Consider the following 72,089-nt stretch of genomic DNA (forward strand, 5'->3'; position numbering starts at 1 on the left):
GTAAGAGTCGGTAATTTTGATACTGTAGCTCACTTCCTAGGGCTGAGCTGTTCCTAGGCCATGTGACCAATGAACATCATGGCACTACTGCGAACACCAGTGTCTTCTCAAACAGCTGATCGGCCGGCATCCCGGGTGTTGGACCCCCACCGATCACATACTAATGATTGACCCAGAGAATAGTTCATCAGTTAAAATATCTTGGAAAACCCCTTTTACTAAAACTCGATCAGTTTGATTCTGACAGCCAATTGGTAAAGTGGAGCACTGCTCAAAGATACAGTTTTCTTATACCCATATCTGTCTATTTGCTAGATGCTGCTGTGCTCTACTGTATGTAATAAGTAGCCGTCATTATATCCAGCTATTGTTTTATACTAAAGGGTCCATTTACTAAAACACCCCGGCTGTGAACCAGAGAAAATCCAGTTAATAAAAAATGCATTACGGTTATGAGATCCAAAGGAAAACTGTTCATTAATGTTATAGATTTTACAGTTACTGGCTTGATGAAGATGGAGAAAAACAATGTGTGTTCATTATGTTCTGTCCATAAAGCCTTCTCTCCAGCGATCTGAGCAACTAGAGAATTAAATAATACGCTGCTTATTACCTAAGCACTATACCGTGTATAGGGTTATAACACGTAGCGTTAGTTGAGACAATGGATATATAACAAATGAAATTTGAGAATTTTAATAAACATAATTCAACCTAACAATTATCTTTCGCTGTGTGCATTGGTGCTAACTACCATCTAAGATAATAAGTAATATAAGATTAGTCTGTAACAGGCTCAACTATCACTGTGCATTTATTGTAGTATTTTCCTCCGATAGGACAAATGCACCTGTTGGGCCCTCTCAAACCCCAAACACCAACTGCAACCTTTGTACCCCTAATAGTTATACACCTTACTATGATATAATAAATGAGGTCCTGGATTTGTTGGATTTGTCCAGAAAAGTGTTGTATTTGAGCCACCGGGTTTTAAAGGGAACCTGTCATCATGAAAGTGCAGTCTACACACAACATGTTATAGACCAGGAGGAACTTAAAAAATTCCCTGTATGGGTGTATATGCAGAAAAAGCTGTCAATGACTGAGTAGGACTGCACACCGGACTCTTGACCATAGAAATAACCAAAAATTTAATGAATAAACTACATGTTTTACCAAGTATTTCCTCTCAAAACTATATGTCAATCTGCTCAGCTCCTCCTGCTCTATAACATATTTAAGATTGCACTGCATTTTCATGGTGACAGGTTCCCTTTAACTGTAAAGTACCCCCCTAATCCTGACTTAGGCCTTTCACCCAGTTAAGCCAGTACTCTCTGCAATCACCCTGTCTGCAGATGAGGTGCTGGCTTATTTAATATCCAAGTCATGTCTCAAGGCCTATTTAAAGGGTCAAATATGGCCTTAAAGGATATCTGCAGTACATGTGCTGGCATTAGAGGCAGAGCTTAAAAGCTCATTTGCATCCCTTTCTTTCCAGGTTCCCTTTAGCAACATACAACATTTTTATCAATGGCATTGCCCATAGTCTGTTCTACTTCCCTGGAGCTCTTTATTAGCCTGAAATTTGATGACAATGGAAGACGCCAGTGAAATTTGAATAATTAGTTGGTTGTCTGAGAACAAAACACACAAGTGAAACAATTTGCTTTTATTATCTGCTGATTTAACCCCTTCAAGAAAAAATTAGAATAAGCCATGAAAAAATCAGCTTGTTCTTGGAAGTTGAATTTGAAGATGTTTAAAGTAGTTGTACAGTGCTAGTACTACATATTGTGTTAGACAGGGGTGTGTAATGAAAGTGCCACCTGTGTCTAGATGGTGGACAATGAGACGTTGTCCTGCTTGTTGACAGATTAAATGATCCTCTACACTAGTGGTCTGTCTGGACCATCAGGGGCCTGTTTACCATTTTGAATGCCCTCACGTAACCACTGCTCTCAACACCTCTAACAGATAGGTCAGAATGGCCTAGATAGTGGGGAATTGTCAACTGGGAAAAATGTCTTTGAGTGTGTTGTACAGTCATGTCTATCAGTCATTGATCTACAGCACCCAAAAGTGGCCTCTGAGAGCGTTTTTATAGGACATGGGGGAAGCACTTTTCTGCCCCCTTGTGGAAAGACCCATTGTCTTATCAGACCACACATATAATCATTTACATATCTGCCCGAGACATAACTGCATGCAGAGTTTGGCAGCAATCCAACATTCCTATCTGGGTCTCTGTCGTTGGAAATTTTTTTGTAAATTTTAAGGAGCTATACTTTGGTTTCCCTCCTGCCATCCTTGCTATTAATGTGCCTGCATTCTTATCCTTCCGTCTAGATAAAAAATTGGGCTGACATTAGCTGGTTTGTGCCGCTTTTGAGCTATTAAGCACTAGAGAAGAGGAACTGCACAATTACCTCCATGTGCCACAGACCACGCCACCCTCGGCCCAGCTTTTTAATACAAAGCATCCTGCAAAAATGTACACTTTTTTTAAATGTAAAAGTCAATGGAGGACTTATACAACAGCATTGTGTACATCAGTACTATATGATTGCTGTGTACGTGAATTTATAGGTTGTCAATGCCACCTTGGGACCCGCACTAATAAGCAGAACTAGGGGCAGTGGCATTTACTGTAGCACCACACTGCAACATATTGATAGCCATGCATGTTAGGTTCTGGATGGATGGAAATAAGCTGCAGTGTCAGCTACAGTCGAACAGACACGTGTAGCTGCCTTGGTACTCTGGTGAACAATGCTGCTTATTCTTATTGTTCTGTTTATTGGTGGGGTCTACTTCTGCTGGTAAGTACAGTACAAGTGGTTAGTGACCTCATCAAATCCTGGTTGCATGAGTGGACTGGCAATAGACCCTATAGGGAAATATCCCAGTGGGCTGTTGCCCAGTGAACCGCCTGAAACCTCCTCTTTGCCAACGGGTGGGTACATAGTGATCAGATGCTCTCAGCATTAATAAATGCTAGGAGCATCATGTACTTATGTTCCAGGCCAACGCTGCAAGTCCCCATCCTGAATTCAACTGTATTGCTGTCCCTCTCCTGAATTCAACTGTATTGCTGTCTTTAGGATGGTGATACAGTTGAAAGATACAGAGGTGGCGTCAGTATTGCACTATGGTATTGCTGGCCCCGCCAACTTCTGTTGTACCTGCCTACTTTTGTTTCCTCCCCTTCTTTCAGTTTGGACCCACCTACAGCATGTGGCACTTTTAGTTGTGTTTTTTTCAGGGCCACTTTACGTTCCCTGTCCATCCCTGCCTGTTTGGGATGTCCTGTGTATACAGTACACTCAGCTCCTTAATTTTATGGATACTCAAAGAAATAATAATCTGAATTGAACTTGTTACTGTATTCTGCTATGTTTTAATATTATACTACTCATACAGCCCTTCAGAACTTATGCTTCTGTATATTCTCACACAAGAAAGTCTTGGTTTCTGGCCCCCTGTTGCCTCCTAAGCTGCTAAATGATTGCTCAGACAAAGGTCTCCACTGTAATGTATGAAAGAGAAGATTTGCAGTCATATGCTATGTGAAACAGCCTTGGTGAATGAAATTCACTGCAGTAGTGACAGGCTGAAACCAACCACATACCAGATCTGATTACAAACTTACATAAGAATGCTAGATCGACATTTCTCAGAGAAACGGCTTGAGTGTAGTGGATGCTGTATACTAATGAACACTTCTGGGAATGACGCTATTTGTCAGTGTGTGGAGGTTATGGCTGGTGTGCTTGATCTTGGCATGTATGGTTAGCTTTGTCAGAATGTAACTAACAGGAAAGAATGCAAGATGCATGTGGTCACAAGCTGGATGCAGTTCAAAACTCCTTAAAGGGGTTGTACAGGATTAAAAATATACGGCTGTTATCTTCCGGAAAAAGGGCCACACCTGTCTATAGGTTGTGTTTGGCATTGCAGCTGAGTTCCACTGATGTGAATAGAGATACTGTATATCAGACACAACCTATCTCTAGAGTTGGCTGTGTTTAGAAGATATCAACCTTTGATTATCTTCATGTGCAACCCCTTTAAAGTAAAACTGTCACCTACATCATGACTATTGAAGTAAAGCAATTGTCTATTGCCACATAGTACCTTATTCCCAAATGAACCTTTGTTTCAAAGATTGGGGTTTTCGATCTTCTGAAAAAACTGTTTGTTTGGTATGTAAATGAGCCAAATAAGGGGCCCAGAGGGCGCTATTTTTATATGAAGGAGCCCAGGCACACCTCCTGTCAGTTTCCAAGCCCGCCTCCTCTCTGCCCTGACATGACACCCCATGCTGCAATGTGTCTGCCCACCCCCTTGCTACATCACATACAAGCCGTAACTCCATCTGCCTTTTCCCTGCTGCATCACATCTGAATCAGCCTGTGCCCAAAACGAAGGAGAAGAAGCGCTTCAATGGCTTCGGCTCATGCCCACTTGGAGAGTAGAGGTTGATACCCTCAGTGGGATATGCAGTGCACAGGCACAGGCAGTGTTAGGCACTGCCATGCTCAAGATCAGGTGCTATCCAGCAAGGAATGGGCAGATGGAGTTATGGATTGTATGTGATGTCGCAAGGGGGTGGGCAGACACATTGCAGCAGGGGGCGTCATGTCGGAATGGAGAGGAGGTGGGCTTGGGCACTAACAGGAGGCGTGCCTGAGCTCCTTCATATGACAATAACCCCCCTCGAGGCACCTTACTTGGCTCATTTACATACCAAATAAAGTGTTATTTTCCGAAGATACCCCAATCTCTGAAGCAAAGGTACACTTGGGAATAAGGTACTATGTGCTATTAGGCAATTGCTTTACTTCAGTAGCCATGATGCAGGTGACACATTCCCTTTAAATTTGGACCATTCCATTCTCATTACCTTTCTGTCTACACATTATTCCTGTCAGTATACAATATTAAGGATTAGCCAGTCATCTTTCCCTATGGGTCAGGCTGGGAGCAGAAGTGGAGAGCACTAGGAACCACAGGAGCATTGGCTGGTGATGTGAGAAATATTTCTTATTTTTACCCCTTTATTTTGATTTTCTCCCCAAGAAGATAATTTTAGTAAGTTTCATTTTTACTCTTACAATGTCCTTTTACATTAGGGTTAGTTTGTCATAATGGAAATACATTTTAAAGGGAATCTGCCACCAACTGTTTATACAGACAAGTAAGAGTGGCTCACCTGATTAAAACACATTTTTTTCTTATGTTGATCTAAGGCTCCGTTTCTGAGTTATGATACTTTTTCTTAATATGTAAACTAGGACTTTAGTGCAATGAGGGTGTCACTATTGCTCTTATTGCACCCAAGATCCACTCATTTTTGTGACCAGCCTCTCCCTCGCCGCTTTGCCACTGACTTTCCCTTTCCATCAAAGTAGCTAGGGGGCACTATAGCTGTGGCAGAGAAAGGAGAAGTGCATCATGGGTTTGGTTGGATCCAGCAACAGGAAGTGTTACATATAGGCAGTGTCGGACTGGGGTGCCTAGGGTGCACCAGTAACATTTATTTTAGAGGCCCACCATACAGATACGGTGCTGGGAGTCAGACCCCGCCAATCTGATATTGATGATCTATCCTGAGAATAGGTCATCAATACAGAAAACCGGACAACCCCTGTAACCTATACTGATGTGCTGACGATCAATTATTGTGTACAAGTGGAAAAAACACTGGTGGTTTGAAATACTGCTACCTAGAAGCCTCTCACCTTTGTTTTTAAGCTGCAGACTCAAGCTTTACAGCATATCGTTTATCGTATCACACAGATTTGAAGTGAGAAGCACAAGAACAAGAATCTAGTAACATTTGGAATAAATCTCCATATCAAGCAAAGAAGAAATGCTCAGTGGCCATGTCTTACTTATCTGTGAATTGTAAAAGCTCTCTTCGGACTTCTTGTCACAACATTACAATTAGAGTAAGACGTCTTATGATTACTATTGACTTAAGTGCCTTTATGGAGAGCCTGATAAATAAACAGCATTTCTTTTACAATCTCATTTTACTAACATTGACTAGTTCTTATTAAAGTATTGAGCTGTTATTTAAGAGCAGCGAACAACAATACACAATCCCCACTTCTGTGTTATTTCATATTTTATCTATGAGCTACAATTGCCTCACAAATGCTGTAGCTTTACTTTAAAAATCTAAGGGGGGGGGGGGTCATTTATGAACAGAAATACGCCACTTTTGTGGTGAATACCTGGCACAGATTTTGTTGCACGCCATGATGCATCAGAATCTGCGACTTCTTCCCCTCCAGGTCTAAAAAGAGGGGCGTGGCATGGGCAGAGAAGGGGACAGGCTGGCAGGTCCATATCATTCATAATTTTTTATGCCTGGTTTAGGCATAGAAAATGGTTTAAAAATAAGGCAGCTAGGAAGCTGGCTTACATTTAGAATCAACAATGGATGTGCCGAAACTATGTAGAGGCTGGCGCCTCAACATAACTTCGGCGGATCCACACCCATCGCAGGGGCTTTTTGAGACCGGCATCTAAAATGCCAATCGTAAAGAAGACCTTTCACCACTCCTGAAATGCTTGTTTTAATAGCTACATGCATTTCCCATGTAATAACCATTCTGGAACATATATTCTTATGAATCTATGTTGTATCATTCCTCTATTATTTTTAATAGAAATTATGAATAAACTGCTAGCAGTCTGCAGTAAGGGTACAGAGGGGAGGCAACCAGTTGGGGTGTGTACCTGCACAGACTTACTGTATCCAATCAGTGCTGCAATTTTCAGACTGTACAAGTACAACCCCAACTGGTTACCTCCCCTCTGTACCCTTACTGCAGACTGCTAGCAATTCATTCAGAACTTCTAATAGGAATAATAAAAGAATGACACAACATAGAGTCATAAGAATAGATGTTCCAGAATTGTTATTACATGGGGAATGCATGAAGCTATTAAAACAGGCATGTCAGGGGTGGTGAAAGGTTCTCTTTAATAAATGTGCTTCAAAACATTTAGCAATATTTTATTTTTAACCTTACCCAGTGCCCTAAATTGTCTGAATGAGGTCAGAGTGAACTGTATGGTGATATGGGCTGCCTCATGTGTAATCATGTTATATTATAGGTTTTATACAGTATTACTAACAGTGTAGTTACATTATTTATGACATTTTATGTAACGTTAGGTTTAGTATTTCATTTTCATGGCACAGATTTGATTTGGTATGGGCATGGATCTTCCTGGAACAATCTCTCTCTCTCTTTCTCTCTCTCTCTCTCTCTCTCTCACCATGTCTCTCTATCTCATGATTCATGATTGGGACCCCATGAGCTTGTTTGATTTGTCTTGGAAGTTCCTGTTTTAATATTTAAATGTATTTTGAGCCATAGTCAAATGCTCAGCAATGTTTTGAAAATGAATGGTACAAGATGACCCTTAAATCCTTAATGTCTTAATTTGTAGAAAAAAAAGTTAAAACATACACTCTTTATGTTTCTGTAGACATATGTAAGATGTAGGTCAGACAGAAATGTGACTTGCCTATATATTTTGGATGTTTTCCTTCACTTTTGTCTTCCTCTTGCTGCCCCACCCTCTTCCCTTGTGTTGCTTCACTGAAGCACTGCAGCTGCATCCACCTCCTCCCTCTCCCCTAGGTCTTCTATTTACTATTATACACTACATGAATATTTGATGGTGGTTTCTGGTTGTTTAAAGAGAACCTGGAAAAAAATTAAGAAGATGTCTGAATCCCCTAAAAACATATACTATTGATGAGCGAATAGATTTGTTCCAAATGTTTCTTGGCTGATTTGGACGAATTGGACAAAACAAATTACACATTTTAGGAAATTTGCTCATCTATAATGCGTGTAGTGTAATGTTTTTTTTTTGTACATGGAAGACATACACATACCACTGATCCCCTCCCCCTACCCAAAAAAAAGTGCAGTATGTTTTAAGAAACCTCTTACTTAAGGACATATGTGAATGAAATAAAGGGAATCTGTCATCAGTTTTATGGTGTCCTAACTAACACAATCTAAACTAGTGGCAGATCCCCTGAGCGAAACACTGAATGACCTGCTTTAATTGCCCCACTGTTTTCCTAAAATCCTAGAGGGAATCTGTCACCGGTTTGATACTGTTCTAACTAAGGGCACTCTAAACTAGTTATAGATAATGGGTCACTTTTTTTTATTGACCCAGCTGTTTTGCTAAACTCTTGAATTGATCACCTCCAGTGCATGCCGAGGAGTCCTCCTATTCATGAGTTCCCAGCTTTCCCCGCCCACCTGCTGCTGATTTCAGTAGGGCAAAAAAAAAACTGTCTATCAGCAGCAGGCGGGTAGGGAGACCCGGGGTCACAAATATCAGGACTCGTTGACATGTGCTGGAGCTGTTAAGAATTTAAAAGCTGGGGCAGCTTAAAACTGACAGATCCATTTTAAATACTTTATTCACACCACCGAACAAAGGGTTAATTTAAAAAATCTACTGGGAGTGCTCCAAAAATAAAAGACTTGTAAGCCAAATAATTAACAAATGTATTAAGCAAAAAAAATTTTTCGTAGAGTATGCCCAACATGTAATATTTGAGGATGTTAAGCTATGAATGAGATATTAAAAGTTTTAGCAAATGACATGCCCTCTGTTCTAGACTAGTGGAGCACTGCATGTTTACAAGAACTTTAAGGAACTGGACCATTAGTTTGGAGTCTTCGTGCATTAGGATGTCAATGGTCCAATAGTTTGCTTTAGATGCCTAAGAAGATCAGATTAATACGTGTCCAACTATTAATATGCCAAATTCTGTCGCTCCTATATAAATATATATTTTGTAGATATGTTAGTACATCTGAATTTGCATTTTCCTATTCTATTTCTTATTATCACATGACAAAATATGCTTATGAAACAGATGCACATGTATTCAACATAATATTCAATTTTTAAAAGAACACTTCTCTCACTGGTGTAAATTTATGAAGCGTAAAATATGCGTTGTGCTTGTTTATATGTAACGTTTTACTGCTACTTTCATTTCACAATTTAAAGGACTTAATTTCTATGCTGCATCTATTACCTTGAGGTTCGAACATATAGTAGCAGATTAATTCCCAACTTGTAAATGTGAATTCATATCTTTAAAAGTCAATTACATGGGAACTTTGAATAATATTTTGTTATTAGTTTACATTTCTATGCACGTTTACATTTAATATTACATTTCTAATAAACTTTTATTTGTATCAGGAAATTGTCATTTTTACTATGGGTGTGTAATTTATATCAGCCATCAGTCTTTGGACTGCATAAGGGCAGAGCAGGTGTATAAAAAGGGTGTATCTGCCATCTTGCCAGAGCTGTCCTTAACAGCATTTAGAGATTTACAGCGTGGGGTGAGCGAAATCGGATCCAAGATTCAAAGTTGATTCTTTCCCCAAATGGATGTGCTTTGTGGAGGCAAAATTTGTTAAGTCTGAAGTCGTGTGAGATTTCGGTGAATGACTTCGGCCTTTGACTCTACGACTTTAAAAACATTGTAAAACAGGAATCCGAAATCGGCTTTGGTACTGAAGTCCACAATGGCCATAGACACAATAGACAGCAGGGACTCATTGACTTCTTTGGGAGAGTTCTCTAGGCATGCTCTGTGACCTCTGCAGAAGTCAGAATTGAGTAGATAAGCTGTAGTATTATCTATTGTAAATGGTGTATCTTGTGCTATCTATCTATCTATCTATCTATCTATCTATCTATCTATCTATCTATCTATCTATCTATGTGAAATATGTCATTCTCATCCTGCCAATAATTATAAGCAGATAACTGAAGTACACTGATTTTTCCAGATCAAGAGGTGGTACCTATTATTAGGCCTAGTGACCAGTGCACAAACTGCAGGATTTTCTTTTTAATACAGATGTTGGAAAATTAAAAATAACCACCACAATTATTTAAAAATATTGTTAACAAAATCCTAAATGACCTAGTATGGACACTTAAAAGAAACAAGAAGCAAGGCCATTTGCTGAATCATTTCTACTTAGACACATCTCAACCCTTTTTAATATGGCAAGACCAAGCTCAATACTCACTCATTTACTAGGTTTTTACTTTAAATTGTGGACTTATTACCTTTTACTTCTCCAGTCTGGAACAGGATTGTTTTATGGGTTTTTGGCTCCCTCTCTGATGATAACTTCCTCTTCTGCTCTATTATACTTAAAGTCATCATATTATTTTTTGTTTGTAAAATTTGAAAAAACATAATAAAAATAATTCACAAAAAATAAAAAATGATACAAATATACAAAAATATATAAAAACATGATTAAAATATAGGTAATTTTCTGATGACACATTCACTTTAAAATGTGTTGTGATTGAGGTTATTAGTAATACTTAAAGACACTTTTAGAAGTTGCATTCAATCCCAAGCAGCCAATTCTGTGGCTGTTTTTAAAGGAAATTGGATGATCTCTTGAACTTTATTGATATATATAATTTGGTGAAATAAAAGATCCACTATTCACCTTTCAAGACCGGAGTGCTGCCCTATGTTTGTTTATACTACAATTGGTGGATCCACTCTTCCGGGATCCTATACAAGGACTTTGCACCTGGCGTTTTAAAAGTGCTGCCATCTTCATTTTTTGTATATATATATATATATATATATATATATATATATATATATAAAGAGGATGTGGAAAGTAATTCCTTGGTCTTCTCTAAATTTGTAAAGGTGGAAGTCAGCATATGGTAGAAAAATAGAACAGCTGCTATGAGTTCAAAGACTTAGGATCCCCATACACATTCAATATCTGTTGGCCACACAATGGTTCGGCCGACAGCTACAGATGCAGCTGAGCTAAACTTGATGTTAATGTGTTAGGTGAAGAATGGCAAGAAAAAGATAACTAACTTTTCAGTGGATTTCAATGGCTTCAATTTTAATCACTTTTCTTATATGTACATTCATTGGTGAGAGAGGAGAAAGCCACTGCCAGACACTTTTGGCAGCAGCTTATCTTCCAGAAGAACAAAGGATTTGGTGAAAATATTATTTTCCCCTGATCCTTCTCTCTTTAGGGGGAAGCTCCCCATACACATAGGCTGAACCTAATGTGTATGAGGGCCTTAACCCTTTAGTGACCAACCATATGTGTTTTTTACGGGCGGTCACTGACGGGCCTTAGGCTGGGCTGCCACTTTTTTATGGCGGCCCAGTCTAAGCGCTACACAGGTCCCGCGTGCAGCGGGAAGCGGGGACCCAGCTCTCACATGAGAGCCACGGCCCTGCTCTAACAGCCCGAACAGGCAGGACTGCTGATGCTGGCTTTTTAACACTTTACATGCCGCGAGCAATGGCGCCCCCCGCCGCATGGAAAGTGCTGACAGAGGGAGCGGACTTCCTCTGTCTCCCATCGGCAAATGCAATCGCGGGGTGCTGATGTGTGTGAAGGCTGCCTGGGGTCTGATGTAGGCCCCATACCAGCCTTCAGTAATTTCCAGCAGGTTGCATCTCTCATTCAATGTTAGAATTGCATTGCCATTAAAATGCAAGGCACTATAGGGATAGTGCATTGCATTTTAAAAGCATTCAAAAAGCTGTCTGTTATAGCCCCCTTGTGGGACTATTAAGTGGTAAAAAAAATAAAAATAAAATATTTATTCAATAAAAAAATCCCATAAAAAAATGACACTTTCTTTTTCCATTGAAAATACGCTTTTCAATGAAAAAATTGTCCAAAAAACCTTCGTAACGACCTGGACTACATAAATATCATGTAAATTATCCCATATGGTGAACGCCATAAAAAAACTTTTTTTTAAAATACAGAATTACATATTTATTCTTAGTTGCCACCGAAAAAACTTAATCACAAGAGATCAAAAAGCGCAATTTACTCTAAAATAATACCAATTAAAAATACAAGTCGTCCCAAAAAAATCAAGCCCTTACACAACATAGAAATAAAAATAAAAAAGTTATGGGTCTTAGTAAGCGACAATGCAAAAACATTTTTTTCTTAAAAGAAAAAAGGGGTTTTATTGCAAAAAAGTAGTAAAATATAAAAAAAACTATATGTAATTGGTATCACTTTAATTGTACTGACCCAGAGAATAAAGATATTATGTTATTTATACCGAAAAATGAACGCCATAAAATTTATAATGTAAAAACGCAGTTGCAGTATTGCTGTTTTTCCTATCTGCCTCCCAGAAAGAGTTAATAACAGTTAATAAAAGTTTGTGTACCCCAAAATGGTGCCATTAAAAACTACAACTTGTCCCGCAAAAAACAAGCCCTCATAAAGCTATATAGATGGAAAAATAAAAAAGTTATAGCTCTTGGAACGCGACGATGAATAAAGGAAGAAAAACGCTTGGTCAGTAAGGCCCAAAACAGGCTGGCCACTAAGGGGTTAAGAAAATGACATGTGTGATACTAGTAGATGATGGGAGGAGAGTGTGAAAGGGGCAGAGCAAAACTGAATGCAGATCACTGTAAAAGGAAAAAAAATATATAACATGGAACATGTAGACCAAAAAAAAAGGAAAAAAATATATTTTATGTCAAAATATTACTTGCTTTTGGAGGCGGTTATAATCAAACTGTGCCCCTTTCTGACTCTTGATATAGGCCTCATTGTAATCAATGCTAACTTGAAATTATAGGTTATGCTAATTATATATAGAGGCTGTTAAATTTGTTCTGGTGCCTATACTGAGGATAGAAAATATGCACTAATCATTGGTGACAAGTTTACGCTATATAATAATTTTTTCCATGTGATATGAGCACAGGCAAACCTTGTGACAAAATTGAAATAATCTATTTTCATGTAATTCAAGACTGGCGGGGATCCCAGCAAGTTGGGCATGTACACAGCCTATTACTTAAAATATTATTTTTAATTCATAACTAGCCAATTGTTATGTCAGACATTCAATTGTAACAGATGAGACAAATCTAAAGTACATACAAATAGTGAAGATTTAATACATTTTCTGACTCTATATTGCTTTTTTCTGAATTACTATTTTATCTTGAAACTGGTTACCTGAGGATGCATGCTTAGTAATTAGCAGATACCCCAGTGATAATTACAGTTTATAAACAAGTACATTGAGATTGGATCAGGCCTCCTCTCTATCCTATTGTGCAATGTGAAAGCCCATTTAAATCTAGGCTTATTAATCTATTACAGATTAAAAGATCCTTGGGTAAACGGGTGAATGTACAATAAATGGCCTGCTGTATTTAAATACAGTAATTATGCAGCCATAGAGAATTAAAAAAAAGGTAACACAAAGAACAAAACCTTGCATACAATCAGTAAATTGGTGTAATTTTTCCTTTTAGTTACTTAACGTCAAACAAGCAACATACACAACCACCATGGGCATACCTATCGCACCAGTGAAAAAGGCATTATAGCTGCTATTGGGCCCAGAAAGTATGAGGACATATATCTTAACTCACAGATGAAGAACACTTAGTGATGTCTTTTCTTCAGACAAAAGATTAGATAACTGTATATAGAAAAATCAACACTAAAAACAATATGGAGTATGATGATCAAAGCAAGCCAAGGCTTTATTTAGTGTGATGTCATTAACTGTTAAATTATTGTTTATGTCATCCATTCTGATGACATACTAATAGTGATGTTTTCCCTTCATAAATGCACCTTTCTTGAAAATTTATCTTATTCTCTGTAATGAAAAATCTGAGCTATGGAATATAATTACATGTAGGGCTTGTCTACACCCAACCGAATTGCAGCAGATTTAGTGCCAGATTTGCAACTGCAAAATCTGCAGCATATTATAGTACCCGCAGAGTGATTGAGATTACACGCTGTGCAACTTTTCAGTGTGGACCAGATTTTTAAACCCACCACATGTCAATTTGTGAAACGGGATGGCCTCTGGTTTTCTCTATTTAGTTCAACTACCTGTAAATCTGCAGGGACTGTCCCTAATATTCAAAGACAGTCCCTGCAAATTCAGGGTGTCATGGGCCCAAAGCCCTGCCTTAAATGGGTGGCCTCATACTGTTTGGGGACATTCCTGGCTAGGGACTATTTGTCTCAAATTTGTCTGCAAAATTGGTATGAAAAGTCCAAAATAAAATAAAAAAAATTAAATATAAAAATACAATACTTGGGACTTCTGTGGCTTCATTGCCTGGTCCCATGGTAATGTCTACATACCCTGCCTCCTGTGAAAAGGTCTTGTCACATTTGACCGCTGAAACCAACCAGATGCTGATGAGACGTCATCACAGGAGACGGTGTGTACAGAGGCTGTCATGGAGCTAAAGATGTGTTGCCATGAGAATGTCAAGGGAGGTGATTTTAGTGTTTTAAATATTTTTTGGCATCTTGGCTGTGTTCTACAGATGAACTTTGCAGGCAGATCTTCACCAAAAGTCATATGAATTGGTGTGGATTTTCTTCAGCATATTTCCCTGCGAATTCTTGGGAAACTGCCAAGGAAATATTCCTCAGCAATGCTGCTATATGTGGACATACCCTTATTCTTGTGTCAACTAGTATGGCACTAATGGTTCTTCTAAGTTTCTATAAAGGGTATTGCATACTCATTAATGATGTGATTGTAATGCTTTTATTGATGTCACCTGCTCTGATACTATTGAGTGGGCCATGGAGGCCTATGTACACACAAGCATCTTCATAGAAACATAAGACTGTTTTACTGGTCAATTTCCTGACCTTCGTGTTTCGGCAAAAAGAAGTAAACATTAGTGTTGATAGAGCACCAAAGTGCTCGGGTGCTCTGGCTGAACACATCGGGATGCTCGGGTGCTCTAGCGAGCACCCGAGTATAATGGAGGTCAATGGGGGAACCCGAGCATTAAACCAGGCACCCCCTGCTCTGAAGAGGGGAGGATGCCTAGTTCATAGGAAAAGGTCAGAAATTGATGGAAACACCACTAAAATGGATCGGGAACAGCATGGGGAGGATGTCTGGATGCTTCTTGGACTCCCAGGTCGCTGCTGGGAACGATGTTGTCCGAATAGTACGCCACTTTTACAGACTGACAATAATACGCACAAAACCGAAGATAAAATCAATTTTAGAGGAAAAATTCTTAGGAAACATTCTTTCCTGTATATTTACTTGTATATAAAGTGCAAGTGCTGCCAAAAATTACAAGGAAGAGGCACTCCGATACAACCTGTATATCACATAAAGGAGGGCCTCATTCACATTGTGGTACAATTGTTTATGTAGTGGGACCCCTAGACTCATAAAGCCTATGTACTGAATACGCTTCCAAAATAGGGCTGCCAAAAATTACAAGGAACCGGCACTCCGATACAGCCTTTGTTACACATAAAGGATGGCATCTTAAGCAGCCTTGAAAAATGATGATTGATGGCCTGCTGGGGACCCTCAAAAACATTTGGAGCAAGGGCCTGTTGATCTGTCGCTTTAGTGACTCTAGATAACCTGGGGGCGATCGCACGTCCCCGTGACGGTGACGATCCATTCAGATGTCTGCCCTATCAACTTTCAATGTTATTTTCAACTCAAACCATGGTGACCACGGGTGACGGTGAATCTGTGTTCGATTCCGGAGAGGGAGCCTGATAAAAGGCTACGTCTACCACATCCAAGCAAGGCAGCATGTGCACAAATTACCTATTAGGTATAATTAGGTGAGGGCCTGCAGGTGAGCTGACCCTGTAAAAGATTTTACATGTAGGCCTGCTGGTGAGCGGACCCTGTAAAAGATTGTAGGTGAGGGCCTGCTGGTGAGCTGACCCTGTAAAAAATTATATGCGAGGGCCTGCTGGTTAGCTGACCCTGTAAAAGATTGTAGGTGAAGGCCTGCTGGTGAGCTGACCCTGTAAAACATTGTAGGTAAGGGCCTGCTGGTGAGCTGACCCTGTAAAACATTATATGTAAGGTCCTGCTAGTGAGCTGACCCTCTAAAAAAATGATATGCGAGGGCCTGCTGGTGAATGTACCCTGTAAAACATTGTAGGGGGGGGCCTGCTGGTGAGCTGACCCTCTAAAAAAATTATATACGATGGCCTGCAGCTGAGCTGACCCTATAAAACATTATATGCAAAGGGCATATATGCGAAGATAAGCATGTTGATATGATGGAAGAGGAGAAGGAGGATGAGAAAAGGAAGATTCAACCATATACCCTTGTTTGTGGTGGAAGGATTGCATGGGAATACAGTGTATTCAGTACATTATAAACAACACATTTAAAGTGCCTTTATGTTTATCAGCTTTCCTCTGGTGGGGTCAAGAAGTCATGGCCAATACAGTCCTTGTTCATTTTTATAAGAGTCAACCTGTCGGCATTTTCAGTTGACAGGCGGATACGCTTATCTGTTATAATGCCACCAGCAGCACTAAATACCCGCTCAGACAAAACGCTGGCTGCGGGGCAGGCCAGCACCTCCAAGGCATAGAGCAAGTTCGTGCCACGGTCTGCTATGTACTCCTTCACCATCTTCCAAAATGTTTCCCTCCTTGTGACAGTAGGCCACGCATCAGGGTGAGGGTGCTGGCGGGATGTCATGAAACTGTCCCAGGCTTTGAAGAGTGTTGCCCTGCCTCTGTTGGAACTGCTGTGTGTTCCCATTGTCTCCCCTCCTCGGTTGGCCAAGGAACTACGTACTCTGCTGCCAGCATTGTCAGATTTTTGCAGCAATTTTTTCAACAAGGATCTTTCAACAAGACATCTGTGTTGTCTAAAATGCACGGGTCGCGGGAAAGGCAGCCTAACATGAAGTCAGCAATGTGTGTCCCAGAAACTGCATTGGTCAGGGCACGTGTTATGTTACGGGACACATGTTGGTGTAAGGCGGGCACGGAACACCTTGAAAAATAGTGGCGATTGGGGACTGCGTAATGTGGGAAGGCTGCCGAAATCAGGCTGCAGAAGGCCTCAGAGTCCACAAGCCTAAATGCCAACATTTTTAGGGCCAGAAATTTGGAAAGCTGCGCATTTAGTGATATGGCCTGTGGGTGGGTGACTGGGTATTTGCGCTTGCGTTCAAATGCCTGGGGTAAGGACATTTGTACGCTGCGCTGGGACACGGAAGTGAATGTGGTCACTGATGGTGCTTGCGAAGGTCCAGGGGCAAGGCAGGAGGCATCCGGGCCTGCGCCTTTCGACAGGGGATTGGCCAGAACATAACACAGAGTAAGAGGAGGCAGTGGTGCGACCTGCAAACTGGGACATGAAGCTAGGTATCGTGGATGATTGTTTTTCTTGTGCTCTGGCAGCATGCACAGTTTCACCGCGCCCAGGGGCACGACCTCTGCGTGCACGATCAGCATCACGGCCACTGCCACTTCCCTTACTGCTCGCCTTCTTCATATCAAATTTTATATATGATTAAAAGTCTGTCACACATACAGTAGCGTAGGATTTGGAACTGTATGCGCAAACAAATTGAAAAAAGTATTTGGGATGTGGAAACGTCACACATGAGATATCCCACAGGTAATGTCAATGCTGTCACCAGCGGCTAATGAAAAATTACAGGGAATGTCACAGGTATTTGGGATGAGGAAACAATATACAGGAGAGGTACTACCAGCGTCTACGCAAAAAAGTACACTGTATGTCATAGATAAATTTTTGAAGCACACACGTTACACTGCAGATTTTGCCCTGGTAAGGTCACTGTCAGAAGCGGACACCGTCTATTGACAAAGTACACTGTATGTCACAGAAATTTTTGGGATGCACACACTTTACACAGGAGATGTGGCGCAGCTAATGTCCCTGTCCGCAACGAACACCGTCTACAGAAAAAGGACACTGGATGTCAGATATTTTTTGGATGCGCACACTTTACACTGCAGATGTGGCGCAGCTGATGTCACTGTCCGCAGCGGACACCATCTACGGAAAAAGTACGCTGGATGTCACAGATATTTTTTGGATGCTCACACTTTACACTGGAGATGTTGCGCAGCTAAGGTCTCTGTCCGCAGCCGATACCATCTACAGAAAAAGGACACTTTATGTCACAGAATTTTTTTTTCAGCACACATGTTACACTGCAGATGTGGCACTGGTTATGTCGCTGTTAGAAGCGGACACCGTCTATTGAAAAAGTACACTGTATGTCACAGATATTTTTTGGATGCACACACTTTACACAGGAGAAGTGGCGCAGCTAATGTCATTGTCCGAAGTGGACACCGTCTACAGAAAAAGGACACTGGATGTCAGATATTATTTGGATGCGTACATTTTACACTGGAGATGTGGCGCAGCTAATGTCACTGTCCGCAGCGGACACCGGCTTTGGAAAAAGTACACTGGATGTCACAGATATTTTTGGGATGCACACACTTTACACTGGAGATGTGGCGCAGCTAATGTCACTGTCCGCAGCGGACACCGTCTACGGAAAAAGTACACTGGATGTCACAGATTTTTTTGGGATGCGCACACTTTACACTGGAGATGTGGCGCAGCTAATGTCGCTGTCTGCAGCGGCCTAACTATTGTACGCTATTTAGCGCAGGATGCGCTAAAAATAGATATTGCTGCCACACCCAATAGTCCTTAGAAGAACTTTTGGGTCTGTAAAGTTTTAGCAATTTAGTGCAGGTTTCGCTAAAAATATAGATTGCTGTTGCCACACACAATAGTCCTTAAGAGGACTTTTGGGTCTCTGAAAAGTTTTGGTGGCAAAAATATTCTTAAATCACTCCCTACACTGTCTTTCCACTGTCTTTCCTTTCCTCAGCACAGCTCTCCCTGACTAAGAATGAGCCGAACATGCATCATCGGGTGCTATATAGCACCCCATGACGCGTTCCGGCCAGCCAATCACTGTATTGCCAGCAGCCAACATGGCTACGGCATTAGAGTGAGGGCAGTACTTACCTGCACGTTTATTGGCTGCATAGCAGCCAAGAAACGTGCGGGTGGAGACTCGAGCATTGCGCTCGAGCACATGTGGTGTTCGGCCAAGCATGTTCGATCATCACTAGTAAACATGGCTTGGTGCAAAAGTGATGTACCATAACACAGGATCAGTGGCCAATGGCAAAAACATAGACAACCACCTGAAGAGTTGTCATTCAGTCACTGATGTTGCACCTTTCTGTTGGAGGATTTACTTTTTTGATTCTACATTTTTTAATGGAAACCTTGTTGTGAGCATTATAAAACCCTTTGTTGGAGGAGCACAATCTTGGTCATCATTTTCTTTTATTACAGGCTACTGAGGATGGTGGAGGTGTCTATTGACAACTAACATTCGGAGGAGTCACACTACCTGCTATTGGATGAAAATGCATCAATTTTGAGCTTGTTTCCTTCATTTGGAGAGTGCCTCCAGCTATATTTCCGCACTGATGTTCTTTACTATGATAAGAACAGCATGTTGACAATGACTAAAATTGTTTCACCTGATGCTATACATGGTGTTAGATGTGGAGTTAAAGGATAGCTAATGGATATGATCATAGTGGACACTAACAGCTACTTCATGGTCCAAAATTTTGAGGACAGCTATGGGCACACAGAGTGTGGTTTCAATATGCTTTAATGAAAATGTAAACACAGCTACAGTATTTATGTATGGGGACATCTTCGAGCAATTCTGTTCACAGTTAACTGATCACGAGCATGAGAATTGTTTCCTCCAGCAAGATGGGGAGACATGCCATACACTGACTTGCACACATCCCCCTTTGTCGAGTCCATGTGGCAGTCAAAGAAGAACATATGGTGAGCAATGGGTTGTGGCCTCTGCGGTCACCAGACCTAACAGTGTGTGGGGTCACCTGAAGGGTAGGTTTTATAAAACCAGACAGTGCCAAAATTAAAAGAGCAAATAGAAATTCATGTCCATCTGGAGCATGTGGTAAAACAGAAGATGTTCCTGTGGGAAGACAAGATGGGCACAACATAGCATAGCGGCTGGCGGAAACCACTTCCAGCATCTTGTGTCTCCATTATTCTGGACAAACTGCGCAAGGTAAACAGGGCTCTGTTTTTTGTGGCCCACCCTGTATAATGTATTTAATTATGTTAACTAATGTCATTGTTGATGTCACTTATTAATGTTCACATTCTTGTAAGTCATAAGTGAGATCACACAATCTGTTCTCGCTAACAGTGCAACAGTTGTTCAGTGAGCTAAAATGGAACTTTACTTTTTACTAGGGAAATTTATGTTTTAACTATAAATATACTGTGTAACTTGGGAGAAATCCAATAACTATTTGGTGCCAAAAGGTAAATTATGCCAATACACAGACATAAATGGACCCTAATACACTCACAGCACATTCATGTGAATGAGGCTTACTGAAATCTGTATCTTTAATGCTGAAATAACACCATTCAGATGAATGAAAGTTATTTTCTGAAATAAATCTGCTGTTTGTAAATATATCCTTATTAGTATGGATTAGTTTTCTATTAGCAACATATGGACTGAAATGCATTGCAAATGATGTTTTGAAATATAGAGGCCATTGTAATAGTTTTTAAAAAGGTTGCCCAGGGTTTTGATTGTCATTTGATGTCCTTTCCTCAGTATAGGCCATCAATACCAGATCAGCAGGGGCTTGACACCTCTCAACCTCACCGATTATCTGGTTAGTTGTAACTCCAGCAGTAGCAGTTGACGCTGATACTGTGTGGTGGATGGAGTTGGTAACTAAAGTGAATTGGAGCAGCACTACAGATCCTGTATAAGCTCCATCCACTATACAATGATGAAGCTATGTAGTTCCAGCACTAGAGCTACCACTAAATAGCTGATCTGTGGGGGTATAGGATGTCAGACCTCCACTGATCCGATATTGGTGGCCTATCCTGAGGATAGTGTATAAAATCCTGCACAACCCCTTTAATTACAGCCTACAACATTGATCATTTATGTAAACAGGAGCACAGATATGCCAAATCTTGAAGTTTGTCTCACTACATGAATCCATAATGGTCATTCTGGAGTACTTTACTTGTTACACGACTTTGGGACTTGTCTGTGAACCCTTGATGTCACCTAAAAGTATAAATAATGCAATTATTTAATCTGCTTTTCTAAAAAATATATTCAAAAAGATCTTCTATCGCAACAGAGGTGCTGATGTTTTTTGGCCCTGCAGAGTGTCTCACTGTCTTAACGTTCTTTTAATCAAAAAGGTTTGGCTTGTGTGTCTTATTGAGGTCCTGTGAATAATAAGCAAGTGACACATTTTACAAGCAATTACTCATGAAATACACAATTACTGTTCAAAACAGACAGAAGTCTAAGCTGCACGTTCGAATTTGAAAACTCATGGCATCCCATGTTAGAAAGGTACAATGAAAGCTCTGGGAAGGAACTTTTATAACTGGAGACCCTTTAAGCAACTTAATAAAAAAAAAGTAATTGAGCTTTGAGACTCGCATGTGAATAGGCAAATGTGCCAATGTTGATTGACCATTCAACACGTGCAAATAATATACAGGACACCAGCAATGAAAGTTGGGATGTATTCATTGCACAAAACTCTGAGGACACACATTTATCGACTGTATGATACAGCACATGATACTGCAGTGTGCATTAACAATGTATGAGAGTGGAGATTTGTAAAAGATAGGAAACTTAAACCTACTGTTAACTTTACTCAGCTTTAAGGTGAGCAGCTCCAGGTATTAACTACAGTAGGACACCTGACAGTACAGACCCTTCAAAGAGGTAGAAAAACTTGAATAATGATCGTACAAGGTTATAGGAGAAACTGAAGACAAAATAAAACTCTGTCCTTTTGATCTTAGAATTCGAGTCACAGACACCTATCCCCAACACTATTTTAAATGCAACATGTGGTCCTGAAACTAAGCAACTGTACTGAATGCTAAGCACTTTGTGTAGACCAGTTTTCTTTTCAATCCAATAACTCTTTGTAGTTCAGTTTGTTCTGCTAATCTTGGTATAGTTACAAAAAGAGTTTTACTTCCCAAGGCAAACTTCCATGTATCAGAAATACTATATTGCCCGGTTATATACAGGGAGTGCAGAATTATTAGGCAAGTTGTATTTTTGAGGATTAATTTTATTATTGAACAACAACCATGTTCTCAATGAACCCAAAAAACTCATTAATATCAAAGCTGAATATTTTTGGAAGTAGTTTTTAGTTTGTTTTTAGTTTTAGCTATTTTAGGGGGATATCTGTGTGTGCAGGTGACTATTACTGTGCATAATTATTAGGCAACTTAACAAAAAACAAATATATACCCATTTTAATTATTTATTTTTACCAGTGAAACCAATATAACATCTCAACATTCACAAATATACATTTCTGACATTCAAAAACAAAACAAAAACAAATCAGTGACCAATATAGCCACCTTTCTTTGCAAGGACACTCAAAAGCCTGCCATCCATGGATTCTGTCAGTGTTTTGATCTGTTCACCATCAACATTGCGTGCAGCAGCAACCACAGCCTCCCAGACACTGTTCAGAGAGGTGTACTGTTTTCCCTCCTTGTAAATCTCACATTTGATGATGGACCACAGGTTCTTAATGGGGTTCAGATCAGGTGAACAAGGAGGCCATGTCATTAGATTTTCTTCTTTTATACCCTTTCTTGCCAGCCACACTGTGGAGTACTTGGACGCGTGTGATGGAGCATTGTCCTGCATGAAAATCATGTTTTTCTTGAAGGATGCAGACTTCTTCCTGTACCACTGCTTGAAGAAGGTGTCTTCCAGAAACTGGCAGTAGGACTGGGAGTTGAGCTTGACTCCATCCTCAACCCGAAAAGGCCCCACAAGCTCATCTTTGATGATACCAGCCCAAACCAGTACTCCACCTCCACCTTGCTGGCGTCTGAGTCGGACTGGAGCTCTCTGCCCTTTACCAATCCAGCCACGGGCCCATCCATCTGGCCCATCAAGACTCACTCTCATTTCATCAGTCCATAAAACCTTAGAAAAATCAGTCTTGAGATATTTCTTGGCCCAGTCTTGACGTTTCAGCTTGTGTGTCTTGTTCAGTGGTGGTCGTCTTTCAGCCTTTCTTACCTTGGCCATGTCTCTGAGTATTGCACACCTTGTGCTTTTGGGCACTCCAGTGATGTTGCAGCTCTGAAATATGGCCAAACTGGTGGCAAGTGGCATCTTGGCAGCTGCACGCTTGACTTTTCTCAGTTCATGGGCAGTTATTTTGCGCCTTGGTTTTTCCACACGCTTCTTGTGACCCTGTTGACTATTTTGAATGAAACGCTTGATTGTTCGATGATCACGCTTCAGAAGCTTTGCAATTTTAAGAGTGCTGCATCCCTCTGCAAGATATCTCACTATTTTTGACTTTTCTGAGCCTGTCAAGTCCTTCTTTTGACCCATTTTGCCAAAGGAAAAGAAGTTGCCTAATAATTATGCACACCTAATATAGGGTGTTGATGTCATTAGACCACACCCCTTCTCATTACAGAGATGCACATCACCTAATATGCTTAATTGGTAGTAGGCTTTCGAGCCTATACAGCTTGGAGTAAGACAACATGCATAAAGAGGATGATGTGGTCAAAATACTCATTTGCCTAATAATTCTGCACGCAGTGTAAAGAAGAATAAATATTATACATGTACTAAAATATGATTTAAATGGGTTGTCTAAGTTATTTTCTGGCCATTAAACCTCCCTTTTAGTATGTTAGTAACGTAGTTACTATTTTGAAAGGGACATGACTTGTGATGTCACTTTTTCCTCTGGCCCCAGTGGCATCCCGTATAATGACCACATGTGCTAGGAGCTGATAATCCTAGAGCAGTATACAGGAAGTCACTGGTTGGAGGAGTGTTTAAACTAGGGACCGGGGGGAGTGCTTTATAGAATGGGACAATAGTGTAGACAGTGACCGGGACAAGGTAATGGAACTGGAGGTGGAATGGAAGGAGGAACTAGATTAGTTCATTAAAAAAGGCATAGGGTAAAAAATATCCAAAAACCTTTTAATTCTATGTATACTAATGCAGGAACCTGACGAATAAAGTTGGTGAATTGGAATTAGTAATGTCTGAGGAGGACTATGACATGGCTGGATGATAGCTATGACCAGGCAGTTAATGTACAAGGTAACAGTCTGTTTAGAAAAGAACCATCAAAACCGGAGAGGGGGAGGGGTCTGCCTTTTTGTAAAGTCCTGTCTACAGCCCACAGTTCGAGAAGATATAAGTAAGGGACATGAACATATGGAGTCACTGTGGGTAGAAATACACGGAGGCAAAAATAATAATAAATTACTAATAGGAGTTTATTATAAACCACCTAATATACCAGAGTCCACAGAAAATGTACTACTAAACAAGATAGATGAGGCGGCAAATCATAATGATTATGGGGGACTTCAACTACCCAGATATAGACTGGGAAACTGAAAGCTGTACATCTCATAAAGGAAACAGGTTATTGGCAAAAACTAAAAATGATTACCTTTCCCAACTGGTATAGGAACCAACGAGAGGGACGGCCATATTGTAATTAACCAATAGACCTGACAGAAAAACACATGTGCAGGTTGGAAAACACCTGGGAAATAGTGACCATAAAATAATAACCTTCCAATTGTCATTCAAAAGGGTGTTTTTTCTGAGAGGCACAAAAACGCTGAACTTCCGAAAAGCTAAATTTGACCGGTTTAGAGAGTCCATCAGCCTCACTAACTGGGACAATGTCCTCAAAAATAAAAATACAGCTGCAAAATGGGATGTTTTTAAAAGCATCCTAAACTTTCATTGTGAGAGGTACGTACCTTATGGGAATAAAAGAGTGAGGGAAAAAAAAAAACCAATGTGGATAAATAGTAATGTAAAGGGGGCAATAAAGAACAAAAAATATTATTTTATGGTGATAAACTTTCCTTATTTTCATGTTAAACAGTCACCAGTATGACACATTACATGTGTGTTGTATCAGTCCCATGAGCAGTTGGATATGTTGTGGCATCTAGTTTATAATCTCTATATATCCCCACAGAGTAGTCCTGCATAATTTATACTGATAACATCAAGGGTGCTATTACACAAGCGGCTTGAACCGCAGTTATCGCTAAATGCCGGGACTTGCCACTGACAGATGAAGTGAGTAACATTATTTTGTGATATGACACCTGTCAAGGGGTGCAACATATTAGGCAGCAAGTGAACAGCTTCTGATTTCCTGTTAATTTTATGAATAGGTGAATTTTCCTGGAAAACATGAATGCTGTATACTAAATACACGGCTAAAGGATATTAAAGGAATTGTGGCTGAAGCAAGGATCGGGCATGTTGGATCTGTTATCCTTCCATTGCAAGCCACTATAAAAAGGTATGCCAGCACCTTAACTGCATCTTCCCCATAAACATGGTCACTTGATTCAAGGGGGGTTGATAACAATTTTATGGCCGCTTTTAAACTTTCACATTATTTTGATCATTCTTTTTTACTTTACTGTGATACTTTATTTCATCTCATGCAGCTCAAGTAAAAATAATATACAGTGCTCATACATTGCATGGGCACTCTAGGTGTGGGTTTAAATTCCAGGTATGTGTTTTTGCATAATCTGTGTGCAAGAATTAAGAAGTAATAAGCAGATGATCATTTTTTTATTTCTTAATGGATAAACAATAATACATTAGGCAGTATTCTGCTTTCCCAAATGTGTTCTGTGCAGTATACCAATTATATTCAATTATGTTACTAGGGTGTACTTTTCAGCACCCGGTTAATGGGTATTCATTGTGTATTTCCAGTATTGTTTTCCACCATATTATTTTTTTATTATTTCTGTCACTGAAACATTAGGGCACATTAGATGATGCACACTGAAAAGGACCCATGTTATTAGGATTCTTGCTTCAGCGAAGCCCATACACCTGCTTGTGTAAGTGGCCCTATTCTACCATGTTATTACTACATGCAATCTATCTTATCCATAGCACATTCTGTATGTTCATCAAAGCCAAATTACACAGAAAGCATAATTAGATGATTGCTATATTGCACACAATAAACAGAAATGTGAAGAGTTAGATTTAAATAATGCACAAATAACCTATTCAGTGCCAGAGGGGATGAGACAATGCTGTGGAAAATGTAGTGAGTGTGCATTTGTCAGGGAATACATTAATAATACTGGAATAAGCAGGCTGGAGATTTATAGTGTTTCTAGAAATATCTGCTCTCTCACCGACTATAGCCCTGCTTTGCCTACACTGTCAGTCTGTCTATCTATCTATCTATCTATCTATCTATCTATCTATCTATCTATCTATCTATCTATCTATCTATCTATCTATCTATCTATCTACTATCTATCTAGCTATCTATTGTATCTATCTTATCTATCTAGCTATCTATTGTATCTATCTTATCTATCTATCTATCTATCTATCTATCTATCTATCTATCTATCTATCTATCTATCTATCTATCTATCATATCTATCCAGTGGATATAAAAATTCTACACACCCCTGTTAAAAGGTCAGGTTTCTGTGATGTAAAAAAATGAGAAAAAGATAAATCATTTCAGAACTTTTTATACCTTTAATGTGACCTATAAACTGTACAACTCAATTGAAAAACAAACTGAAATCTTTTAGTTAGAGGGAAGAAAAAATATAAAAATAAAATAATATGGTTGCATAAGTGTGCACACCCTTAAACTAATACTTTGTTGAAGCACCATTTGATTTTATTACAGCACTCAGTCTTTTTGGGTATGAGTCTATCAGAATGGCACATTTTGACTTGGCAAGATTTGCCCACTCTTCTTTGCAAAAACACTCCAAATCTGTCAGATTGCGAGGGCATCTCCTGTGCACAGCCCTCTTCAGATCACCCCACAGATTTTCAATCGGATTCAGGTCTGGGCTCTGGCTGAGCCATTCCAAAACTTTAATCTTCTTCTGGTGAAGCCATTCCTTTGTTGATTTGGATGTATGCTTTGGGTCGTTGTCATGCTGAAAGATGAAGTTCCTCTTCATGTTCAGCTTTCTAGCAGAAGCTTGAAGGTTTTGTGCCAATATTGACTGGTATTAGGAACTGTTCATAATTCCCTCTAGCTTAACTAAGGCCCCAGTTCCAGCTGAAGAAAAACAGCCCCAAAGCATGATGCTGCCACCACCATGCTTCTCTGTGGGTATGGTGTTCTTTTGGTGATGTGCAGTGTTGTTTTTGTGCCAAACATATCTTTTGGAATTACAGTATGGACAAAAAGTTCAACCTTGGTTTCATCAGACCATAACACCTTTTCGCACATGCTTTTGGGAGACTTCAGATTTTTGCAAAATGTAGCCTGGTTTGGATGTTTTTCTTCGTAAGAAAAGGCTTTCGTCTTGCCACTCTACCCCATAGCCCAGACATATGAAGAATACGGGAGATTGTTGTCACATGTACCACACAGCCAGTACTTGCCAGATATTCCTGCAGCTCCTTTAATGTTGCTGTAGGCCTCTTGGGTAGCCTCCCAGACCAGTTTTCTTCTCGTCTTTTCATCAATTTTGGAGGGACCTCCAGTTCTTGGTAATGTCACTGTTGTGCCATATTTTCTCCACTTGATGATGACTTTGCTGTGTTCCATGGTATATCTAATGCCTTGGAAATTCTTTTGTACCCTTCTCCTGACTGATACCTTTTAACAATGAGATCCCTCTGATGCTTTGGAAGCTCTCTGTGGACCGTGGCTTTTTCTGCGGGATGCGACTAAGAACATTTCAGGAAAGACCAACTAGAGCAGCTGAACTTTATTTGGGGTTAATCAAAGGCACTTTAAATGATGGCAGGTGTATGCTGACTCCTATTTAACATGATTTTGAATGTGATTGCTTAATTCTGAACACAGCTACATCCCCAGTTATAAGAGGGTGTGCACACTTATGCAACCACATTATTTAAGTTTTTTTTTGTTTTCTTCCCTCCACCTAAAAGATTTTAGTTTGTTTTTCAATTGAGTGGTACAGTTTATAGGTCACATTAAAGGTGGAAAAAGTACTGAAATGATTTATCTTTCTCAAATGTTTTTATATCACAGAAACCTGACATTTTAACAGGGGTGTGTAGACATTTTTTATCCACTGTATATATATATATATATATATATATATATATATATATACACACTGAACAAAAAAATAAACGCAACACTTTTGGTTTTGCTCCCATTTTGCATGAGCTGAACTCAAAGATCTGAAACATTTTCTACATACACAAAAGACCCATTACTCTCAAATATTGTTCACAAATCTGTCTAAATCTGTGTTAGTGAGCACTTCTCCTTTGCCGAGATAATCCATCCCACTGAACAGGTGTGGCATATGAAGGTGCTGATTAGACAGCATGAATATTGCACAGGTGTGCCTTAAACGTCCCACAATAAAAGTACACTCTGAAATGTGCAGTTTGATCATACAGCACAATGCCACAGATGTCGCAACGTTTGAGGGAGCGTGCAATTGGCATGCTGACTCCAGGAATGTCTAACAGAGCTGTTGCCCGTGCAATGAATGTTCATTTCTCTACCATAACCTGTCTCCAAAGGCGTTTCAGAAAATTTGGCAGTACATCCAGACGTATAACCACACCAGCCCAGGACCTCCACATCCAGCATGTTTACCTCCATGATCATCTGAGACCAGCCACCCGGACAGCTGCAGCAACAATCGGTTTGCATAACCAAAGAATTTCTGCACAAACTGTCAGAAACCGTCTCAGGGAAGCTCATCTGCATGCTTGTCGTCCTCATCGGGGTCTGGACCTGACTGCAGTTTGTCGCCGTAACCGACTTGAGTGGGCAAATGCTCACATTCGATGACATCTGGCATGTTGGAGAGGCGTTCTGTTTACGGATGAGTCCTGGTTTTCACTATTCAGGGCAAATGGCAGACAGCATGTGTGGTGTCGTGTGGGTGAGCGGTTTGCTGATGTCAACGTTGTGGATCGAGTGGCCCATGGTGGCGGTGGGGTTATGGTATGGGCAGGCGTATTTTCTGGACAACGAACACAGGTGCATTTTATTGATGGCATTTTGAATGCACAGAGATACCGTGATGACATCCTGAGACCCATTGTTGTGCCATTCATCTACGACCATCACCTCATGTTGCAGCATGATAATGCACGGCCCCATATTGCAAGGATCTGTACACAATTCCTGGAAGCTAAAAACATCCCAGTTCTTGCATGGCCAGCATACTCACCGGACATGTCCCCCATTGAGCATGTTTGGGATGCTCTGGATCGGCGTGTACGACAGCGTGCTCTAGTTCCTGCCAATATTCTGCAACTTCGCACAGCTATTGAAGAGGAGTGGACCAACATTCCACAGGCCACAATCAACAACCTTATCAACTCTATGCGACGATGATGTGTTGCACTGCATGAGGCAAATGGTGGCCACACCAGATACTGACTGGTTTTCTGACCCCCTCCAGTAAGGCAAAACTGTGCACATTTCAGAGTGGCATTTTATTGTGGGCAGTCTAAGGCACACCTGTGCAATATTCATGCTGTCTAATCAGCACCTTGATATGCCACACCTGTGAGGTGGGATGGATTATCTCGGCAAAGGAGAAGTGCTCACTAACACAGATTTAGACAGGTTTGTGAACAATATTTGAGAGTAATGGGTCTTTTGTGTATGTAGAAAATGTTTCAGATCTTTGAGTTCAGCTCGTGCAAAATGGGAGCAAAACCGAAAGTGTTACATTTATATTTTTTTACAGTGTATATATATATATATATATATATATATATATCCTATCTATTTATTGATCTTATATCTAACTGTCTCTGTCTATGCCTGCCACATTATTATTGCTTGTATTGCACCTTTAAATGTGCTAAAGCAGAAATTCTAGCTGGAGAAGAAATACATGATTTGAAGCACTTTTATAACAATGTCACATCATACTTGGTCACAGTTCTGTTTCTCAGATCTTATGTGTCACATAACCAGCTGAAGATACTGCTGTGCTGCATCTGTTTTAAATCTGCCTCTCCTAAAAATAAGCACTTTGTTACACCAACTTGCCTGAGATCCTAGTGCACATCTAACAGTATGACTCCTGGTTTTAACACGCTTGCAATTGTATTATATCAGTAACATTTTGTGACTGATTGAGATTCTGATGTTTTGTTATGTTACCAAACTCTGCAGAGCTACAAATGTTTGACAACCTGATATACTGAAGCTGCGGCTCCGCACACATATTACAGTGCAGCAGCTTTTGGGCTCATTTGTTGGTAACTTTAGCTTTATATGCTGCTGTAAAAAGGGACCTTAGATTGTCAGCTCCATTGGAGACAGCAAGTGATATAAGGAATATGTCTGCACTATATAAGTCAGTAAAAATAAAATAAAATAAGCGTAGCAGGCAAACAAAGGTATAGGTATGAAGCAGCATGGGGTGTATTACAGTAAGGCTCTGTTCACACTTCACACGTTGTTTACATGTCATGTTTATGTTGGAAAAACACCTTATCTGTTACGGTATAGAAAGAATTTTTGCGGGATGCCACTTAAAAAGTGTGATTGACTATGCCTGCTTAAATTATTCAAAAATCAATTCACTTTAATGTAACTTCACTTAGCACACGACCTTACTCCATGTATATAGGGGAGATTTATCAAAACTGGTGCAAAGGAAAACTGGCTTAGTTGCCCTTAGCATCCAATCAGATTCCACCTTTCATTTTATCTGAAAAATGAAAGGTGGAATCTGATTGGTTGCTATTTGCCCTTTACACTAGTTTTGATAAATCTCTCCATATTGTATACCTTCACAGAATCCAGGTTTATTTCTTCAGGTTGCCTAACAACCACTTTACTCCATGTCTTCGTGACAACCATATCAAAAGTGCTAAGTAGGCCTTGCTAAATACTTAAAGATAGCAAGTGATGCAAGAAATCATGCAGCTTCTGTGTAAAAGCATCCAAGGCAGAACATACAGTGTTTGGGCTCATTCAGACGGCCGTATGATTTGTTCCGCATTTTTGCGGAACGGGTGTGGACCTATTCATTTCAATGGGGCCGCAAAAGATGCGGACAGCACACCGTGTGCTGTCCGCATCCGCTGTTCCATTCCGCAGCCCCGCTAAAAATATAGAGCAATTGAGGACAAGAATAGGCATTTTCTATGAGAGTGACGGACATGTGGGGTCCGCAAGGGACCAGTATCCATGTTTTGCAGATCCACAATTTGAGGACCGCAAAACACATACAGCCATCTGAATGAGCCCTTATAGGCATGTGAGATACCATATTGACTCCACTACGCTATTATATTTTTTCTACCTGCACTTAAAGGGAACTTGTCACCTGAAAATGCTTTGCAATCTATGGTCGGCATATTATAAGGTAGGAGGTGCTGACCAGATTGATGTATAATTTTATGGGGAAAAAAAAATCTGTGTGACTTGTAATTTATACATTTAAGTCTCTGTTCTTTCTTTTGTTAGGAGTCCAGAGTGGGTGGTTCTGTTGAGTGATTGACAGCCTTGACTATATAAGTGCACATACAGAGATAGCTGTCAGTCACTCAGTAAGACCGCCCATATGACTCCTAAGTAGAGATGAATGAAGTTCGATTAGGCTGCTTCAACTGAATTTCACAAAGACATTCAATTTGTGACTAATTACTTTGTGATGAAGCCCATTTCTTTGTATGTAGCAGGCGCAATGTAGCAGGGGAATGGCGACTGTGCCCCCCCATCATCACTGAACCCTTCAGATGGAGCGTTCATTGATGATTGGGGCATCTGAGGCTACCATTTAGGCCTTTAAGGGGTTAATCAGGGTAAAAATAAAAAAATAAATACTCAACTTATCCATTTGCTTGTGAAGAGGCCGTCGAGGCCATCTTGATTGAGGACACAGAGCAAAATGTCTTGCGGTGACATCATCACACTGACTGGAGGAAGTGACATCATCACTGATGATGTCACCACGCCGATACCATGCAAGATTTTGCATAAGTCAACCCATGCAGGATTTTGCGCAGTATCTTCAATCAAGGTGACCGTGACGGCCTCTTTGCACGCATATGGATGAGGTGAGTATGTGTTTTTTTAACGCCATTTCAGGTATAATTGATTTGTTACCATGAAGCATGAGAAATTCAGCTTCACAGCGAATTTTTCCTGAAATTCGGATCGAAGTAAATTCGCTTGACTTCGATTCGTTCAACACTACTCCTAAGCACAAAAAGAAATTTATGGTAAATTACTGAATCTTTTCCCATAAACCTACACACCAATCTGCTCAGCTCCTCCTGCTCTATAACATTCTGCCTGCAGCTCAGACACCATGTTCAGCATGACGGGTTCCTTTAACAGCACTATATTACAGCACACATGTCAACATCACAAATAGAAATTTTAGTTTTCTTTCTTGAGTTTAACCAACCCAGAAGTCTTCATTGACAGTGAGAAGTGAGAAGTTTTTCTCTGCAACAATATACAGACATAAAAATGAGTAATTATTGGTGTCTTTATTGGGAGAATACCCTAGGCATTGCCTGCAAGAGCCTGAATAAATCACAAATCATGATCCGAAAATATATTCTCTACAGTGGTGTAAATTATATATTTACAGTGATTAAAACTGTTTATTCTGTAGCTCGCTGCTACTTCATATTGCAGGTATGACTAAATATCCGTTGTATACGTGCTGCTGGAAAGAGGACAAGTGTACGGTATATTATCCATAGCACTTGGCCAGAGAACGGCATTACAATATCATAACAGGAAGAATTTGCTTTCTGGTATCATTTTCAGGTTTCAGGACAATTTTACCATTAATTAGGTGGCGCTGTTTTTTATTTTTATATATTTTTTTATTCCTGACTCTTCATTTAAAAATATACTACCAGAGCAATCCAATGCATTTATAGACATACAATATGAGGGATATTGTCTAAATGGACGATATTCCTGTAATGAATGTGATGCAAATTAACAAATTAAGCCCCTTCCTATATTTCATCTGTATTGGCGGTGGGACTTGGGTCTGGTGGGCCCCCTCTATGACATGGACCACTATCCTTGGTGTGTTTTAGCTAGGATGTGTTATTAGACCAAAGGTTTTCACATTCCTAGCTGTTTTGTTTGTGGCTCTCCAGTTAGAAACCTTGGGAGCCTGTATTTTTGGCCCATTAGGGCATATTTAAACCTGTTTTTGTTTTGTTTTGATTTTCTTTTTGTCCTTTTTTGAAGCGTACTCTTCACTTTTATTGCCCCTGATGAGTCCCTTCTTGGGATGAAACATGGCATGTCGGAACATAAGTGAGGGACAGTTTTGAGGGTTTAGGCCCCATATAGGGACAGGTTCCTGACGAGGTCACCCTTATTGGGGCGGATGCTCTGTATTTTGTTACCCACACCTAGTAGGGATATTATTTAGGGCCTTATAGTTCCAGCCTTAATTGAAGCAACTCTGGTAAGGGCAGGGGCGTAGCTATAGGGGGTGCAGAGGTAGCAGTCGCTACCGGGCCCAGGAGCATGAGGGGGCCCAAAGACCCTTGTGCCACATAAGACACTGGCATTATGGAAAGTGCATACTGGTCAATTTACACCTATGGCTGGAGGGAAGGGGTTAGGTTAAGAATTTGGCATGAGGGGGTGCCCTTTCAATGTTTGCCTCAGGCAACAGGAAGGATATGTGCTCCCCTGCCCCTTGCCAACAAGCACTGAGGGAAGGGGGGCCCGAGCTGAACTCTTGCACCAGGGCCCATGAGCTTTTAACTACGCCCCTGGGTAAGAGCATCCGTCTCTCTACTGCTACCAAAGGATGGCACCTGGCACAGATACTAATTGCAGCTTGTTAATCCGGGTCTGGTAAGATCTTTCCATTTACTATCCTGGAATTTCCTGCTTGCAGGTACATATGGTATTGTCATTTTATTCTTTCTGATATATCTCACCGTATTTTTATGAGCACAGTTTGTACCTATTTTAATTATAATAAGTAAAAGTACCATTTTAGTAATAATAGTCCAGGTCTTTTGGGGAAATTTTGATGTCATTTAGAGAGAGACCATACACCTGTGTATTGTATTTTGAGCAGGGATTTATAGATAGATTTTGTGCTTTGCGGATGTAAAGACGTTACTGGAGATACACTAAGAAGATTATAAGCCATCTTTGGCCTGTGCAGCATGATGCTTCATGTATTGTGCCTTTCCAATGTGTGTTTTCAGATGTGTTAGCTGCATTAGCTATCCTTGGTTTCAATACACTATTCTCTATGAGTTACATGAATAGAAATGAATAGCTTAGCAGTGCAGATTAGATATAAAATACAGGTATTTTGCTTTAGCACAAACAAAGATAAATTGAACATGTAGCTCTCTCAGCGAGCACAATACACAACACAATGCCACTTATGCGCGCCCTACACGTTCACAGCTAACCTCTCATTTCTGTGTGCTGGATGTCAACAAGAAAGGGCTTATCTATTCTACAGCTCCTAACAATGGCTTCTCCAATCAAAAACCTTCTGCATCAAACTTCTGACAGGTACAACAGAAAAGAACCAGACACCCAATTCCTCACAAGACACAGTCTGATTATCAGAATGGCTATGAAATGACCATGTACAATGAGAGTCATCCAGCGTGGTGTAATGTGAATCTACCTTGCATGTTATAGAGGATTTCTTGGACGCAATGTTTTTGATTATGTACTACGTATGCAGTAAAAGGACAAAGCAGTAAATCGGAAAAGAAGCTTTTGAATATTTCCGTTCACGTAACAGAGATGTGGGTATTTTCCAGTGAATGTAACTATATGAATAACTCTCATTTACCAAAGACAAATAAAATCTCATCACATTTTAAAGCGTAATTTCCATTCTATTTTTATTTGTGTAATGTATAGGGGCAGTGATACTGACCATTTTTGTAATATGCTTTAATTACTGAAATCGTACATTTCTATTAGAAAAATAGCTCTAAAGTGGCCCATTTTGAGCCTTAGCAACGCTCCTCTGTCTTCTGTTTACATAACACAGTCAGTGTTGAGCAAGTCTCCACAGTTATGTAAACAGAAGACATTGCTAAGGCTCAAAATGGGTCACTTTAGAGCTATTTTTCTAATAGAAATGTCCGATTTCAGTAATTAAAGCATATTACAAAAAATGGACAGTGCCACTGCTCCTATACATTACACAAAAAAATAAAAAAATTATAGAATGGCAGTTACACTTTAAAGAGGATTTCTGGGAGCAAAATATTGATGGCCTATCTTCAGGATAGGTTATCAATATCTAATCATTGGGGGATCAGACTTCTAGTATCCCCACTGTCAGCCATGGCATTCTTGGGAGCGCTGATGCCTCTTGCTAGGCTAGTGACATCATGTACACCACTCACATGGCCTAGGCACAGATCAGTCTCATTCAAGTCAATGGGCTTGGGCTGCAATACCAATACCAAGATCAGCCTTGATAAATCTCTCCAAATGTGTCAGTTGGAGAGTCAAAGAATTCGCCACATGACCCATCTGAGGGCTAGGAGGCAGAGGAAAGCTCACATACACAGTCTACACAGGTAGAAAGATTACCTTTACTATATTTTACATAATGTACTGTACTTTTCTAAAGAGCCAGAGAATAAAAAATTCCTGTGGGAGTGCTGCTTTAATTTTATATGGATGCAGAAATTCGCAAAATCATACAAAATAGATGTAAAAAAAAAACTCATGACATACTCTGACCACCCAGGAATCTTCACCATATGGTAGAACATGGAGCCACTTATGGGAATGTAATGTGCTGTTTAGAAATACTTAGGGTCCATTCACACGTCCGCAAAATGGGTCCGCATCGTTCCACAATTTTGCGGAACGGGTGCGAACCCATTCATTTAAAATGGGTCCGGAATGTGCTGTCCGCATCCGCATTTGCGGATCCGCATCTGCATTTGCGGATCCACACTTCCGCATCCGTACTTCCGTTTCCGCCAAAAAATAGAACATGTCCTATTCTTGTCCACAATTGCAGACAAGATTAGGCATTTTCTATTATAGTGCCGGCGATGCACGGCCCGCAAATTGGGGAATGCACATTGCCGGTGTCCGTGTTTTGCGGATCCGCAATACACTTACGGACGTTTGAATGGACCCTTAAGCATCTAAATGGACACATCACATACACCAAACCTTAATGTGCCATGGCCACACAGCTGGTTGTGTAACATTAAAAAACAGACACTACCATCAGCATCAATATTGATTTTGTGGACCCAGTTTGATACTAGTAAATGAAGGCATGCCATACATTCATCAATTTCAGATTAATTTATCGACGGTGAAATTATTTTATTCTTTCTCATTTGGAAGAGATAAGAGGAACATTTCTATGTATACTTACTTCATACAAAGACATACTCAAATATAATAGCTATTTTTCACTGTTGTGAACCATTTACTTGAGCGACAGATAGTAATCAATAATGGTTTTCCCACTTTTGATAATACACCACAAAGATTACCCACCGACACTGTCAAATAGCAAAAAAATAATCTGCTGTTTTCCCTCCATTGTACAATAAGCCGGTGAAGTTGGTTACCACTATAAGTCATGATGGTAAACACTGTGAATTGGCTCAGGAGAAGGCTTCACGTAATAGTTGTGGCTGTCAATGCTGAAAATGAAGCCTACCTGCTGTGAAACTATAAACACTTCTTAATACCAAATGTTTGAAGAAGTAGTTTTCTTGCCCCAGATGTTCAGCCGAGCTGCCGGTGAAGGGCTCTCAACCTTTACCTGGGCCAGTGTATATCATTTTAGTTACAAGCGCAGATAAAAACAGACTTCCTACACCCCTAACCAGACGGAAATTATAAATTTGTGACTAGACTAGAAAGTAGACTTAAAAAGGACCTTTCATTACAATAAAAAATCTAAACTAAGTATGCTGACATGGAGAGCGGCGCCCAGTAATCTCCCTGCACTTACTATTATCCCTGGGCGCCGCTCCGTTCTCCCGGTATAGGCTCTGGTATCTTCAGATTTTCGACTCAACCGGGAGGAGCCTGCTCTTGTTCTCCTGGGCGTCTCCTTCTCCCAGGCTATGAGCTGAGCGCTGCGATTGGCCAGCGCTACAGCCTGGGAGAAGGAGACGCCCAGGAGAACAAGAGCAGGCTCCTCCCGGTTGAGCCGAAAATCTGAAGATACCAGAGCCTATACCGGGAGAATGGAGCAGCGCCCAGGGATAATAGTAAGTGCAGGGAGATCCCTGGGCGCCTCTCTCTATGTCTGTATACTTAGTTTAGATTTTTTATCGTAATGAAAGGTCCTCTTTAAGTAAAAAACATTTTCGTAGAAAAATTTACAAACCAATTTAAGCATTTTAGATTTGGCAGAGAATAACTATTTGTATTCTAAAATATGAAATAACATTACAAAGTGGAGTAAAAGTGGAGGCCTAACTTCAAAGTTTTCCAGGACTAACTTTCTGATGACCTATCCTTAGCATAAGTCATCAATATCAGATTGTCAGGAATCCGTTCAGCTTTGTTCCCATGCTGCAGTGCGGAGACCTCACCGTATAGTCATTCTGCATGGTTACTGTAGTGCTGCTTCCATTCATGTTATTATTCTATTAGTGGTTCTTGCAAGGAAATTGGCTGAAAATGGACTCAAGGCACCATGACATGTGCATCCTGGCCAAAGAATAGCTCCTTAAAGGGGTTTTCTAGGATTCAATTATTGATGGTTAGTCACTTGAATGGGAGCTGCTCTGCAGTAACCATGCACGGCCACTACACAGGGTATGATGCGGTCTAGTTTCATTTCCTGGCTCCGGGGTGGCAGCTCAGAAAAAAAAATCTGCATGGGTATCGGGAGTCAGACCCCCAACAATCTAATATTGATAACTTTTTCTAAAGGTAAGTCATCAAGAAGTTAGTTGTCACTGCTTCTTTAAGCAGTTATTGTCTGGCCAATATGCACATGCCATGGAGTCCATTTTGAACCAGGCAAGGAGTGAGAGGATAGTCCCGCATTCATAGCACAAGCTGATTAACAATTAGAAGCAGCCATACAACTGCACTTAAAGCAAGGAGAAGAATGGACTGGTGCTCATGGCAAATAAATGGGAATAGTAGTGGTAGAGAATGAATAATGTTCCTAATGGAACTAGCTGGGCAGTGACGGACATGGGATGGCACTGTAACAATGAGCCATAGATGGCTATAAACCATGGACGAACAGATTATGCTTGGCAAAAAGTCAGGTGAGGTAAAGTATTAGGTTTTCTTGTGTATTTGGTTTCCACATGCTGTACATACACTACTTGGCTGTATTCCTAGGGTACATCCAAAATGGAAGGATATGCTGTGGACTTGCTGTTGCATATTTCAGGATATGCTGTGGACTTGCTGTTGCTAAATCCACAGCATATTGGCAAATCTCATCTACAGTGCATGCTGCTGAAAAAAGTCTGTAGTGGAAACTGACCTGCAATTCATAGGATCATCTATATAACATCTACAGCAAACAGCAAAATACAAAAAAAGCGGCATGTACCTTGCAGATTTTCTATGTATGCATCGCAAAATCCACAGCAGATTTTGACACTGCAAATGATGCCCCATGTGGACATACTCTTAGGTGTGATGCACATGGACATATCCACTCATGTAAAAGTAATCCAATAAAAAAATCTGTTTTTCAGAAGTCCATTGATATGAGAAAAAACCAATGCATATCAGATTGAAATGCATAAACATCTTTTTTATTGCAGGATTTTTCACGTTTTGAATGTACTTAAGTAATAAAGCCTCACTTAATTTTTTTCAAAAATTGGATTCCTTCTACGTCAGTACTGCTGATCTTCTATTTTTGTAAAATAGTTGCTGAAATTTTAAAAAACAGGTCCTAATTGAAATACCAAACAAGAGTTTTTGCTAAGGGAAACTTTCACATTGAATTTATCCTAACCATTTTGATATGATGTTTGAGATCCAATGAAGCCGAAAACCATCAAGCACATAACATGTAGATAAGAGGTATCTCATTACATTACTCCTTCTTGCTATACTAATGTAAAAAAGCATCAAAACATGTTATAATACAATATATAATAATACTCATCATCACTTTTTGCCAGACATCATATAAACTGTTGCAGATTTTATTATAACATTATTGTACATGAGAAAATTGGTAATGAAATGACTAAATGAAATAATTAATTCCAAATTATGAAAATACAACTTTATATTTAATAGTCAGTGAACCAGTTTTTCAGGAAAAGCTTCTGTATGTAAAATGGTGACATAAATATATAATTGAACATTAATATTAATGTACAATCCGGATAGAAATGTAGAGTAACAGGGCCTTAGGCCTTGTGAGATAGTTGTCATTTAATAGGAAGTATTTTACATATACATCTACTACTATTAGTGCAGAATCTCACTGTGAACAAATTCTTTCCATCAGCCCAGCTAATGAGTGGTTTTTGAGACCCAACTTTGCATTTAGCAAGGCTGAATATAGACAAAATCTGGTAGATTTCATTAATATTTTTTCTTTAATGTTGTTTGGAGTATTTGCAGTCCCTATCAGTAACACTTGGAAAGTATGGCATAATTTCACGTTATATGATTTTCTATGTATAAAATCATCAGTTGACAATACACTGACGATGCAACAACATGCACAATGGAGTCCCTGTGTATCAAGCTAGCATACTAATAAAAAGTTGTGCCCAGTATAATAGTTAACCCATATACACAGGATAGGGGATACCTAATGATCGTGGGGTCCAACTGCTGGGTCCCCCACTAATCCCAAGAACAGTCGTCCCATCTTCCCTTCCTGAACATGTGCCCTGACACTCCATTCATTCTCTATGGAATTACTGGTGATAGCTGAGTACAAAGCTTCAGGTATCCGACTGCTGGGTCCCCCACTAATCCCAAGAGCAGTGGTCCCATCTTCCCTTCCTGAGCATGCGCCCTGACACTCCATTCATTCTCTATAAAATTGCTGGTGATAGCTGAGTACAAAGCTTCAGGTATCCGACTGCTGGGTCCCCCACTAATCCCAAGAGCAGTGGTCCCATCTTCCCTTCCTGAGCATGCGCCCTGACACTCCATTCATTCTCTATGGAATTGCTGGTGATAGCTGAGTACAAAGCTTCAGGTATCCGACTGCTGGGTCCCCCACTAATCCCAAGAACAGTAGTCCCATCTTCCCTTCCTGAACATGTGCCCTGACACTCCATTCATTCTCTATGGAATTGCTGGTGATAGCTGAGTACAAAGCTTCAGGTATCCGACTGCTGGGTCCCCCACTAATCCCAAGAACAGTAGTCCCTTCTTCCCTTCCTGAACATGTGCCCTGACACTCCATTCATTCTCTATGGAATTGCTGGTGATAGCTGAGTACAAAGCTTCAGGTATCCGACTGCTGGGTCCCCCACTAATCCCAAGAACAGTAGTCCCATCTTCCCTTCCTGAACATGTGCCCTGACACTCCATTCATTCTCTATGGAATTGCTGGTGATAGCTGAGTACAAAGCTTCAGGTATCCGACTGCTGGGTCCCCCACTAATCCCAAGAACAGTAGTCCCATCTTCCCTTCCTGAACATGTGCCCTGACACTCCATTCATTCTCTATGGAATTGCTGGTGATAGCTGAGTACAAAGCTTCAGGTATCCGACTGCTGGGTCCCCCACTAATCCCAAGAACAGTAGTCCCATCTTCCCTTCTTGAGCATGTGCCCTGACACTCCATTCATTCTCTATGGAATTACTGGTGATAGCTGAGTACAAAGAGCAGTGGTCCCATGTTCCCTTCCTGAGCATGCGCCCTGACACTCCATTCATTTTATATAGGATTGCCACAGATAGCAGAGTAGAGAGCATCCTGTATCCGACTGCTCCCCCCCCCCCCACACTTATCAGTCAGTTATCCCCTTCTGTGGAAATGCATAAATTTCATAATTGGCACGACCCCTTTAAAACTTAAAAATCTTCAACCAGGTGAAAATATTTCACTTTATTTAAAGCGTAGGCATTGAAGCTGGCATTCATTGAGATAGGTGCAATGCTGATTTTTAGTTAGGCTGACTTTACGCTTCACAGTCAAAAATGCCAGACAAAAGAGTAGACCCTGCAGCTCTGTGGACCCCACTGTATTCAAATGACTCCATTGGGCTTCATTGGTGTCCATCATGTGACATCATATAATACATGACAATCTCTTTCTAACAAAGCTAGAACCAGCCCTGTATCTCACATGGATCCAGAGATCACCCCATTCATTGCTCTGCTAGATTTATAGCTGTGCAGCCATCTCAGTGACAGGATACAGAAATAAATAAACAAACAGCAGGTGGCGCTATACAGATACGTTTTATTGAATAACGCAGTGGCTATGCAAAATTTTTAATTACATGTAATTACAGAAGAATTCAGATGCTGGTTTGAAAACTGCCAAATATTTTTGTGGTACAACCCCTTTAAGTAAAGTTTAGCTACAAATGACTTATTATGTCATTGACCTTATTGTACTTGTGCCTGTTAGTGGAAAAACAGCACAAAAAAAAAAAAGACAATTCATAGGGAATGAATTCATTCCTTGTCTAGCACTCAAGAGCATACATACCACAGAAGCAGCTGATATGACTGCCATGGGACCATTGTAGAATTGTCCTGATTGTCCCATCCCCTATATAATGGGGTGGTGAGTACCTGTGCAGGACTCCCATCTCCAGAGGAACGGCTTTGTGGGAATAGCTCAAGGGTGTGGAATTGACCCAAATGTCATGTAAAGGGCATGTGGTGGAAGTAGGGGGTAGAAATTTAGGCATTTCTGTCATGGTTGAGAAATCCTGGCACCCGAGTTTGCTCGATTATTATGAAAGCCTTTACCATGAGTATAAAAAGCTAAAAGGAACTGAGAGTCAGAGTTGTTTTTAGAAGAATCCATGTCTGAAGCTTGATGCATGATGTATCTACTGTCAGTGTTAAAGGGCTCTCATTTCAAGGATTACGTAAATGCTGCTCATGTGAAAAAAATGAGATTATTAAAAAAATATTTTCCTATATGTAAACAAAGCAGAAACGAAACTGCTTGTATATTGTATTTTATGATGGATATCAGTAATACCAGATCTTTATTTTCCTGCTGCATGGCAGGACTATGAAGCAAAAAAAAAAGAAGATGGGCTTGTTGTGCTGGAGTTTGATTTTTAGCTAAAGTGACATTATGTCACACAGCTATTCCTTCAAGCACAGAAGGAACCAAAAAAGCTTTCACTATAACCAATGTGACCTCTGAACCTAAACATCAGCAGCTTCAATGGCCTGGGGATAGGACATTCCTGTAACTGGAATCAGACAGCGTGATGCACTATTCTTTATTGCATATTGCTGCTTGTTGCTTGCTGCTGATTGAGATACCCTATCTGTTGATTATTATGGCTGCCTGTATCTCGTTACCTTGTTCAATTCTAGATCAACCTGATATTTGTGAAAGTGTTTCTTGCACCTTTACAATATTAAACACTTTCATTGCAAAATTTATGAAGTCATGGAAAGCAATTCCAGTACCTTAACTACAGTCACTTCGGGGACACCTCGACAGAGCGAACGCTTCTTTTCCCCTGTTGAAAATAATAAGATGCTACTTGTCCCTGTGTGTAATACTGTAGGAATGGTGAGAGAAATAATTTTATCATTGCCCAATATCTTTTGGGAGAACAAGTCCCTTTAGATTAATTAGGTTATCTGCAAGATGTGCTGTTAAAGCCGGAAAGCGGAACTAGTTGGTGCAATCCGTCACCCATAAGTGTCACCCTCACAAACTATGGTAGTGTGCTACATGGGCTAATGACCATATGTGGTAGGTTGTCCTCTCCTCCATTCAACAGCACTGAGCACTTCCCTGTCTCACTTCTTACCTGCTGTGGTCCACACCTTCGTTGTCTCACCTTCAGTGATCTACTCTGTATTGTACTACACAATTTATAGTGTAATCCCTTTGCTGCAGTCCTAGTGGATCACACAAATTGTGAGACGCAATATATTCTTGACCAACATCAGTCCTTAGTACAGCAGTAAAGCTATAGAATTTATTGTCTAGTTTGAAGGGTCATTGAATTTTCAGATATCCTTTGATGTGTCATAAAGACATATCAAAAGTTTTGATAATGGGGATCTGAGTTCTGAGACCCACACCAATCGCTAGAATGAGAAGAGCAGAGCGCTCACATATAGCTCTCTCTCACCTTGCTGCAGGAAAGCAGGCTCGTCTATGGGCCAATCTCGCTTCCGTCTTCGGCAGCGAGGAGAGAATGCAATATGTGAGCCCATTTCTCTCCTCCTACTAGTGATCGGTGGAGGATCTCCGCACTCAGACCTTCACCTATAAAACATTTGAGATGTTTTTATAACATATCAAAAGTTTTCTGACCCTTTAACTACACATATTATATAAAAATTTGTACAATGTGTACAACAATTAAAGGTGTTGTCCAATGACCAAAAAACTCTGAAAATGTATCCATAGGTCTTCAAGATGTTCACACTTCCCTCTTATCTGCAAGCGTCCACATCCTTTACAGCATATGTTAGACCTCCTTCCTATCCGCACAGTAGCAGTGTCCATCCTGACCAGTGGCGTACATAGAGAAGTAAGGGCCCCATAGCAAGGATCAAACCAGGCCCCCCACACAGGACAGAAGGGTTTCCACCTAAACCCCTTTCAATGACACCTGGGTCACCACCTCATTTGCTAAAAGTTGTTCCTTTAGAGGGTAGAGTCCTGACCAAGTTTTCACCCCCAGGAGAAGAGGAAATGATCCCAACTGGGCCCCCTCTTGCCCTGGGCCCCATAGCAGTCACATGGTCTGCCGCTATGGTAGTTACGCCCCTGACCCTGACTATTCCTGATGGAAATTCAGTACCTTCTTCCCACCCTCACTGTTGCAGTCCATGCCCCATCATCCCATGGACCACCACACTCCAACACTGACTGTTGCAATTCCTTTCACCTAGATCCTATGTGCCATCACACTACCTCCTTCCCACCCTTGCTGTTTATCCCTTATCAGCAATAATTTTAAGACTTAACACTGTCATCCTACCTAGCTCCCTCCCAACACTTCTCAATATCTTCCCACTACATACAATACACATTTTATAACTTTGTGATGGAGCATCAGAGGGGGGTAGTTGCAAGTGTTGCTGAAGAGGAGGGTGCTGAAACGGCAAGGAAGAAATGCATTGATAAAGAACCTGATCTCTTTGTCAATCTAGACATCTTCAGAACCAACATAACTACACAACTTTCAGCCATACCCTGCTGGAAATGTAGGCGATAGAAGGACAAGGCATTTTTAAGAAAGGGGGATAACAAATTGATATACTTTTAATCAAACAGCTGCCACACAATTTTCAAGTTTCATTTACCACAATACCTCTTTCATTTTAGCTGTTCATAAACTGGAAATTTCTAGCAGCAAAAGTGCAATCTTAAATTGGCTAAAATAACTTGGATACTATTCTCTCTGTTTCTAACTAGTAAAGCAATATATACGAAACCAGATAATGACTTATGCAGTGCACTTTCATAATTGCAAGGCAGTTCCTCCATATTACCTGTATTTCTCATGAGATGAGTGCTGAAATTGCCAAGCATCGGTATGGAACTATATCAATATGCACAACTCTGAAATTATAGTGAATACTCGGTAATTAGAGCGTAGGCAGGAGTCAATGCAAGAGTTGAAGTGCTTGTTTGGGATCAGGGACTGTAGGCAATATTTACAATGCAGTATTGTGCCCTAGGGCAACCTCCTATGCAGGAGTATACCTTAGAGTCCATTTAAGCCAAGGCTGGAAGGCATCTGGGTAAATGAAGACCTGAGATTGTTCGGCGTCATGCTCAACTGCTGTGTTTGTAATAGTCAGTAGTACTTTTGATATGCAGCTCTGGTTATTAGAAAAATCAATCTACTTTATATTTGCTTGTGAACGTGTTTACTTTTCTGCTGTGGTATAATGATCCTGCAGCCTACATAAGCTAAGTAAGCCAGTTGTCTAATGAAGCTACGTCCTGCACACATTTCCAGGGCAGTAAAAGACAGATACCACCATATTTAAAAGTGCCATGAGAGCTTGATCCAGCAAATTATGTGTGTGGTCTATATTAAGTTGAATAATTGATCATAGCTCACAGTATCTACAATACAATGCATTTTATACCTGTGACTAAGAGTTTAAATCCATAGCTGGTTCTTCTGCCCAAGATGGCAAAGCTTTTGGTGCCAGATGAAGCAGAAAATTCTAATAATTTGGGGGGATTTAACATTCCACTTGAGACAGGATACTGCTGTCAAAACATCACACTTGTTTGTGCAAATATTTTGTTTTCATGCTGCTCTCGAGACGTTTTAAAAATGGGTGGAGAAGTGGGTGGAGTGAGGTATGTTAATTAGGTTTACTCCAGATTTATCCACTGCAACTGCAAAAAAATTATACGCCACTAAGGGGCAGCATAAATAAACTGGAACTGCATCTATAGACAAATGTTAAAAGATGTGCCATATTTATCAAACATTCAACGTTTGATACATCTGGTGCAAATTATACCACAGCAGACTCAAAACAAAACTGACCGAAAATCCTCTCTGGGTCCTAGGGTCAATTCCCCATAAGGTGTTTAGTCAATATCAAGCTTTGATGAAGTAAAAGAATGCTCCAGCACCGAAGGGCGTTTTGTACAAAATCCCGTTCTTTATTGAATTCTTCACCGAAAATACAGGTACGGACAGCGACAGTGGCACAGGGACCCACTGTTTCCCACGACCGTGGTCGTGGGAAACAGTGGGTCCCTGTGCCACTGTCGCTGTCCGTACCTGTATTTTCGGTGAAGAATTCAATAAAGAACGGGATTTTGTACAAAACGCCCTTCGGTGCTGGAGCATTCTTTTACTTCATCTATCTATTGCTGGACTGGCTTGAGTCCGCCCCGTGCACCGTCAATAGGATCGGAAGGTGAGCTGGCTGTAACTCCTTTTTTCAATATCAAGCTTTCTCTGGAGCCAGAGAGATTATGGACAACCTCCTCCCTACACCATTCACCAGTGGCTTAAAGGCCCCCATACACATTGGTCCTGATGCCTTCACTCCAGAATTCTGGCTTCAAAAAGTAGCAAAATATGGCTTTTGTGACTTTTTGTGGCTTTTTTCATTCTTACACCACTCACTCCAGTTTTGAAATGTCAGTGGGAAAGTGAGCATGTTTATCTATGTTAATGAATTCCAATCCAGATTTATCACTGAGACTTTTTAAAAAGGTTTTTAAACAAAAAGTCACAATCTCCCTCCAGTAGAAGGGTGGAGTAGGAAAAAAAAGTGTAAGATTTAAGGATAAGATACATTTATCAAACAACATGCAACATTTGATAAATGTGGTATAAAGTACTCCAACACAGATTCAAGCAAAACTGACTTTAGATTTTTCTTGCATGATAAATTCTCCCCATTATGTATTGTTAGCCAGACCCACAGAGAATAGTAGGTTTGACTGACAATCTAATATGTATGTGGAACTCCCAAATATCTCACAAGAGAGATATTGGGGGAAAGCAGAATAGGGTGAATTGTATATTTTTGTCCAATCCTTTTGGTTTTCCAAGGAGATAAGCCACGGTCAGCATCTCTCCTCATTGACAACACATCCATGATTGGCTTATGCAAACAGGTATGTATATGGAGGGGTTTAGAAAGAAGTCAGAAGAGATAGCTGTCGGTTGTCTGATTATTTGGCGATATCACAAGGTCTAGCAAGGCTGCCGCGCTCAAGGCTTCTTCTAACAGCTGAACAGCGGGATCCCGGATGTTGCACCGTGCAGATGGGATACTGATGACCTGTCCTGAGGATAAATCATAACTATATTTTCCTGGATAACACCCAAAAGATTGACCGAATGAGATTTCAAACTTTTTGGCTTCCAAAAATAACTGCAAACCTAGGTTTCTAGCTACTTGAAATCAATGGTTCATAAATAGCAAGTTACAGTGACTAAGCGCCTAAATTCCACATCACAGTGAAATATCTAGTCGTCTATCTTATTTTCTATTAAGATTCTTATGCTTACAAATATATTCTACTTCACTAACGTATGGATTGGCAGGGTTTGCTATTCTTAAGTTTCGCTGTTTCAGTATGGCATAAGGACATGTTACTGTATTTCCTCAATGTGTATTCTTTATACATTACACAGTATCACAGGGAATTGCATGTCAGCCTTATTCAGTTTCTTATACAGTGCATTTATCCTTTTGCCACCCTTGGCCTTAGTATTATATATATGTTAAAAATTGAGGAAAGAATTCACTACACAGAAAAAACTTCAATGTAGCTGCCATGGTGCCATATGATATGAATGTAGCAAGCATTATCTTTAGCACCACTGTGCTATGCTATTAATGTAGCAGGGCAGTGGGCAGCTATACTATTCATTTAGAGTATTGTTTCAATAGCAAGTGCGCAGAAGGTCGCCCTGTGTTAATATGTACTGCTTCCATCAATATAATGCTTACTAAAGTGCTATCTGAGCAACATTGCACTGCCAGTGGACATCCCATTCTTCCGCTATCAACTTATTAGTGCTCTATGTAACGTCAGTGGACGTCCGTTTGTTCCTCTATCCTCTTTTTAGTGGCCTCTGATTGGTGAATCACCTATGTAATGTCAGCGGACGTTCCTTTGTTCCTCTATCCTCTTTTTAGGGCTCTCTGAGTGGTGAATGACCTATCACTCCATAACTTCTCTTGTGTTGCAGCCATTCTCTGGCATTAAGATATTCTCTCACAGAAGCCATGGGAAGAATGCTTACATTACGTGGAATCCAAGGATATATATTTCTTTTTAGATTCCACACAAATCCATAAAATAAACGTTTATATGTAGAAGGAATAAAAGTTCCAGCCACCGGATACAAACATGTACTCTTTTATTCATTCTTTTTCAAATTCATAGCTACAGAACAGGTATCAGGTGGCTGGAACTTGTATTTCTTCTGCCATTCTTCTGGTGTTCTTCACAATTTCAGCGCCTTAGATTATTATCCGCTAGAGCTGGCCATGATTTGTTAAACTTTTATATATCTCCATTAATTGGAGGTGTACAGAGTCTAGGTATGGTACGGTGAGAAGGGTTGTGTATTTTTAAAGAATGCCAATGCATACTTATTCATGTTTACAGTATATCATATTATGAGCTTTCTGAGCAACCCTATAGCATCAGCTGTGGTTATAAAGCAGACTGTTTTTGGACAGAGAGAAAGTTTCTCTAAGTGGACTATGTGGCTCTGTTAGCATCATGACTTCCATTAATTCCAGAACCATGCCGAAAGATCCATTGAATATCACCTCTTACTGATAAGGGGTCCATAAGAGGTCATTTTCTTTCTATTGCATAGAATTAAAAAGCACACAGCACTAATGACTTTAAAAAGCAATGGAAACCTTATGGAAGCCTAAGCATTAAGGTCCTGACATTAAGATGGCATATAGCTACAATTAATATCAGTTTCTATCATTTTGTTTGTGTATATTATTTGTTCTTCTGTTGATTTTCTGTTAGCTTAATATTTATATTTTTCATTAGCACTGTAGAAATCACAGTTTTAATGTTCATTTCATTTACAAATCGCTAACTATGCTGAAATAATTGATAATATGCCAGCCAAGGAAAAAATGCTTTTTGGCAAACGCAATACCGGAAAAATAGAGTTATTTTAAAATATGAAAACACATGCTGTATAAGCCGGGGCTCAACAAAAATCACTGCAGACGACTAATTAATCCATTAAATAACTATAACTAAATACATTTGCAGCATATGGTAGTACTGTGACAGTGGCAATGCTAGGAGAACTGATTCAGATGTCGACTTTTCATTAGATGAATGAAGGCTCAATATGGTTGGGACCAGAAGGAAATAACCAATATAATAAACGCAGATACAAATGGAAGCATTAATAACAATTACTATAGATTCTCTAACGGTCACGAACATTTTCAGAATAAGGCAGGTCAACATGAGATGCCTATAGACTATGGGGGGAAGGGATGAGATCCTCTGCGCTGCGGAAGGATGTGCCTACTTTACGACGAGGCGCATTCTCCAGCAGTCCACACACCTAAAATGAAATCTATGCCAGCCTATAGCAGGCTCAGATTTCAGTCTTCTTTTATGCCAGCAAACTGGTGTAAAAGAAGATAAATATGCTGGCCCTGCCCAGGAAAGGTTTAAAAGTAATATCAGGAAGTATTACTTTACTGAGAGAGTAGTGGATGCATGGAATAGCCTTCCTGCAGAAGTGGTAGCTGCAAATACAGTGGAGGAGTTTAAGCATGCATGGGATAGGCATAAGGCCATCCTTCATATAAGATAGGGCCAAGGCCTATTCATAGTATTCAGTATATTAGGCAGACTAGATGGGCCAAATGGTTCTGATCTGCCGACACATTCTATGTTTCTATGTAAGTGGCAAGGGCAGTGTAGAAACGCTACTTGTGCCTAAATATAGGCACCATGGTGTTTAAAAAGTCACAAACACAAAGGTAGAGAACCTTCTAGGCCCAAAAAGTGGCAGGGGCGGGGGTGGAATGATACATTTTCATCATGTTTTTTTCTTAGTTTAATGTAACTAAAATCATTAATATAGTCACTTTACACATCTACTTTTTATACAATTAACTCACATTTTGAATTATAGCATAAGTGCTATATTCCTATGCATTCAAAAGCTAAATTGCTGTGCCATAAGCATTAGATAAATGTTGCGGAATCTTCCTGTAAGGCCTCATGCACACGACCGTTGTGTGCATCCTCGTTCGTTCCGTCATTTTTCACAGTTTAGCGGAGGTCCCATTTATTTCTATGGCGCTGTGAAAAAAAACTGATAGTCCGACGTTTTTTCTCCGCGTCCGTGATCCGTGATTCCAGTCCGTCAAAAAAATATAACCTGTCCTATTTTTGTCAGTGGAAAACGGAGGACGGACCCATTCAAGTCAATGGGTCCGTCAAAAAAAACGGTTGCACAACTGGTATGTCATCCGTGTCCGTGACCGTTTTTTTCTACAAGACCTTGGTGCAATAAAATGACACTTTTCATTAACCTTCCTTTTTTTTCCCCTGTCAGACAAAAAAAAAGGAAGACACAAAGAAAACACAACTGAAGCAAAATCGGACACGGACCACTGAAGCCAAATCACTGACAGTGAAAAAACACTGTCGTGTGCATGAGGCCTAAGACTGGCCAACCTTCTAATCTGTATAGGGCTGTCCGGACTAGCTTCCAATGGAAAATGTCAAAGGAGATAAGACTGGATGGATTTCATGTGCACAATATTTTTGTTTTTGGGGAGATATTTTGCTGCCAGAGATCTCTGGAAGTGACTTTATCCCCTTTCCCCCATTCAAAATACATGCAATGAAAAATCATAAGAGATAGCTGTTAAGATAAGAGATATCTCATGTGCTTATATGAACTCCAGCAAAGTATTTTTGTCAGCTTATCCATTGAAAAAATGGTGGTAAGGCAAGGAAATTTTAAATTTACAATCACCCCATATCCTGGTCCATTTTTCCTCTGTATTTCTTTGTTTATAAAGAACCTTTTCGTATTTTTTAATCTTGTTGACCAAGTTAAGCCATATAGTCACATTTGGAATATCCCGTGAAAACCAAACCCGTGTAATCAAGAGTCTTGCCAAAAACATTGCCTTTATCAATAGAATCATTTTGTATTTATGACAGTTTACCTTGGAGAGATCACCCAATATCCAGCATTCCACCCTAAAAGGAATCACTACCTTCAATTTTTGGGTAATAAAGTCATCAATCTCAGCCCAATATTCTTTTAGTTCTGAACAAAACCAAAAAATGTGCGTGGAGTCGGCACCTGGTGAATCACACCGTGGACAATTGAATGTGTTCCTTACACCACATTTATTTAGCCACAGTGGCGTAACATAAATTCTATGTAAAATATTAAATTGAACTAAAAAGTGCTTAAAGTTGTAGGACACTAACCTTAGATTAGACAATATGTTCTCTCAGTCATCTAATTGTATGGCTGAACATTCGGCTCCCCAAGTCCTTTGTCCAGGAGAGCATGTGTTGTTAAATAGTGCTTTAACTAATGATTTATAAAATTGAGCAATCTTAAGCTTATGACCTGCAATTCCCATGAAATCATTTAAAGGTGTAGAAATATCTACCTGTAGCAAAGATTTTTCTTTAACAATGCCGAATGTAACTGAAAATACCTAAACCAAGATAGAATAATTATATTCTCTCTTTGTGCTAACTCCAAAAATGAAAGTATTTGCCCATTCCTTACTACCTGTGCAACATAAAAAAATATAATTTTTCTGCCAATACTGATCCCCTACCAATTCATCTTAAACCGGTAAATAATGATTATGCCAAAGGGGCGTACAACCCAAAGATCCCTTTATTCCCAACCAACCTCTAATAGTACGCCAGGACTTACTAAACTATTTCGCTGCCTCTCTATAATCCTCTTGTATATTAGATAATTGGCCAGATTCCAATAAGGTAAACATGCTATCATAGGAAGATCTGCTCACAGTATTCTGCATAATGGACTTTTCTTCCATTCACAAAATAGCCATAACTGTGCAGATATAAAGTAGCCCTTAAAGTATGGAAGGTTCAACCCTCCCAGTTTATAAAAATGTTCCATTTTAAGTCTTACACGCTTAAGACCTGACATGTCTTTTGCATTCATCATGTAAAAACAATTCTGGATCATCTATTTTCTACTACTATATACTGTTCCATTTCTCTATTATTCCTTATAGAAGTTGAAAAAATTGTTAGGAGTTTGCAGTGAAGGTCTAGATGGGTGTAACTATGGTTGTTACAGTATGACATCATCCAATCAGAGCTGCCAGTGTCAAACTGTGCAGAGACACACCCACCACAGGTAACAGCCATCTGGACCTTCATTGGAGACTGCTAACAATTCATTTATAACTTCTAGAAGAAATAATAAAGGGATGGAACGTCATAGAGTCGTAAGAATACATGCTTCAGGATTGTTATTAACCAGGGAATCAAAATAATTGCTAAAACAGAACTGGCAGTAGAGGTGACAAGTCAGTTTTAATACTTTCTCTCTTTTTATGATCCACATCTCATTTTGGCTTCAAAAACTGTGATAAAAAACCTGAATGTATGGTTGTGTGCTCACATTATAGGATAGTACCTGAAAATAAGTGATTCAAGACACACCTGTCCTTACACTAACTTATTGCCAGCCCTAGCTGCATGCAAATTGCTACTTCGCTCTCAACCCTTCTATTACATGCCACGTTGGTGACCTAACATATTTATAACACAAAGTGCTTATCCTGGTGGAAAACAAATTCCTATTTCAATGGAAGTGAGCTCATGGTCAAAGACTAGGCTACGGGGCCAGAGTCACATAGATCCAGTGATAGCTGCCTGTAAATGATCCCTTATCATTGGTAGCACAACATGGTTTTACTGAAATAAATTCTTTTTGTTACATACCAACACAGCAAGTGCCACAGAAGGATCTAATTACACTTTTCCATCTGCAGTCTAGATTAAATTCAGCCATGAATAGAAAAAAAGAACAAATTATATCACTTCTTCTGATGTTTTAAAAAGGAAAGACTTATTTCAGATACAAACTGGCTATGTGATAAAACTTGACTGTTTGCAAGTAATCATGTGCTTCCTTTCTTGCTACTTAAGGGTCAGCAAATGGAAGAATTAGTATCTATTACGCCCAAGCTTTCTAAATCCTCACTAACATTTTTTCTCAATCAGCTCTATTGGGTTCATATGGGCTCATTGTGCATCCCATGCAAATGTAATAATAACTAGCTACATTATTAATATGCTGTGTACTGTAACAATGTCTCTGGTAAACCACTAGAGGGGGGTTATATTTTGCCCAGATTGCTTAGATGGGTTAGATAAAAGTAATTCAGAAGGCGTTTCAATAAAGCATGGTTTGCTGTAGCTGGTTTATCCAGACTTTGGTTATGGACTGGATTTTTTTTTTAAATGGTTAGTAGGATTGGTAGAGGGACCTACCATTCCACTCCACTCCAGTACATCTATTCTCCCTAGCCGGACATGTTCTCAGGTGTAGTCACTAGGATCGTTACTGCAGAATAAATAGAGACCTCAGTCTGTGTCAGAGCCTTATAGCTAGTAGACCAGTCATGCTTATTTTTGGTGCTGTAGCTTTACCCAACTTTTTAAAACTGCTGAGTCAAGTGAAGTCTGTCACTGCCAGCCTTGTTCACACATGCAGATCCCTACAATACCCATATGGAACTCACAAGAAAAGAGACCTTAGCATATGTTTTTTAAATTACAATAAATTTTACTTAATTACTAGATAAAACCCCTCCCCTTCCTTTATTGATACTTACCTATAGGCCAGTTCCACACAAGCATATTACAGGTTGATTACAGCCTAGAGTTCTGGCCTGTCCTAATGTTTACTAACCCAAACTTTAGGGCTAAAATGTACCAGCAATACGCTGGTGTGAAACTGGTCATAGGCCACTTCACACAGCAGTTTTTTGGTCAGTATTTTATATTGTTATTTGTAAGCCAAAAGTAGGAGTGCAGTTTTTTGGTCAGTATTTTATATTGTTATTTGTAAGCCAAAAGTAGGAGTGCATAATATACATAGAAGATGTATAAAGCTTTCTATCATATGCTTTCTCAATGTATGTTCCTCCTCAGGTTCTGACTTCATGGGGTTGTTCGAGATTGGACAAAATCTAAACACTGAGGTGGAAATGGCATTAAAATACCCAAAAGATCCATTTTGTACTGGACCCAGTTTTCCAGTCTCACCTCTCTGGTCCTGTCAGACTTTAATTACTTGCTTGCAGTAACACATGACCGCTGCAGCCAATGACTAACCTCAGTTGTTCACCATTTACTTCTGGCAATCCCTACCCTTCTTGGCTACATTTTGTTTGATCTCAAACAACCCTTTAAGAAAACTCTGTAAGACACACAAACATTTTGGAGGTCTCTTTGTCTGATTGTACTACAGGATTGAACTACAATAAAATGTTCAATTAGCTGTGGAGCGATATTTTTTTATTACTGACAAATTTAGACAGCTTAAAACTAGACTAGGAAGAAGATGAGCCAAATGTATCACTCCTGATGTGATAGATCTGGAAGATTTTGCTAGACATGTTTTAGACACATTTGCTTACAGTTTTTTCTTTGTAGGCTTTCTTCAGACCGAAATTGTGCACCAAACTTTTTTTTACATAATTTTAACACAACACATAATAACTTGCAGAAGGCATGTACGACAGCTGTTTGCCAGTAATTGAGCCATAATTCTGGTACAGTTAGATTAGTTAAATAAGGGCTACATGGTGACTTTGGCCAAGATACAGATTGCATTGCCAAAGATCGCAGCATTGCAATACTACTATACATCACCACACAACAAAAGTGAAAGTTGTCATGACTGTGACCCAAAAGTCGCAAGAAATTGAGCAAGTTTCACATTTAAAAGTTGTTATGTTAAAAAAAACTACTTTATTTGTTGGCCATATGACATGTGCTATGGTCAATGTCAGCATATAGCCCCAGTCTACATCTCCCCAGTGTATCAATGACTCAAAGGGATATTACAGAAGATATACATTCAATGCTCATATCATAGGTGATTTCGATGAAAACATCAACCACGCTTTCCCGCATACCGGCAAAAACATAACGCACAACATTGCAGTAAAAAACATATTTTTTTCCATTAGGGGCCATTCTAGCTTTATTACTGTATGCTGTGAAAAAGGTAAAATGGTAAAATGCCTGCTTTTTAAAATTGGAGATGGGAAAGTGTAGGGGCTGAATTGTGCCAAAATGCTGGCCCCTGAAGTCAAGGAAAGTTCTTGCAGATTGTGCCTGTTTGCTAATAATGATACACCTTCACTGACAAGTCTTCATCAATACATATTTCTATGATGGGCATTCTGACATAGAAGATGTTTGTCCTGTGACATGCAGTAGTGGTGAGGGTAAATTAAGATGAGGCTTGCACATTGTGCCTGAAAGTAGTGGTGCCACCAGAGGACTAAGTCATCAATAGCTCATTAGAAAGTTGATGACATACAGGAGAAACCAGATTTTTCAATCCACAGGGACCTTTCTCAATGGTAAGTCTGTAAAATATGTAGAGTGAGTGGTGCCATCATGAAGTGCTGTAATGTAGTGCAGTAGTGATGAATATGCCCTGTAGTCCACCGATTACACTTGGGCTACACAGAGTTTGAAACCTGATTTTTGCAGACTAGAACTTATTTTTAATATTTGAAAATCATGGTCACTTCAAATGCTGCATATGAAAAAATGATGTCTTCTTTATAAGCCACAGGTAATGGCTAGAGAAGTCACATATGCGGCACAATGGGATGCTTATCTCAGACAATATTCAAGGTCAGTAGAAGGTGCTCTCAGTGGTCTTTTTCATCCCATAGATTCTAAAAAGCACAAAAAGACACTGTGGAGATCAGAAGAAAAGAGGTTACACCTGTATTTAAAGAAAGGGCTTTCTGTAGTTAAACAAAGGACATTCTGAATGCAGTGCTAAGCAGGTTAGTGTAAAGGGATTTAATTCATAAAATATCACACTCAAAAATAGCGGTTTCCTCCATTTAATCATCAAACACTTACACTTCTGGAGGATTTATGGACTATCCCTGATGAATATGAATGTAAATGGACATGTTTACTAATGTGATATGCAAAGAGTATGAATTCCCTGTTTTGCTCTACGTGATTGATGCTATTAAATAGCGCAGTACAGTAGTTTAAAGGTAAGGTCGCACACCGTGAATTGGTGTGGATTTTCTGTGTGGATTCTGCACAAAAACCCAAATGTCCCAAAATGTCCAATCAGGGTAATTCCTCTTTCCTTGGCTCTGTAAATATTCCCAAACCTCTTTAGTCACCAGAAAATGATTGCCTGCTCATCAGAGGAGTTGAGAGCTACATTTACATGCTGCTATCATCTCCTCTGTATGGTGATGAGCTAGTGCCCAGAAACAATCATTGCTTCCGAGAAGCAAATCACTGTTTAAACAGCAGGTTCTAAGTAAGGATTTAGGTGACCACCTTGGTGGTGCTTTCACCAGATGAACAAGCATGTGTATTGGGTTATTGGCTGCAACTTTACACATTACACACATTTTCTAATGAATGCTCCTCCTTGCCCGATCATTGGACTGTGTAAACGGCCTTTAAAGGAGTTTTCAAAGTTTGCATCAACATCATTTAACAATCATGTATAAAGGTAGCTGTAATTTTGTAATATATATCTTCTACCTTTATTGCTCCTATCTTCAGTTCTAGGCTGTGGTCACTGGACCATGTCCATGCAGCATTTTCTTATTTCCGGTGACGTTATGTCCATGGATGTGTCAGAGATAGGGGAGTGTCTATGTAACTAGCTGGGTGGGAGGAGCTATCAACTAGCTGGGTGTTGTTAGGGGCAGTGTCTATATAACTAGCTGGGTGGGAGGAGCTATCAACTAGCTGGGTGTTGTTAGGGGCAGTGTCTATATAACTAGCTGGGTGGGAGGAGCTATCAACTAGCTGGGTGTTGTTAGGGGCAGTGTCTATATAACTAGCTGGGTGGGAGAAGCTATCAACTAGCTGGGTGTTGTTCAGTAAATAGAAAATAGGAATAAAGTTGGATGCAGCTGCAGTATCTCTCCCTGAATGTGTCTGTGACACTGCATGCTGCGAGAGGGGAGGGGGAGCAGAAGAAGGGAGACATCTGATTGGCACAGAGCACACTGCACAGCTCTGATATCACACCAGGGAGAGCTGAGTCTAGAGAGACAAAATGTACCTTTACAGAAAATGGAAAAAAAAAAACACTCAAAATATCCAGGTTACATACATTTCTGGCTACATCTACTATACAGTACATCTAAAATTGCCTAAAGTGCTGCATACAGAAAAGTGCATTATTAAATCAAATAAATGAAAGAAAATGTATTCAAATATTTTTTTCTGTCTACAGTGTCCTATCATGTCCTATGATCTTATCATACTGGCACTTCACCATATGTGGCTGATACACTAGATTGTTCCTGTAATTTCAGTACTAATCTTGGCAACCATCATTTTGGTATCATTATATACTTGCTGCATTTTGTAAGAATAGGAAGTAAAGACATCTTGATGAAATGATTTGAACATTTTTTTTTTTTGTCTTGTAACATTGCAGTTCTGGGATAACATTTACTTTCACTAAGGCTGCAATAACCACATTTTCATTGTGTCTTTAAAACCCCAGAGCTCCTGTAAATCTTATAGCCAGTGCAAATTGGCTTACACTTCCAGGCCATCTAAAGCAAAATGTCCCCAGTGCAAGCTTCACGCTTTGTACAGCTGCCAAACAGATACAGGAAAATGGTTTGTATTCTGGGAGAAAAAATAAATAAATAAATATATATATATTAGCCTATGTGTGTGCATATATATATATATATATATATATATATATATATATATATATAAAAATCTATGATTCAATCTGCACTTTTTAGTCTTGACAAACTGTACAAGAAAAGTGTGAATATCTTATCTGAAATTGTTCATCAGTGTGTATGTGTGGTGTATACAGTATATTGATAAAGACAGATAAAGCAGTGCTGAGTTTGCAGAATCTGTCAGACCTGACTTTGTTATTTGCCAAATCTATCTAGACTCAATTCGGGTCCCAAAAAATTGGCCCAAATCTCAAATGCTCTAGTTGCCCTGAAAAGTTGTGGATGGCACATCACCTGACAATAAGCCATGCATTAGCAGTAAGGCTTACATGCTCACGGTCACAATTCAACATATGCCCCCTCAATATGATGGTGATCTACCTGTCAACACTTCAAATAGCTTAAGGCATCTCCCTGAGGAGAGAATATATTTCACACAAACCCATAGGCAAAATGTATGGCTCAAAGAGAGGTCATCATTGTACACTATGTTTCCCATCCTCTAAACATTATAAACACAATATAAACTAGTCGGTAAGTTTATTGCTAGCATATTATAACACTAATTGGAGTAGTTTTACCATGCAATCTGTCCTTTATACATATCCCTCTTTATCTCCATGATAAACTTGAGTATTCTTTGATGTATCATTATGCTCAGAACTTCAATTAGCAACTAAGCAGACATCAAGAAAATCTTGTGGTATACTGCACATTACAATAATTGATCTGGTAATATAACTCAAAATAGCATAGTTAAAACCCCGAATTTATATATGTCATATACAGTGAGGAACAGAAGTATTTGAACACCCTGCGATTTTGTAAGTTCTCCCACTTAGAAATCATGGAGGGGTCTGAAATTCACATTGTAGGTGCATTCCCACTCTGAGAGACAGAATAAAAAAAAATGTATCAGGAAATCACATTGTATGATTTTTAAAGAATTTATTTGTCTTGCACTGCTGAACATAAGTATTTGATCTACGTTTCCTGTAGTTCTTGACCAGGTTTGCACACACTGCAACAGGGGTTTTGGCCCACTCCTCCACACAGATCTCCTTTAGATCTGTCAGGTTTCAGGGCTGTCGCTGAGCAACACGGAGTTTCAGCTCCCTCCAAAGATGTTCTATTGGATTTAGGTCTGGAGAATGGCTAGGCCAATCCAGAACCTTGATATGGTTCTTACATAGCCACTTCTTGGTTATCTTGGCTGTGTGCTTCGGGTCGTTGTCATGTTGGAAGACCCAGCCACGACCCATCTTCAATGCTCTGACTGAGGGAAGGAGGTTGTTGCTCAAAATCTCACAATAAATGGCCCCATTCATCCTCTCCTTAATAGAGTGCAGTCATCCTGTGCCCTTCGCAGAAAAGCACTCCCAAAGCATGATGTTACCACCCCCATGCTTCACAGTAGGGATGGTGTTCTTGGGATGCAACTCATCCTTCTCTTTCCTCCAAACACGAAGAGTGAAGTTTAGACCACAAAGTTCTACTTTGGTATCATCTGATCACATGACTTTCTCCAAGGCCTCTTCTGAATCATCCAGATGGTCATTGGCAAACTTCAGACGGGCCTGGACATGTGATGACTTGAGCAGGGGAGCCTACTCATGACGGCGTAGTGTTCTACTGAGAGTGACCTTTGAAACTGTGGTCCCAGCTCTCTTCATGTCTTTGACCAGCTCCTCCCCTGTAGTTCTGGGCTGAGTCCTCACCTTTCTTATCATCAGTATTACCCCACGAGGTGAGATCTTGCATTCTTCCATTTTCTAACAATTGGTCCAACAGTTGATCTATTTTCACCAAGCTGCTTGTCAATTGCCCCATAGCCCTTTCCAGCCTTGTGGAGGTCCACAATTTTGTCTCTGGTGTCTTTTGACAGCTCTTTGGTCTTGCCCATGGTAGTAGTTGGAGTCTGACTGACTGTGGGGTGGACAGGGACCTTTAAAGAGCTCAGACAGGTGCTACTAAGTTAGATTAATGACTGGAGTAGAGGTGGGCTTTTCAAAGGCACAGTAACAGGTCTTTGAGAGCCAGAATTCTTGCTGTTTCTGAGGTGTTTAAATACTTATGTTCAGCAGTGCAAGACAATAAATTCTTTAAAAACCATACAATGTGATTTCCTGAATTTTTTTTAAACAATTCTGTCTTTTAGAGTGGGAATGCACCTACAATGTGAATTTCAGACCCCTCCATAGGAGAACTTGCAAAATCGCAGGTCGTTCAAATACTTCTGTTCCTCACTGTATGTCTAATTTATATATTACTGTACAAATGTTTAGGTGTGGATAAAAAAAATGTAAAGTAAGAATGCAGTTTTGTGATACTTGCTGTTTTAGTCTATTTGTAGACTATACCTCCTGAGTTCCAACAGCTCATGAAGAGCTCTTATCTGTGATATCCTGACCTCATAAACACTCGTTTAAGCCATATTCCTATGAGTTTAAGAGTTTATCTATAATGCGTGTTTATGAGGTCAGGAGATCACAGATAAGAGCTCTACATGAACCATCAGCTGACGGAGCACAGGAGGGACTGTTTGCAAAAAGACTAATGCCAAATGTATCACTAAAACTGTTGAATTTTTTTTAAATAAGGACCAAATGAAGAAATGATTTTTAGTCCAAAATAAGTAAAATGCAGTCATAAAAAAAAAATCGCACTGAAAAAATGCAAAGTGAAAGAATAAAAGAGAAATCTAAATCAGATCCATATTTGGTGTGACCACTAGTATTGAGCAAGTTGAAGTTTACAAAATGCACTTCGATCCAAATTTCAGGAAATTCCCCACAAAACCGAATTTCCTCTTCTTCAGTGACATCATCCCTCGCTGCACGAGATTTCGCCCTGGATCTTCAAGCAAGATGGCCGCAGCAGCCTCTTCGCACTCAAATGGATGCGGTAAGTACAATAAATTTTTTTATAAGAAAATAATAAAATGCTTTAATAATGTAGTGATGAAGGCGACATCTGAGGGGTTCAATGACGGGGTGGCGCAATTGCCATTCCCTGTCATTAGACCCTCTACTTATGAAAAATGCACTTTGTGGTAAAGAAGTAATTTGTTACAATGCAAATTAAAAAATAAATAAATCGCCAGCCAAATTGAATTTTTAAGAACTTCGCTCATCTCTAGTGAGAACTTTTTGCCTTCTAAACAGCATCAATTCTTCTAGATAGACTTGCGCATAGTAGTTTAAGGAACTCAGCATGATAGTTGTTCCAAACATCTTCAAGAACTAACAACAATTCTTCTGTGGATGTAGGCTTGCTCAAATGCTTTTTTTTTCTTCATGTAATCTCGCACAGACTCGCTGATGTTGAGATCATCACTTCAAGCATTCCTTAGTCTTCTTTACTCTGAATAGTTCTACAGCAGAATAAAATCATAGCCAGTTAGACACCTGCCTGATGGTACTGCATGATGGATAAATATCTACCTGTATTTCTCATCATTAAACCTGACCAAATCCCTAACTCCATTTGCTAAAATGCAACCCCAAGCTTGCAAGGCAAATCCACCATGTTTTACTGTTGCCTACAGAAACTCATTATTGTATTATGCTCTATCCCTTTGAAAAACAAACTGCCTTCTGTTACAGCCAAGTATTACAACTTTTGACTCATCAGTCCAGAGCACATCCTGCCATTTTTCTGCACTCCATTTCCTACCTTTGTGTGAAGTTCTTCCATGATGACCACTTATTGCCAGACTTCTCCAGACAGTAAATGTGTATACCTGGGTCCCACTGGTTCCTGCCAGTTGGGAGATGATGGCAGTGCTGGACCTCTTCCAATTTGGAAGGGAAGTAAGCATGATGTTTCTTTTATCTGCTGCACTACGTTCCTTGGCTGACCACTGCACCTGCCATCCTCAATGATGTTCATTTCTTTGTGCTTCTTAAAAAGAGCTTGAACAGCATATATATCAATGCCAATCTGCTTTGTAGTATAGATGCCTTGTGTCTTGTTGCTGTGCTCAGTCTTGCTGTGGTACATGACCTGTGATATGAAACTGTGTTCCACAACCTCACATTTGTAAGAGAGTTTCTGTTTCAGTTAATGACTGTGTTTCAGCCTACATATGAAAGTGTTGGTTGGTATAATTAATTATTCATACACCTGATTATAATCCTACAAATTTCTTGACTTTGTGTATCTAGAAGAATTTAAGTTGTTTTGAAGGCAAATGGTGGTCACACCAGATATTGATTTGATTTAGATTTCTCTTTGTTCTTTCTCTTTGCATTTTGTTAATTGATAAAAAATAATCTATTAGCACATCTACTTTTGAAAGCATTCTTTGCTGCTTTTTCCCCCTGTATCTTCCTACTTCTTATCTTCTTATCTCATTCCACGTTACCTCTTGCAATATCTTAATACTCAAACAGAAGAATTTTTGTATAATCACATAGCACTTTAGTAAGTGACTCATATGACAAGTTTTTGCCTCTGACTGCTTATTCTTTCATTAGGATTAGCGATGAGCGAAGTTAAGAAAAATTAGATTTGGCTGCTTTGCCGAATTTCACAAAGAAATTACTTTGTCATGAAGCGCATTTCTTTGTATGTACAGTAGCGGGTGCAATGACAGGAAACAAAGATTGCACTGCACCCCATCTCTGAACCCCTCAGATGCCATGATCATTGCTAATTGCGGCATCAGAGCTTATTTCAGGAGCTAATCCAATTTTTAAAAAACATACTCACCTTATCCTTTTGATCACGAAGAAGCCATCGCGGCCATATTGAATGAAGAAACTGTGTGAAATATTGCACGTTAACACGCTGGCCAGGTGCGATGATATCATGGTTGATGATGTCACCACGCTCGGTCAGTGTGGTGATGCACACGTCACCCCGCACAAGATTTTGAATGGTTTCTGCAATCAAGATAGCCGAGATGGCCTCTTCGAGTGCAAATAGCTGAGGTGGGTATAAATTTTTAGCACCATTTCAGGAAAAATTGATTTGTTACCACGAAGCACAAGGAAATTCGGCTCTATGGAGAATCAAATTTTTCCTGGAATTTTGATGGAAGTCCACTTCGGATACTTCGATTCACTCAACACTAATTAGGATCCTCCATCACAGATTCTGTCACAAATGGCAGAAGAAAAGTGCAACATGAAGCTAAAATGATGGGCACCATGACAGAAACCGAACATAGCCCATCATAATCAATGAGATTCATTATGTAATGCATAAGGCAATACCATCAATTTTGTCAGATGTGAACAGAGCCTTATTCTTTATTCACATATATTTTCATCTGGATCAGTCCTTCCATACACTAATAACTGCAATCAGAAATGGATTCTCTAATGGAACACAAATGCCTGTGACTAAAGCCTCATTCACATGTCAGTTTTAGTCAGTGATTTCCATCAGTGATTGTGAGCCAAAACTAAGATTGGAGCCTCCACAGACATAAGGTATAAGGGAAAGATCTGCTCCTGTTCTGTGTTTAGAGCCGTGCCTGGTTTGGCTGAAAATCACTGATAGAAAACACTGACCGAACACTGACGTGTGAATGAGGCATAAGAGCGGCCCTACTGGAAAAGGCAGCTGCTCTTTAAGGGGGTTGTCCTCTTTCACACAATCCCTTCCTGTTAGAAGGAACTCTTTACAATATGCAAATCACAAAGTGTACCCCTGCTGGGCCTATTCAGCAATCACCTGTTACCTGAGAAGAAATCTGGCAGTAAGAGTTCAATTACCTTGCAGCGCCACAGGGGAAATTAAGCATTCCACTCAACTCAGTTGGTTGTCCCTGTCATGCAGGACAGGGTAAGTCCTCTAGCATGACTGATGCTGATTAAACTGTAGGTGCTCTTCACTCTGGCCAAGAGATGAGGATGCGGTGAATAGCGCCCTCTCTATTAACTCAGAATTCACAAATAAAGTACAAGTGAAACTCGAAAAATTAGAATAGCGCGCAAAGTTCATTTATTTCAGTAATGCAACTTAAATGGTGAAACTAACATATGAGATAGACTTATTACATGTAAAGTGAGATATTCCAAGTCTTTATTTGTTATAATTTGGATGATTATGGCTTAGCGCTTATGAAACCCCAAAGTCACAATCTCAGGTACCCTTTGCTCAGGGGGTATGGATTAATTAGCTGACTAGAGTGTGACACTTTGAATATTGAACCTTTTCCCAATATTCTAATTTTAAGCTGCATTAATGCAACTCCTTTTAAGTTGCATTACTGAAATAAATGGACTTTTGCACAATATTCTAATTTTTCGAGTTTCACCTGTACATGAAAACAAGCTTTCTAAACTGGACACCCCCTTTAAGGTTAGAGCTGGGTTATACGATAGTTTATGCTGTGGATCTTGGTACAGCAGTCCATTTTATCCTTATGTAACTGTAGTGTAGCATTATATTGTTGAACAATGGGGGTCATTTATTAAGACTGGCGTTTTAGACGGCGGTACCTGGCGGTGGATCCACATAACTTCGGTGCATCTAGCGCCATTCTAAATGTAAGCCAACTTCCTAGCTGGCTTACATTTAGACCATTTACTATGCCTAATACAGGAGTAGAAAATGATGAAAGAGATGGGCCTGCCAGCCTGTCCTCTTCCCCACCACGCCACAACCACTTTTTTAGAACTGGTGTGAGCGTGGAAAAGTCGCAGATTGCAGCGCAAATATCTTTTGCGCCGCAATCTGTGCCAGAAATACGACTAATATCTATGACCCCCAATATCTATACTGAATTCAGCTATCCCTGATAAAAAGTATTGTTATCCATGCTACTTCGCTATGTTATATTGGCTAGTACAAATGAATAGGACACAGCTTACAGTACATTTGCGGACACTACACAATGTATAGAGCTTTGTTGTTCCTTCTATCAGCTGATTGGTGAGGATGCTGGGAGTCAGACTTCCATTATTTAAGACCCAGAAAACCCCTTTAAGTAACACCTTTAAATTATTGTATCAATAATTGGTATTTATTAGTGTGTGAAATAATTTAATATGAAAACTTTGAAATTCTTGTTTTGATCTTATCACTGTTTCATTCAATTAAGAATCTCCATTTTGAAGGAAAAAGAAGGATTCAGTACAATGAAAAAATTTTCTTTCCTAGAGGACGGTGTCTCTGTGTAAACTACCAGTTCAGATGATTGTCCACATAATGATCCAATAATAAATTATGATGATAACACTCTGACTGGTGTTTGGTTTTTCAAAGTGGTTTACTTCTTTGGTCTTAAAGAGGACCTGTCATAACCTTGACTTGTCTGCTTTAGTAAATACTTGTATCTGAAGAAACAATTCTGGAGTATCTAGTAACTCCTCGTTGTGTCGATCCTCTTTTATTCTTCCTAGATACTTATGAATGAATTGACAATTGGCTGTTACCATTCCCCTCGTGAAAGTGGTGTGTCCCTGCACAGTCAGCGCTGATTGGACAGTAACAGACAAAGTAGGGACATCCCCACATATTAATATCCAGTAGCCAATTTTTTCATTAATTTCTGGGAGAAGTAAAATAGGAAGGGCACAATGCAGAGTTCTGAAAAAGATGCTCCAGAATTGTTATATTATGGTAAATAGAGGTATTTATTAAAGCAGACATGGAAAGGGGTCATCACATAATTCCAAAATAATGACCTAGTATGGATACTAATACGGCACCAGCAATGATTACGGTGGTAACTTTAATACTGGTTTTACATGGGGCAACCTCTTAACTTGGTTCGTTAAAGGATGCATTACCTTCAAATTTGTGAAGCTATTGGCTACTGTGGGCAGACAAGATTGTGGTTTGCCACATTGCGGCTGCCCTGTAGGAACCCAGTGTAAGGGGGGACTTAGTTGTAAGCACCTGACAACTGACACTTGTGCCTGGAGTGGTAGTTAGCAAATAAATGACTCGTTTGCCAGCCTGGAACATATGTCTTGAACTTAACAGCCAATTGAAACCTCAAAATAAATAATATTTAGAAACAGCAATGTAACGGAATGGAACACATATAAACACTGTTCTAGCTGGGTTTTTTTTTTTGCTGGAATGTCCCTCTAGGTGAAGTTGCCTAGGATACCTAACAATCATCTGCTGTATAACAATTGTTTGACCTCTACTGATCTCACTAAAGAGCTCAAGGACCTTCTGGATGCAAGCTTTTCTTATCCTACAAGTATCCACCGCTGGTTTGAAAATAGTTTGGAGAATCTGCAGTGGCTTTTATTAATAAGGTTCTCTGAGATTTTGATATTGATGGCCTATCCTCAGGATAGGTCATTATTATCAGATTGGTGGTGGTTCGACTCCCAGAAACTCCCCGATCAGCTGTTTAAAGAGCCGCGACACTCCAGTGAGGCTGAAGCTTCTTACTAGGCCTGTGATGTCACATTTTTCAGTCACATGGCCTAGGTGCAGCTCAATCCCATTCAAGATGAGGCTGAGCTGCTATCTAATGGATGGCGCTGTGCTTGTTAAGCTGTGAGGAGGTTGAGGCGCACACAGTATGGCCATTACCTCTTCACACAGCTGATCAGTGGGGGTGTCAGGAGTCAGACCCCACTGATCCGATAGTGGTGACCTATCCTGAGGATAGGTTGTCAATATTAAACAACTGGAAACCCCCTTTAGGCCTCATGCACACGACCATTGTTGTGTTCCGTTCCGCAAAATGGGGTTCCGTTGTTCCGTGATCCATTTCCGTTTTTGTGTCCGTGTGTCTTCCTTTATTTTTGGAGGACCACCAGACATAAAGGAATGTAAAAAAAAGTCTAAGACTGGTTTGCCATGCAAATGATAGGAATAAAACGGACGCGGACGACAATATTGTGTGCCTCCGCGTTTTTTAGCAGTCCCAGTGACTTGAATGGATCAGCGAACCGTTTTCCGCGGAAATAATAGGACAGGTTATATTTTTTTGATGGACTGGAACCACGGATCACGGACGCGGATGGCAAACGGTGCACTACCCGCATTTTCAACGGCTCCATAGAAATGAATGGGTCCGCACCTGAAACGCTAAAATCGGCGCAACGGACGCGGAAGCAAATAACGGTCGTGTGCATGAGGCCTTAAACACATGTTTTGCATGTTGCCTTAGAAGGCAGCTATGGAAAGAGGAAGCATAATGACTTTTACTTTAGAATTGGCATAGATTTTTGGAGAGATGATTAAACAATATATCCTTTAGCAATTCAACATTATAGTTTGCAAGAAAACATCTCCTCTCCAAAACATTTTTGTAGCAATTCAGAAATGAATGTAAGGATGGCTGTATTTTCAGCAGATTTTGGAGGATACTGATTAATAACCCCTTTGAAGTTGTGAAACCAATTTTGCTCATGATTTTGTTATAGCCATATATACTGTAATCTGTGGCAATTGGTCTTAAGCCTCCTCTTCTTGACTCCCTGAATCAGCTGTTTCTGAGAGAATTTTACAGAAGGTTATGAAGAATTAGGCCCCTAAGCATCGATACTGAGCAAACCTCTGCCATTTCTATGTCCTCCTCTTTCTAAACCTACAATAGTTTAATGGCTAAATTAGTTCCCTGGAGAAAACAAACTAAACAAGGATCATTTCTTCTTTGTTCAGGTCAACATAAAAAAAAACGCCGAGGATGGAGCATCAGATTGTGTGAATTAGAGGGTACGGAATCATATACATGCATAAAGACACACACACAAACACAGCACGCACATCTGAATACACAAAATATACAAAGATACACATACTTGAATACAAACACACAAATGCAAATATAAAAACACACACAAATATACATAAATACGCACACTTACATACACAGACACACACACAAATACACACATTTGCTCACATACAAACATACATAGATGCACACACAACCATGAACTTTCACAGATATACTTAAAAACATACAAAGCACAAATTTTCACTCATACTGTATTTAAACACCATAAGGCCTCATGCACACGACCGTTGTGTGCATCCGTGGCCGTCGTGCCGTTTTCCATTTTTTTTTCGCGGACCCATTGACGGATGCACACAAGATTGGCATCCGTGTCCGTGATCCGTGGCCGTAGGTTAGTTTTTATACAGACGGATCCGAAGATCCGTCTGCATAAAAGCTTTTTCATAGCTGAGTTTTCACTTCGTGAAAACACAGAACCGACAGTATATTTTAACACAGAGGAGGAGCTCCCGGCCGGACGCAGAGATCGCAGCTCGCAGGTAAGTATAATGCTGCTACAGATTGCTAAGTAACCATGGCAACCGGGACTGCAGTAGTGTCCTGGTTGCCATGGTTACCGATCGGAGCCCCAGCGATTAAACTGGGACTCCGATGGGCAACCATGGCAACCAGGACGCTACTGCAGTCCCGATTGCCATGGTTACTTAGCAATTTGTAGAACCATTATACTTACCTGTGAGCTGCGATGTCTGCGTCCGGCCGGGAGCTCCTCCTACTGGTAAGTGACATGACCTGTCACTTACCAGTAGGAGGAGCTCCCGGCCAGACGCAGAGATCGCAGCTCACAGGTAAGTATAATGCTGCTACAAATTGCTAAGTAACCATGGCAACCGGGACTGCAGTAGCATCCTGGTTGCCATGGTTACCGATCGGAGCCCCAGCGATTAAACTGGGACTCCGATCGGTACACTCCGCTGCCACCAATGATAGGGGGGAGATTTTAATTAGGAGGGGGAGGGAGGGGAGAAGGCCCACTGGCCACCAACGAGTTAACTAAAGGGGAGGGAGGGGGGGGCCCACTGGCCACCAACGAGTTAACTACAGGGGAGGGAGGGGGGCTGGCCGCACTGGCCACCAATGAGTTAACTACAGGGGAGGGAGGGGGGCCCACTGGCCACCAATGAGTTAACTACAGGGGAGGGAGGGGGGGCCGGCCGCACTGGCCACCAATGTGTTAACTAGGGGGGGGCTGCCCCCTGCTGCCTGGCAGCACCTGCCAGGCAGCAGGGGGCAGTCATGTACACAGTTCTTTTAGTTTATTCTAACCTGAAGCGTCCCCATCACCATGGGAACGCCTCTGTGTTAGAATATACTGTCGGATTTGAGTTTCACGATGTAACTCAAATCCGACGGTATATTCTAACATAGAGGCGTTCCCATGGTGATGGGGACGCTTCAAGTTAAAATATACCATCGGATTGGCGAAAACTCTGATCCTATGGTATATTAACTCCTGACTTTACATTGAAAGTCAATGGGGGACGGATCCGTTTGAAATTGCACCATATTGTGTCAACGTCAAACGGATCCGTCCCCATTGACTTGCATTGTAATTCAGGACGGATCCGTTTGGCTCCGCACGGCCAGGCGGACACCAAAACGACTTTTTTTTCATGTCCGTGGATCCTCCAAAAATCAAGGAAGACCCACGGATGAAAAAACGGTCACGGATCACGGAAAAATGGAACCCGTTTTTGCGGACCGCAAAAAAATACAATCGTGTGCATGAGGCCTAATACACATACAGAATTACATACACATCACAGACACACCTGAATACACAAACATAAAAGCACACACATACATAACTGCTCAGAAAAATGACCTACATGAGAAATAAATATTACTAGTCAAACTTTAGAGTAAAATCAGATTGTGAACCATTGAAACAGTACAAAAACGCTATGCTGTTGAATACCATGTCATCATATAGACCTCCTACAAGCTCTAATTAAATGAATAAAGATTGGTTGGTTTGCATTTTTAATGGTCGAGTGGCATCTCCAATACTGTGTGTCCATTAACAATGAAGACTGACTAAACAGTGCCCCCTGCAACCTGTACGGGCACATGTTACTCTCGTGTCCCCGTGATATTTGAACACAGCATGGCCCCGTCGCAACCATGACTCGGCCGTGCTGGGTGGTTGTACAATACCAAAAAGGGGGTGTCTTAACCCATGAAATTGTGGGAGGACCTGAGAAATTTATATTTAACTGATAAAAGGGAATTTAGGCATCTGCCCAGTGGGGTAATTTCAGACTACTCAACTCCCAAAGTGGGTGGTAATATGGTAGTCTACACTTATGGATATAAGGTTTACTGAGGAGATGCTGTAAGTCTTTGTAAAAAGCAGTAGCCCAAAACTGGATGTCAACTAATGGTGGCCATGTTTGTTGTCACCAAGCTTCCCGAGAGCCATTAGAATGGACTTTTGAACTTATCATAATTTAATTTAATTTAAAAACCCTATCTTGCAGGAAAAGGAGGGCTTCAATACAATAAAAAAACATTGTCTTTCCTTGAAAACTGCGTAAATTACCTGTTCATATGACCCAATTAGAAATTATTATCCAAGTCTGATCTTAAGGAAGACCTGTTACCTCTCCTGTCATAGTTACATAGTTAATACAGTTGAAAAAAGACATACAGTAAGTCCATCAAGTTCAGCCAAGGGATGGGAGGGGACATGAATTTGAGAAAAAAGGGGAGTGAGACCCAGATTTTTACACATTTTTTATAAGCATTAATGTAATTTACCTTTAAGAATTCATTTAAGCCCTTTTTAACCACCTCAGCCCCCAGTGCTTAAACACCCTGAAAGACCAGGCCACTTTTTACACTTCTGACCTACACTACTTTCACCGTTTATTGCTCGGTCATGCAACTTACCACCCAAATGAATTTTACCTCCTTTTCTTCTCACTAATAGAGCTTTCATTTGGTGGTATTTCATTGCTGCTGACATTTTTACTTTTTTTGTTATTAATCGAAATTTAACGATTTTTTTTGCAAAAAAATGACATTTTTCACTTTCAGTTGTAAAATTTTGCAAAAAAAAACGACATCCATATAGAAATTTTGCTCTAAATTTATAGTTCTACATGTCTTTGATAAAAAAAAAATGTTTGGGTAAAAAAAAAATGGTTTGGGTAAAAGTTATAGCGTTTACAAACTATGGTACAAAAATGTGAATTTCCGCTTTTTGAAGCAGCTCTGACTTTCTGAGCACCTGTCATGTTTCCTGAGGTTCTACAATGGCCAGACAGTACAAACACCCCACAAATGACCCCATTTCTGAAAGTACACACCCTAAGGTATTCGCTGATGGGCATAGTGAGTTCATAGAACTTTTTATTTTTTGTCACAAGTTAGCGGAAAATGATGATTTTTTTTTTTTTTTTTTTTTTCCTTACAAAGTCTCATATTCCACTAACTTGTGACAAAAAATAAAAACTTCTATGAACTCACTATGCCCATCAGCGAATACCTTGGGGTCTCTTCTTTCCAAAATGGGGTCACTTGTGGGGTAGTTATACTGCCCTGGCATTCTAGGGGCCCAAATGTGTGGTAAGGAGTTTGAAATCAAATTCTGTAAAAAATGACCTGTGAAATCCGAAAGGTGCTCTTTGGAATATGGGCCCCTTTGCCCACCTAGGCTGCAAAAAAGTGTCACACATCTGGTATCTCCGTACTCAGGAGAAGGTGGGGAATGTGTTTTGGGGTGTCATTTTATATATACCCATGCTGGGTGAGAGAAATATCTTGGCAAAAGACAACTTTTCCCATTTTTTTATACAAAGTTGTCATTTGACCAAGATATTTATCTCACCCAGCATGGGTATATGTAAAAAGACACCCCAAAACACATTCCTCAACTTCTCCTGAGTACGGGGATACCAGATGTGTGACACTTTTTTGCAGCCTAGGTGGGCAAAGGGCCCATATTCCAAAGAGCACCTTTCGGATTTCACTCCTCATTTTTTCCTGAATTTGATTTCAAACTCCTTACCACACATTTGGGCCCCTAGAATACCAGGGCAGTATAACTACCCCACAAGTGACCCCATTTTGGAAAGAAGACACCCCAAGGTATTCCGTGAGGGGCATGGCGAGTTCCTAGAATTTTTTATTTTTTGTCACAAGTTAGTGGAAAATGATGATTTTTTTTTTTTTTTTCATACAAAGTCTCATATTCCACAAACTTGTGACAAAAAATAAAAACTTCCATGAACTCACTATGCCCATCAGCGAATACCTTGGGGTCTCTTCTTTCCAAAATGGGGTCACTTGTGTGGTAGTTATACTGCCCTGGCATTCTAGGGGCCCAAATGTGTGGTAAGTAGGTAAATGACCTGTGAAATCCGAAAGGTGCTCTTTGGAATGTGGGCCCCTTTGCCCACCTAGGCTGCAAAAAAGTGTCACACATCTGGTATCCCCGTATTCAGGAGAAGTTGAGGAATGTGTTTTGGGGTGTCTTTTTACATATACCCATGCTGGGTGAGATAAATATCTTGGTCAAATGCCAACTTTGTATAAAAAAATGGGAAAAGTTGTCTTTTGCCAAGATATTTCTCTCACCCAGCATGGGTATATGTAAAATGACACCCCAAAACACATTCCCCAACTTCTCCCGATTACGGAGATACCAGATGTGTGACACTTTTTTGCAGCCGAGGTGGGCAAAGGGGCCCATATTCAAAAGAGCACCTTTCGGATTTCACAGGTCATTTTTTACAGAATTTGATTTCAAACT

This window comes from Bufo bufo, chromosome 2 (genome assembly GCF_905171765.1).
Source record: "Bufo bufo chromosome 2, aBufBuf1.1, whole genome shotgun sequence".
Taxonomy (NCBI): Eukaryota; Metazoa; Chordata; class Amphibia; order Anura; family Bufonidae; genus Bufo; species Bufo bufo.